Source organism: Salvelinus fontinalis, chromosome 35, assembly GCF_029448725.1.
Source record: "Salvelinus fontinalis isolate EN_2023a chromosome 35, ASM2944872v1, whole genome shotgun sequence".
Lineage (NCBI taxonomy): Eukaryota > Metazoa > Chordata > Actinopteri > Salmoniformes > Salmonidae > Salvelinus > Salvelinus fontinalis.
The window spans coordinates 19,213,508-19,285,596 of NC_074699.1; the positions used below are offsets into that span (position 1 = coordinate 19,213,508).

General features: G+C 41.9%; 2 protein-coding genes across 4 annotated transcripts; one reads left to right on the forward strand and one right to left on the reverse strand.

The window, feature by feature from the left end:
• Positions 1 to 5,974: 5,974 nt before the first annotated feature.
• On the forward strand, positions 5,975 to 29,073 carry LOC129834464 (basic helix-loop-helix ARNT-like protein 1). Of its 2 annotated transcripts, XM_055899470.1 has the most exons (20): positions 5,975 to 6,080; positions 15,885 to 15,968; positions 16,274 to 17,360; positions 19,901 to 19,969; positions 20,159 to 20,303; positions 20,675 to 20,695; positions 21,636 to 21,698; positions 21,864 to 22,021; positions 22,172 to 22,251; positions 22,364 to 22,456; positions 22,863 to 22,980; positions 23,424 to 23,573; positions 23,757 to 24,003; positions 26,479 to 26,585; positions 26,866 to 27,016; positions 27,425 to 27,507; positions 27,676 to 27,784; positions 27,965 to 28,058; positions 28,263 to 28,356; positions 28,458 to 29,073. In XM_055899470.1, the coding sequence occupies exons 4-20, from the start codon at positions 19,957 to 19,959 to the stop codon at positions 28,613 to 28,615; spliced, it is 1,884 nt and encodes a 627-aa protein (XP_055755445.1). In that variant the 5' UTR covers positions 5,975 to 6,080; positions 15,885 to 15,968; positions 16,274 to 17,360; positions 19,901 to 19,956; the 3' UTR covers positions 28,616 to 29,073. The 2 variants fall into 2 exon arrangements, with proteins under 2 accessions (XP_055755445.1, XP_055755443.1); XM_055899468.1 differs by lacking the exon at positions 16,274 to 17,360.
• Positions 29,074 to 30,176: 1,103 nt separating this feature from the next.
• On the reverse strand, positions 30,177 to 42,505 carry LOC129834465 (BTB/POZ domain-containing protein 10-like). Of its 2 annotated transcripts, none has more exons than XM_055899471.1 (9): positions 42,334 to 42,505; positions 35,298 to 35,445; positions 33,540 to 33,736; positions 33,069 to 33,381; positions 32,770 to 32,872; positions 32,010 to 32,130; positions 31,675 to 31,872; positions 31,211 to 31,321; positions 30,177 to 31,102 (listed from the first exon to the last, which is right to left on the reverse strand). In XM_055899471.1, exons 3-9 carry the CDS (start codon positions 33,691 to 33,693, stop codon positions 30,768 to 30,770), a joined length of 1,335 nt encoding a protein of 444 aa, XP_055755446.1. In that variant the 5' UTR covers positions 33,694 to 33,736; positions 35,298 to 35,445; positions 42,334 to 42,505; the 3' UTR covers positions 30,177 to 30,767. The 2 variants fall into 2 exon arrangements, with proteins under 2 accessions (XP_055755446.1, XP_055755447.1); XM_055899472.1 differs by having other exon boundaries at positions 33,540 to 33,757.
• Positions 42,506 to 72,089: the final 29,584 nt, after the last annotated feature.

Consider the following 72,089-nt stretch of genomic DNA (forward strand, 5'->3'; position numbering starts at 1 on the left):
TAGACTTTGCAGAGAACTACCTGTATAAATACACCAGTGAAGATGGTAGATGTAATTCTCACAAGCAGATTCTCCACACCTGTGTTGGATACACCACAAATGATACAGTTTCACTTTGCACACTGAGCTCTTCTATGCGGCATGACCCCTCTGCTATCTGGGCCCATCTCTCAAAAACACTGACCTACTTCCTTGAGCTCTGCCCATCGGCTACTGCTGTACACTTTGTGAGTGATGGGCCTTCAACCCAGTATAGGTCTAAAAAAAATGTACTATCTCTCCACCCTTTTCCCTTTGAAATGGGCTTCTCAAGAGTAGGCCGCCATTGTAAATAAGAATTTGTTTTAAAATGACTTGCCTAGTTAAATAAAGGTTAAATGTTTAAAAAAAAGTTAGAGTCACATGGAATTTCCTAGAAGCCGGACATGGAAAAGGCCAAGCTGATGAGGTAGGAACAGCTGTGAAACGAAGAGCAAATGGAATTGTGGCACAAGGCAAGGACCTCCCAAATGGAAGAAGTGTATTTGAGGAACTGCCAAAAGATCAGTCAGCTATCAAGCAGTTATATATCTCAGAGGAGGAGATAGCGAGCATGGAGGCCCTCCTACCAGATCACCTGGAGAAAATGCATGGGACAATGAAGATATACCAGGTAATATTTGTGGGTTATTTTATATCAAATCTCACATTTGTAATACAAACATATTATCACTAGACTATGCAATCATTACATATTTCGAATGTGCATAACTTTTAGAATTTCCTGTGTTTCCAGATCGTCACCGACAGTCCAGGAGAGATAACTTGGAGGATACTTCTGTTCCTTTCCACATCACTGCAACTGTTTCAGTCCACAGACTGATTCTAGTTGAAAAAACAGAAGCAGACCAAGATGGAAAATCCAACACATCTCACAGCGCCGTCCAGCCCATTGAAGATCTAAGATCTAACTAGCCTACCTGGTTAAATAAAGGTGAAATACATTGTAAAATAAAATAAAAAGTGAAGCATTGATCGGAAAGTAGTGTGGTATGATCAGGACGTTTACCCTGGCATCGTGCAAGACGTTCACGCAGAGAGTGGTGCTCTTGTCGCTTTGGCCCCAACCGTTTTGTTTTGTTGGCAGATGAGAGACGACATCGTATGGTACAGACCACAGCATGCGCTTGGACTTGTCCCTGAGCCCCATCCAGTGACCAAAAGGCACATGGAGCTGGATGCATTTGTCTGGGAGCAACTTAGCTCTCTTTCTAGATACCCTTGGATACTCACTATACAGTACATACAAAGCAGGATATAAAATCATACATTAAATAAAACATGTGTAGCTCTCAATTAACTCTTCCTTCAATATGTGTGCTAGAATTTGTAGTTGCTGCATCTAAGTGTAGCCAAAACATTGTTCTCATGTTGAAAAGGTGCTAGTTCCAGTGTTTTGGAACCGGACTTTGTCTTATATTAATGAAATGTTTAACAATGGTTGTTGTTCAAAATGTTTGCAATCAAATAATGTTTTCATAAGTTTTTTTTTACATACATGTCATTTCCACCACACCTTGTCATTTCCACCACAACCCATATTTTTCAGGTAAATGAGTATATTATGTATAATTTATTTTGAATTATTTATTTTAGATAGGGAAATCATATGGTTGTTATCATGATCTCACAAAAAGTTTGGGTGGAAATATATTATTTTTCATGGTAAATACATTTTCAGCTGTCACCAGGTAAGTTTATACATTCAGGCGTCGTGTTGAATTATTCATATTAGGAAAACCTTAAAAATCACTTAAAAGAATATTCAATACAAGTTATGTACAAATGTATAAGAAATGTGTTATAAATAAATTGTATGATATTTTATTTTCAACTAAATTGGATGTTAAATGACATGATGGAAGTTACATGTGTCTACGGTTGTCTGGGAAAAATAACCAAACTGTATAAATTCCTGAATAGAACGATCGCAACCACTATCAGATATTGTTTCTAGACAAATCAAAGACAATTATAATAGTGGTAAAATGGTGTTTGAATAAGTTTTCATTTCTGAAAGCTATGCGGCTCGATCAAAATCCTCGCCAAAATGACCAACCAACGCTGCTCCACATACTGTACACGTCCGCTTTTCATTTGAATGTGTTCACAATGTGTTCATAATTGTTTGAGCCACGCTGAGAATTTGAGAAGTATAAAAGCCAACAGTCCAATATTATAGAACACTGCTGTGCATAAGCGTACATGTTTTGGACTCTGACAGGTGCTACTAGTAATAGTCCTACCTTGCTGCCTATTGTCATGCAGTACTATGAAATGTATATTCATTTATTAAAAGTGTTCCCACTTTGAGTTTACTCCTAGAATGTTACAAGTTTTCTATTTAAATGTGGATACATTGAAGATACCTGTTGCATAATGTAATTAATGTTTTTGGTTAAGAGTATACATGGTTAATGGTATGGTCCATATGAGAGAGGCCATTTGTGAAAAGATACCTGTTTTCAGGTGTACTTCAGTTCTGTTTTAGCTCAGGTATGTGAGTTGTGGGGAAGCTGAGGGTCAATAGGCTGGTATACTCCAATCTGCTATAGTTGGCTTGGGGTAAGGCTGATTCATTCAGTGTTTTGACAGTATTTGAAATATGTTTATTTTGTAAATAGCTTTCTAGACCTATGTAAATATCCATTGGATTTCGTCTTTCAGCTGTACAACATTTTCACTGTGAATAAACTGGATACTATTTTGCACCTGATCCTGCTGCCTCCTGTTACTCACTGCACTTTTAATATGGTTGATCCAACATCTGGGCCCTACAACAGACTGGCCCATTTACTCCAAATTATTTTTTTTGTGTGAAATACAACCCAATCCTCCCTCACCCTACTGTTCTATGTGGAACAACAAGCACACAGTATATATTTGATTAAATTAGTGTTTCTCACATTACAGTCATAGTTCAGGAGTGTGAGTTCACTGGCACAGAAAGCAGCGCTCAATGTGAGCCGGTTTTCCAGCAGACCAGTCATGCATGATGAGCACAAATCACCTGTGCAAGCTGTGAAACCCGGACTTAATAACAAACAGTAAACACAATCTGCAATTTGAATGTTACGTTCATTATAACACCAACATTTAGTTAGTGGATGGATAACATGACAAGCTCCTAAGTCATAACATAAATCTTGTATAACAGAGAATGTCTAAGATTCCCAGGATTTGCTAAATACCCTCCCACACTCTTCCTTTATTGAGGTCTGGAGGAGAAATGCACAGGCATGCAACTGGAGAGGGAATTCACCTCACCAGACCCCTCCATCACAAGAAGGTGAAAGGTTTGATTGATAGAAAATAGAAACAGCCTATCAGAAGGTTGCGCTCACTGGCACGTGACAGGTCTGGCAATGGAACCTTTTGTTTTGTCAAGCAGTTTCCTTTCATAATCACTTCCTACACAAGCTGCTTGGGAGAAAATAAAATAAAAAAGTGCAATCTAGGTGGCCGTTATTAGGGGCAGGTCTTTACAGTGCAGGTCATGACCTATGCCATACAACCCCACACAGCTTCACCATTCACATGGCCAGAGTGGTCATTGCAGTGGACCACTCATATCTAGCATTATGTTTTCATCTGGGTTTGTTCACATACAAAAAGCTTTGTGCGTGATACGATATTACTATGGGCTGTGTCTGTCAAGGAACAAAAACACACTGAGATGTGAGTCAAGTAAGGGGTGTAGAAATCTGACTACCTCCCCTAAACCTTCTCTGTCTGCATGACCTGGCTGGACGCAGCTGTCTCTCTATGCCCGTCCTGCCGCTCTGCTGCTTCACATCGCCAGGCTAAACTGTGTGACACACTACACATACAGTAGTTCACACTCCTCCACCTCCCTTCCAGCTACCCTGAGCAGAGAGGGGAAGGGAGATGGGAAAGAGCACCGAAAAGCTGGTTTAAACACAGGATGCATTATGATACCACCACAGCGCTTAATTCTTGAAAAGGTACATTAGTTCATCCACTGCAGTCTGCCTAAGCCTCTTGGGACGAAGAGCGTCTGGACTCATTCTGCAGAGACATGAGAGACATATGCTGAATCATCACGGATGGGACACAAATCCCCTGAGAGACTATCAGGCAGCACAAATGACAGGAACAGCAACTGAGGGATCAGCAAGTCCCCTTTACCGTATTGCGGGCAGTGCAGGGAAACAGGGGCTTTTCATGCCCTCATTGCAATGGCAGCCTGAGTAAACCTCTCCACAATCTCTTCTTTTTGCCCATGTTGTGCTGAATATGTGGCTGGGTGGCAGCTGCAGGTTGGGCGATAACAGCAAGGCTCTGTTGCGAAGAGCTTTTGTAGCTGCTCTGCTTATGGGCAGGAGATGACAAGATGCCTGCCCCCTTTGTGTGGCAGGGAGAGAGCTGAGGGGTATGCAGGGACAGGGTTCACATGGGGCGAATGAAAATAAATGCTTCAGTGATGCAGGAGGCGTCAAGTCAAGCTGGGACACAAGCACCTTTTCCAAACAGCTGATACACTTTGAACTGATCTCCAGGTGCAGCTTAATATGTCATCATATTCCACAGTGCAGAGATCAAAAGGAGAATCTGTGGATGTCAGTGGATATGCCAAACCAAATCTGTTATTTATTAACAATTTCACAAGTACCACTGACCTGCCCATCTCCAATAGTCAGGCTAATTCTGGCCCAGTCCGTCTGAAATTGAGACATATTTGGGGATTACCATACAAGAAGTCTACTGTACTACCTGAGATCTGCCTAACACAATCTCCTATTATGTAAATTAAAATAGAGTATGTAAGCTTTTCTTTAACAGAAATCTCAGCAAGCCTCAGAAATAATCATATTGCAATGCATCTGAAACCATCCTAAGGGAACATGAAACATCTCTATTGCATTTGAATAGCCTATATCTGCAAATAGCGTAGTTGTTTAAGGAGACATACTGTAGCCAGCCATATATGTGTGTAAATGTGAAATGACAACTGGCCACACACTTCACATCTATACGTTATACTCTGCTGCCCATCTGTGGTGGAAACATGAAATAGCCCTAAAGTTAAGAATCCCCACTCATCAACATGTTATAAAACCATGCCAGATCTTTGAAAATGCAATGTTTCTCTGTTTTTGGTAACATTTTCATCTGATAGATATTTGACTTGTATGTCCTTGTCTTAGAATGTGATGTGGTAAGAATGTACTGTTTGTGGCTCATATTTCAATTAGGCTGTTGGTATGACAACAGATTTGATTTAGACACAGGCAGTGATGGTTCTTTATTAGATTAGATAGTTCGTTATTTTCTGTTGATATTTGCTTTGTAACTACATATTTTTGTAACTATACATTGTAACTATATTGAACAACAATGCTTTGGTGCATTGTAATTCTGTTTTCCAAGAATATACAATATAATTGCATATTCACCAAATTGTTACAGAGTAGCATATCGTTATTCCTAAATAAATAGAACAGTAATTATTAGGTAATTACTGTAACTAACTATTTCTAATAAGATCGGCCTATAAAGTCATTAACAGACAGACTTCTTTGTGTTGATTGTTTGCTATCTGGTTAACCTGGCATACCACGTTGGATGTTTTATCTTCCTGAGATAAATAGGCTACACTTCTATGCATTGCAACACACATTCTTGACTTGGTCCATTAGAAGAGTTCCACAGACAAGTCCAGCAAAAATATTGGAGTTTACTGCACACGTGTGTTGTGATACAATATATATTCCTGCTGACTGTATTCTATTTTGCCATTGGCTGAATCGTTGCGTTATTCTGTAGCTTCCTTTGACGCTTCTTGTCATTTCATTGGAGATAGCCCATATTGTCTTCCCTATGTTCATTGGTCCATAAATGGCAACGAGTTATTCTATTTGCTAGAAGCTCAAAACCTTGATCTCGAAAGCACCCAATTGGTTCATAAACTGGGTTAGTGGTGCAACGATCATCACAGGAGGAGGAAAGTAGGTCAGTGTATTCCTACTGCCTACCACTGTTCGTATCCGCATCAGTACACATGTGCTGCCTTTCCACACGTAAGTCACATACTTTGTTATATCTTAGTGTAAAAGGCCTATAACATGTTTCATTTATTCAACATTTGGTATACTGTGTGCATTTCTTTACTCGTATTATGGTTTCAATTGGCTATCTAATGCCATTCCCGAGGATGTGCAGTCATCGGTTTACAGTGTAACTTTTAAAGGCACACAGTGTAATTTAATGTCGTGAAAAAAACGCGATTTGTAGGCGTCTAACCTAATTTAAAGATCTGGAATGTCCGTATGTAATTTTATTTGATTGGGAAGCTATTTTCTTCTATTTGTACATTGCGTGATTTGTCTGAACTTCCCTACCACGGGTCAGATTAAACGAGGTCATAGCTATGTTGCATAAATCAACTAGTGACGGGTAGTTGATTACCTGTTACAATCATTTGCCTTTTATAGTCCTATATAGTCATCCTTTAATTAACAGCAACAATGTTTCTCCTCTATATGAGCAATGCAAGGCAGGTGTTGGGCTGATATTGATACAATGTAATGAAAACATACTGCACTGGATTCTGTTCTGTTTCAGATTATAACAAATCAATGTGACAGTCACTAACAGATTTCTTTCCATTTGTAAACGATTTGCAGTCCATTAGGACTGTATGTTTCATTATTTAATGACCGTTGTCATTAGGCCTATATGCTCCACACATCCTAGTGCAGAATAGTCTAATAATAACCATGTATTTCTACCAAGCATAACAAATACAATTGTGTTAAATTTGAGCAAATCCTTCTGCTCATAAAAGTACACCATCAATTGCAAAATGTTGTACAAAATAAAATAAAATAGGTAAACAATCTATATATGTGAAAGTTATATGTTGGACAAGCTATTTATAAAAATAGTCTCAACATGCTGTCTATTCCTGACTAACAAATGGCTACAGTACACCATGCCCAGGGAATGCACAATGCAATGCTCACTTTTAAAAGGACATTACTCTGCTATTCTTAAAATCTGAAACAGCTATTCCTGAAAAAGTCAACAAGTGCATCAGTAATGTGAAGGTAATAACATAGATGATGCTACATGGCTTTAATTTGACATAATATGCCATGAAGGTAAATAGAGGTCAGTGGGGTCAGAGGAAATTCAATTGTGATTGCGTTGTCTTTACTAACTCATTGATGGACAATAGTAGGTCTTGTTTTTGTTTTATGAAATATTTACCTATCCGTACTGCACATTAACACGGGAAAGTGGATTTTATTGGCAACTTCATAAAATTTTGGTAATCATTCTTTACTTTAGCGAGTTGCATCATGTCACATTACAGTATGTGTGGTGCTCGGTTGCTTCCACTGGAGCTGTGCAACTCGCAGTAGCTTTTATGTTGGGTACCCAAAATTACACACTTCTTGATTTTTCACTTCTATTCGGAGGTCTCTCAGTCTTTCTTCATGTTGCCCTCATCCCAATAGCCAATTTTAGGTTTCAGCGAAGGGATTCAACAGCAAGCAAGGCATCGAATTTGAACACACTCCTACAGTGTATATGACCATAACCTGACCATATTCACCTGCCCTGCCAGTACGATGCTCCTCTCAGTGTTTTCACTGAGCTTTCGATAAGCCTACAGTAGCTCTCAAAGAACACACAAAGAAATTCAAGCTGCTTTTTGCAATTCAGGAATATTGTAAAACATGCTTGAAGCCAACAGCAAATTTGCAGAAAGAGCAGGATATGCAGAGGGAGAAATCTGACCTTGAAATTCTGTACATGTACAGTTGAAGTCGGAAGTTTACATACACCTTAGCCAAATACATTTAAACTCAGTTTTTCACAATTCCTGACATTTAATCCTAGTAAAAATTCCCTGTTTTAGGTCAGTTAGGATCACCACTTTATTTTTAGAATGTGAAATGTCAGAATAATAGTAGAGAGAATTATTTATTTCAGCTTTTATTTCTTTCATCACATTCCCAGTGGGTCAGAAGTTTACATACACTCAATTAGTATTTGGTAGCATTGCCTTTAAATTGTTTAACTTGGGTCAAACGTTTCGGGTAGCCTTCCACAAGCTTCCCACAATAGGTTGGGTGAATTTTGGCCCATTCCTCCTGACAGAGCTGGTGTAACTGAGTCAGGTTTGTAGGCCTCCTTGCTTGCGCTCACTTTTTCAGTTCTGCCCACAAATTTTCTATAGGAGTTGGTGTTCTTCAGCTTGCAAGCGTTCCCCTTTTTCCTCCAAACATAACGATGGTCATTAAAGCCAAACAGTTCTATTTTTGTTTCATCAGACCAGAGGACATTTCTCCAAAAACTACAATCTTTGTCGCCATGTGCAGTTGCAAACCGTAGTCTGGCTTTTTTGTGGCGGTTTTGGAGCAGTGGCTTCTTCCTTGCTGAGCGGCCTTTCAGGTTATGTCGATATAGGACTTACTTCTACACTTGCGTACTATTGTTTGTACAGATGAACGTGGTACCTTCAGGTGTTTGGAAATTGCTTCCAAGGATGAACCAGACTTGTGGAGGTTTGCAATATTTTTCTGAGGTCTTGGCTGATTTCTTTTGGTTTTCCCATGATGTCAAGCAAAGAGGCACTGAGTTTGAATGTAGGTCTTGAAATACATCCACAGGTACACCTCCAATTGACTCAAATGATGTCAATTAGCCCATCAGAATCTTCTAAAGCCATGAAATAATTTTCTGGAATTTTCCAAGCTGTTTAAAGGCACAGTCAACTTAGTGTTTCTAAACTTCTGACCCACTGGAATTGCAATACAGTGAATTGTAAGTGAAATAATCTGTCTGTAAACAATTGTTGGTAAAAGTACTTGTGTCATGCTCAAAGTAGATGTGTCATGCTCAAAGTAGATGCACTGAGTTTGAATGTAGGCCTTGAAATACATCCACAGGTACACCTCCAATTGACTCAAATGATGTCAATTAGCCTATCAGAAGCTTCTAAAGCCATGAAATAATTTTCTGGAATTTTCCAAGCTGTTTAAAGGCACAGTCAACTTAGTGTTTGTAAACTTCTGACCCACTGGAATTGCAATACAGTGAATTGTAAGTGAAATAATCTGTCTGTAAACAATTGTTGGTAAAAGTACTTGTGTCATGCTCAAAGTAGATGTCCTAACAGACTTGCCAAAACTATAGTTTGTGAACAAACTATAGGATCTGAAGGATCTGTTTGGGCGGTATGCAAATTGGAGTGGGTCTAGGGTTTTTGGGATAATGGTGTTGATGTGAGCCATTACCAGCCTTTCAAAGCACTTGCTGGCTACGGACGTGAGTGCTACGGGTCTGTAGTAATTTAGGCAGGTTGCCTTCGTGTTCTTAGGCACAGGGACTATGGTGGTCTGCTTGAAACATGTTGGTATTACAGACTCAATCAGGGACATGTTGAAAATGTCAGTGAAGACACCTGCCAGTTGGTCAGCACATGCCCGGAGCACACGTTCTGGTAATCCATCTGGCCCCGCAGTCTTGTGAATGTTGACTTGTTTAAAGGTCTTACTCACGTCGGCTACGGAGAGCGTGATCACACGGTCGTCCGGAACAGCTGATGCTCTCATGCATGCCTCAGGGTTGCTTGCCTCGTAGCGAGCATATAAATGATTTAGCTCATCTGGTAGGCTCGTGTCACTGGGCAGCTCGCCGCTGTGCTTCCCTTTGTAGTCTGTAATAGTTTGAAAGCCCTGCTACATAAGACGAGCGTCAGAGCCGGTGTAGTACGATTCAATCTTAGCCCTGTATTGACGCTTTGCTTGTTTGATGGTTCGTTGGAGGCTAGAGCAGGATTTCTTATAAGCTTCCGGGTTAGAGTCCTGCACCTTGAAAGCGGCAGCTCTACCCTTTAGCTCAAGCAAATATTGCCTGTAATCCATGGCTTCTGGTTGGGGTATGTACGTACAGTCACTGTGGGTACAACGTCCTCGATGCACTTATTGATGAAGCCAGTGACTGATGTGGTGTACTCCTCAATGCCATCCCGGAACATGTTCCAGTCTGCTTTTCCAGATCCCTGCTTTAGGTGTTAGACGAAGGTTCATGTCACTTAACCCACCTAAGCCAATCATTTGAAGCAATAGGTTTTCTCAATCAATAGTAGAGTAATAATATAGTAATAATAATTGACAAAGTCAAAGGATGACAAGCGCAGTAGGCTAGGTAGAGCTGTAGCTGCCACCTAAACCTAGAGCTGACCCGTCAGAAATGTAGTGTTTTGTTACAGTATTGTGAATGGTTGTCCAGCTGTCTGCTTTGCCCTTTCCCTGAGGCACACACAATGCTCGTTAATCTCTTTTGCTGATTTTTTAGACCCAAAATGTTCTCATTCCCTTTGAGTTGTGCACGTGTTTTGTCCATTCTGCTGACATGCTTGATATTTCCCTCTGGAGGTGTTTATGAGAGTAGCTGAGTGCAGCTATAGGTGTAAACATTTCAAATTAAAAGAAAGCATTGCTGTTATCCATATACTCCAATGATGATATGAGCAGGAAGGTTAAAAGTCGAAACAGAAAGTTGTTGTGTTTATGGTGCGGATACGTGTGCATGTGTGTCACTGACCTATATATTATTATTACATTATTCTTCCAAGACGGCGTAGCAGTGTAGACGTCTTTGTACTGTCGTGTCCCGTGTCCCTTGTATATATCTTTTTACATCTTTTTCTTCACATATCTTTTAAAAATACTTTCTTAAACCTCAACTTCTAAATACTCTCCTGCAACCCGCCTCACCCAATGTGGCGTGGATCTGCTTTTTTCTAAAGTATTTCTATTTACTTCTGATCTGGAATCCATCTACTGAAGATAGCCAGCTAACTGCCTACCAGCTATCAGTTAGCAAACCATTGCTAGCGGTCATCAGCTAACCTTTAGCTCGGAAAGCTCTCGCTAGTTCGAACAACGTGACTAAAACCAGAGCATAACGGACCTATTTCTCTCCATATCCCCGGATTCCTACCGCAAACTCTGAACATTTTCATCTGGATCTTCGCAACTAGCTAACCACAATCCCGGGTGACCACTCCTGGCTAGCGTTTCCATCCCGGAGCAGGCACCGGAGCAGGCACCAATTAGCCTGAAGCTAATTGGCTAGGGCTCCTGTGCTACCACTGAAGCCCACTCCTGGGCTACAAGACCCGGACCCATTTACTGCCGGTACGGAGCACGGAACCCCGCCTATCCTCTACGACTGGAATACCGACATAATCTGCCCGGGGACTCCAACAGGCCCCTCAGGCGTGACGCCCGCTGAAGGCCCATTCTGCTAACCTACTAGGCCTGTTAGCTACCTAGAGCTACCTGGAACCCTACTAATTCCACGACTGGTCTATCGACGTCACCGCACGAAGAGGCAAAAACAGACTTCCCCCCCATCGCGACGTCCCCCAAAGGCTAACTTGCCTGCCCCGGTCTGCTAACTGCTAGCTTATCTTGCAGCTAGCGCAGCCAGGAAGCTAGCACCAGTTAGCAAACACAATTCTACAATTCACAACCTCTCTTTCGCCATCGCTATCCGGCTTGGATTCTCTGTCGACACGACCACGTCTGGTTTGCAGACGTGCCCTCAACCGGTGCCCTCAACCGGCCTCCGTCTGAGCAGACCCCCTCCGTCTGAGCAGACCACCCCCCCGGGCTACTAACTTTAAACGCGTGCTAGCTTAGTGGAGGCCTCACTACTCCATCTACGGCTGCCCCCTGGACACTATGATCACTTGGCTACATAGCTGATGCCTGCTTGACTGTCCATTAATTCACGGTACTCCATTCTGTTTATTTGTGTTTTATCTGTCGGCTCTGTGCCTTAATTCAGGATCTGTGTGTAGTTAATCCGACCCTCTCTGCCCAGTCGTCGCCATTTTTACCTTCTGTTGCTGTGTTAGCTGACTAGCTGCTGTTATCTCACCTGCTGTTTTAGCTAGCTCTCCCAATCATGACCTGCAATCACTTTATGCCTTATTGTATGTCTCTCTCAAATATCAATATGCCTTGCATACTGTTGTTCAGGCTAGTTATCATTGTTTTGGTTTGCAATGGACCACGTAGTTCCACTCTCCGTACCTCTGATACCTCCTTTGTCCCACCCCCCACACATGCGGTGACCTCACCCATTGAGACCAGCATGTCCAGAGATACAACCTCTCTTATCATCACCCAGTGCCTGGGCTTGCCTCCGCTGTACCCGTGCCCCACCATACCCTGGTCTGCACATTATACCCAGAATCTATTCTACCACGCCCATAAATCTGCTCCTTTTATTCCTTGTCCCCAACGCTCTAGGCGACCAGTTTTGATAGCCTTTAGCCGCACCCTCATCCTACTACTACTCTGTTCCTCGGGTGATGTGGAGGTAAACCCAGGCCCTGCATGTCCCCAGTCACCCTCATTTGTTGACTTCTGTGATCGAAAAAGCCTTGGCCTCATGCATGTCAACATCAGAAGCCTCCTCCCTAAGTTTGCCTTACTCACCGCTTTAGCACACTCTGCCAACCCTGATGTCCTTGCCGTGTCTGAATCCTGGCTTAGGAAGGCCACCAAAAACTCTGAGATTTCCATACCCAACTATAACACTTTCCGTCAAGATAGAACTGCCAAAGGGGGAGGAGTTGCAATATACTGCAGAGATAGCCTGCAAAGTTCTGTCATACTTTCCAAGTCTATGCCCAAACAGTTCGAACTTCTAATTTTAAAAATTAATCTCTCCAGAAATAAGTCTCTCACTGTTGCCGCCTGCTACCGACCCCCCTCAGCTCCCAGCTGTGCCCTGGACACCATCTGTGAATTGATCGCTCCCCATCTAGCTTCAGAGTTTGTTCTGTTAGGTGACCTAAACTGGGATATGCTTAACACCCCGGCAGTCCTACAATCTAAGCTTGATGCCCTCAATCTCACACAAATCATCAAGGAACCCACCAGGTACAACCCTAAATCCGTAAACATGGGCACCCTAATAGACATTATCCTGACCAACTTGCCCTCCAAATACACCTCTGCTGTCTTCAATCAAGATCTCAGCGATCACTGCCTCATTGCCTGTATCCGCCACGGGTCCACGGTCAAACGACCACCCCTCATCACTGTCAAACGCTCCCTGAAACACTTCTGCGAGCAGGCCTTTCTAATCGACCTGGCCCGGGTACCCTGGAAGGATATTGACCTCATCCCGTCAGTTGAGGATGCCTGGTCATTCTTTAAAAGTTACTTCCTCACCATATTAGACAAGCATGCTCCGTTCAAAAAATGCAGAACCAAGAACAGATATAGCCCTTGGTTCACTCCAGACCTGACTGCCCTCGACCAGCACAAAAACATCCTGTGGCGAACTGCAATAGCATCGAAGAGCCCCCGTGATATGCAACTGTTCAGGGAAGTCAGGAACCAATACACGCAGTCAGTCAGGAAAGCAAAGGCCAGCTTTTTCAAGCAGAAATTTGCATCCTGTAGCTCTAACTCCAAAAAGTTCTGGGATACTGTAAAGTCCATGGAAAACAAGAGCACCTCCTCCCAGCTGCCCACTGCACTGAGGCTAGATAACACGGTCACCACTGATAAGTCCGTGATAATCGAAAACTTCAACAAACATTTCTCAATGGCTGGCCATGCCTTCCACCTGGCGACTCCAACCTTGGCCAACAGCCCCGCCCCCCCCGCTGCTACTCGCCCAAGCCTCCCCAGCTTCTCCTTTACCCATATCCAGATAGCAGATGTTCTGAAAGAGCTGGAAAACCTGGACCCATACAAATCAGCTGGGCTTGACAATCTGGACCCCCTATTTCTGAAACTGTCCGCCGCCATTGTCGCACCCCCTATTACCAGCCTGTTCAACCTCTCCTTCGTATCATCTGAGATCCCCAAGGATTGGAAAGCTGCCGCTGTCATCCCCCTCTTCAAAGGGGGAGACACCCTGGACCCAAACTGTTACAGACCTATATCCATCCTGCCCTGCCTAGCTAAGGTCTTCGGAAGCCAAGTCAACAAACAGATCACTGTCCATCTCGAATCCCACCGTACCTTCTCCGCTGTGCAATCCGGTTTCCGAGCCGGTCACGGGTGCACCTCAGCCACGCTCAAGGTACTAAACGATATCATAACCGCCATCGATAAAAGACATTACTGTGCAGCCGTCTTCATCGACCTGGCCAAGGCTTTCGACTCTGTCAATCACCATATTCTTATCGGCAGACTCAATAGCCTCGGTTTTTCTAAGGACTGCCTTGCCTGGTTCACCAACTACTTTGCAGACAGAGTTCAGTGTGTCAAATCGGAGGGCATGTTGTCCGGTCCTCTGGCAGTCTCTATGGGGGTACCACAGGGTTCAATTCTCGGGCCGACTCTTTTCTCTGTATACATCAATGATGTTGCTCTTGCTGCGGGCGATTCCCTGATCCACCTCTACGCAGACGACACCATTCTGTATACTTCCGGCCCTTCCCTGGACACTGTGCTATCTAACCTCCAAACGAGCTTCAATGCCATACAACACTCCTTCCGTGGCCTCCAACTGCTCTTAAACGCTAGTAAAACCAAATGCATGCTTTTCAACCGCTCGCTGCCTGCACCCGCACGCCCGACTAGCATCACCACCCTGGACGGTTCCGACCTAGAATATGTGGACATCTATAAGTACCTAGGTGTGTGGCTAGACTGCAAACTCTCCTTCCAGACTCATATCAAACATCTCCAATCCAAAATCAAATCTAGAGTCGGCTTTCTATTCCGGAACAAAGCCTCCTTCACTCACGCCGCCAAACTTACCCTAGTAAAACTGACTATCCTACCGATCCTCGACTTTGGCGATGTCATCTACAAAATAGCTTCCAATACTCTACTCAGCAAACTGGATGCAGTTTATCACAGTGCCATCCGTTTTGTTACTAAAGCACCTTATATGACCCACCACTGCGACCTGTATGCCCTAGTCGGCTGGCCCTCGCTACATGTTCGTCGTCAGACCCACTGGCTCCAGGTCATCTACAAGGCTATGCTAGGTAAAGTGCCGCCTTATCTCAGTTCACTGGTCACGATGGCTACACCCACCCGTAGCACGCGCTCCAGCAGGTGTATCTCACTGATCATCCCTAAAGCCAAAACCTAATTTGGACGCCTTTCCTTCCAGTTCTCTGCTGCCTGCGACTGGAACGAATTGCAAAAATCTCTGAAGTTGGAGACTTTTATCTCCCTCAACAACTTTAAAAATCTGCTATCCGAGCAGCTAACCGATCGCTGCAAATGAGAACTTGTTCTCAACTAGCCTACCTGGTTAAATAAAGGTGAAATAAAAAAATAAAAAAAATAAAAATATATATAAGGGGTGTGTGTGGGGGGCCATTAGAGCACATGGTAAAAGGAAGGAGAAGTGGTCTCTTTTGTACACGTCTCCCCATGGAGCCGTGATGGTCTGGGAAACATAAACATAAATAGGCCTAGCTGTTCTGTTCCTAATTACAGGAATCACATCAGGGACTGGGCTGTCTGTTGTCCATAGTATACTGTGTGGCATTCAAAATGTTGTCCTTTGTGCAGAACTGCTGCAGTGTGATTAGTCTTTAAGGCATGAGATTTAGCATGGCAGTGGTGATCCCATTGCTAATACACCCTGTTGGGGCTTGGCATAGAGGAGAATCTGTGGCCATCTCCTCTACTCACACTATCTCCAGATCACCTCCCATCTGTCGCCCATCTGAGCTTTCTAAACAAGCCACTTAATCAGAGTACCACTCGCTCTTACATCATAGGCCTAGTTGAGTCGCCACTCCCAGCTGGCCAGTTTGTTTTACACTGTGACCTGACCTCTTGTCCTAGCTGATCCCTCTCTTTCCTCTCCAGGTACTGTGCCTGTCGATGGATCTGTGAGAAAAAGCCCAGCTCTGACATAAGGAGGCCAGTCCACTTCCTGCACCACTCATTCAGGTATTTGGACGCACATGGTTCTGTGTGATTTCATAAGAATTGACAGCTGCTCTGAAATGAGTTCACGACCTTCGTTTGAAGTGAATCACCAATGACATTTGTGATGCATGGCTTCATGCTGTTTCACTTCAAAATGGCCACATGAGCAGTTGGCGGGAAGAACAGTTAGGGGTGGAGTAAGTTATGATCACAGTCAGTCAGTGATACATAAGCACAGTCATGCGGGAGGGTGGCTTTTTTTTAACATGTCTTCTAACCATCTATTCCACCAAAGCTTTAACATCTCCTTCTGTCTATCTTTCTAGCCTGGTTCTTAGAATGCTCTGTTCTGAGTAAAGGAGCCTACTGAGAAACGGACAGCTTGACTTACATAGCACACATAGGCCATGTCATTACAGGAGCCAAGCCTGAGCTTTCCAGGACGGCACACAACAGAAGGGAATTACAGACAGCCTTACAGCGCTATGATGATGCTGCTGAGTGCACAGGACACTCTGTTTCATCTGAACGTGACAGAACGATGAGATCACGCCAGGGGAGTGGCGTAAATAGGAACCCAACAGTGACATAGCATTAAGAACCTTATGAAAGGGAGAAGTTCTTGCAGGGCAGACAGTATCATAGTGCTGTGTAAGCTAACCATGCGTATCCAGCTGAGCTGACACATTGTAGATTCACCCTGACCCTGTTACACGTAGTTCTGCTTCTTCCCTACTTCTCCTCATCGGATCAAGGTTTTTGTTTCCGCACAGCTTAAATATAAACATTTTTGTCACTTAGATACCATAGAGGTCATGTGCATTAAAACATTAGAAATGATCAGAATCCAGCTTAGTGATCTTCTAGTGTTGTAACATGGATGGTGTTGAGTGTTACTGAATATGTGAATGCCATGGAGATGTTAAAATGATACTAAAGTATTTTCATTAGACTGATGAGCAGTGGAGTGGTGGTGTGAGGAGAGTTGTGACCTGCATGCTATCAGTGGGTTATGTGTAGCAGAAAAGGTTCCCTAATTGGCAAGCATTCAAGAAGTTCCTGCACCACTGTATCCGGGCAACCAGAGATTTGTCACAACTAGCTAAGCTGACCTTAAAATAGGTTTTCCTTTTTCTCCTTTTTTTGTCATTACGAGTGAGAGCTTTTGTGTTTGAGTATACACTGAGCATACCAAACACTATGAACACCTTCCTAATATTGAGTTGCACCCCCTCCCCTTGCCCCCAGAACAGCCTCAGTTTGGACTCTACAAGGTTTCGAAAGCGTTCCACCGGGATGCTGGCCTGTGTTGACTCCAATGCTTTCCACAGTTGGTGGTGGATCATTCTTGATACCCACAGGAAACTATTGAACATGAAAACCCAGCAGTGTTGCAGTTCTTGGCACAAACCGGTACGCCTGGCACCTACTACCATACCCCGTTCAAAGGCACTTACATTTTTTGTCTTGACCATTCACCCTGTGAATGGCACACATACACAATCCATGTCTCAATTGTCTCAAAGCTTAAAAATCCTTATTTAACCTGTCAACTCCCCATCTACACTGATTTAAAGTGGAATTAACAAGTGACAATCAATCACAGCTTTCACCTGGATTCACCTGGTAAGTTAATGTCATGGAAAGAGCAGGTGTTTTTAATGTTTTGTAGGTGTAGGTGTAGTGTAGGTGTTTTAGCCTTCCTTTGGCTTATGTGACAAAATGAACGTTTACAAAAAGGCTTATTCTCAGGAGTACTGTTTTATGCAGCTTACAAAAAAACATGTAAAAAAACATAGATGATGAAAGGTAAAGCAAGTTCTCTTTGCCCCGTGGATTACATGGTCAGCTCGGATGTCTGTTATATGTCTGTGACATATACTGTACCAGAGTGAAGGGTCAGGTTGTAGTGTAGTTGTCTATGGTGACGGTGACAATAACAAAGTTCCTGGCTGCAGGCAAGAAATTATGGGGTGTAATTATGGTTTGGTTCGATGTAATCACACTCTGAAACTGTCACATCATACGGATAGGGAAAAAGAGCTGGGGAAAAATAGGTCAGTGGAGAATCTAATTACAATGAAAAGACTTTAAGGCACAGTGGAGCAGAGCATTAGTTTTGGTCTGATTACAGGAGCAGGACAAGCCACTGTGACCTGAGGTCTTTTTAAGGTATTTTTGTGCAACCTGGTCTCAGAGCATTTCGTATTATTCTGTATGTAAATCCGAGACACTCCATTTAGTATGAAATGTTAAGTTTCGTATGGTATGTATTAATTTGTGGATGTCCATCACCCATTCGTAGGATATGTTACAAATTACAATTTGTATTATATGTTACAAATTTGTGAAACGTGCAATATGTTACGAATTTTCAAAACGAACAATATGTTAACGAAATTGCAAAACGCATGATATGTTACAAATTCTAGCAAGGTGGCTAACTTTAGCTAGGCTAGGGGTTAGGGTTAAGGTTAGGAGTTAGGTTAGGGTTAGGGGCAGGGTTAGCTAACATACTGTAACGACCCTGGGTTTATAAGCGCGGAAATCGACTCTGCCGCTTGAACATGCTTTTGCGGCACAGTCGATAGCGCGCCGGACCTCGGGCTAGAAGGTCGAGGGTTCGAGACCTGCTCCCTGCTGTTTCATTACAATACTAGTTGCAAAGTAGCTAAAAAGTAGTAAGTAGTTGAAAATTAGCTAATTAGCTAAAATGTTAAAGTTGTTAGATGTGGGTTGCTAGATGTTCACGTTATATTTTAGTTTTTGCATTAAGTAACCTTACCATACCAAACGTAACATATCATACTAATTTGAGTGTACCAGATTTACATTTACTATAAATCTGAAAGTGCTAGCAGCATTAGGTTATTTATAAAGTCTAGGAAACATGCAATTTGTGAGGGTAAGGCTTGGTAATGTGACCAAAATATCATATCACAGTATTTTCCCATTTTTTTACGGTATGGCAGTATTTGATAGTATTTTATTTTTCTCAATAATAAAGGTTGAAATAGGTTTTATAAGTAGTGGATGACCCTAGGATGGCAAAAAAGTAATTTTAAGTGGTTTAAATGGTATTTTTCTCTCCTGACTGTTTTATACTCAAACAAACTAGGACAAAACTGACAGTGTAGTTTATTTAGCACTGTATCCAAATGTAAAAATCCATATCGGTATACCTTAAAATATGATATATCGCCCAGCCCTATGTGAGGTTAAGATCATCTATCGAGGCAAATTGACCAGGATTACAATGTTACAAGGACGTTGTGCAGGAAACTACAAGGAGCACCAAGTGATGGGTTAGCAGAGGAGACTCATTTAATCTATCTAAGTGAGGTTAGGAAAAGGCCATATTACTGATTGGATTATATAAACAGTGATCAATGTAGATATGGGTTTCTTCATGAAATGTGACTCCTCTTCCTCTGTAACATTGGCATTGTTTTATCTGAATTAGCCTTTAGATTAAGGACTAATCTCACTAAAATATGTCTCTGACTGACACCTAGGTTTATGTAGCATATGCTGCATTATGTTATGGACACTATTCCCAAGCATCCGTTTTTAATAATCCAATGTTTTCATTGACGACAAAATCAATTCTACGCACATCATTCTTCTGGTTCATTGTTGCTGGAGGTAAAGTGAATGATGCCTCTCAAAGATACTCTTGATAGTTGCCTTAGGGAGAGAGAGAGACTTGAGCCTCTGCTATAGCTTTCACCTTATGTAAGACCTTATCATTTCTATCTCAAACCATAGAGATATGAATCGGTCCTCTTACATCACCTTTACTGAACGGGCCATCTACGGTATACGTCAGCACAAAGTCCAGGTTATACGGCAGCTGCTCAGGTTCAGAGGGCTTTGTTATATGATGCTGCTGTGGTTTCCTCATGCCTTGTATATAAAGAGGACGTCTGACTCTTCACTGACTTGCCTTTCAGATCTGGGTCACTGCTGGAAAGAAACTGAGTGAGATGTTTTGAGGATAACCGGCCTAATGAATATTTGTGGTGAGTGTCACACCCTCTTTAAAACAACCACCATTTATTTCACTTTTTGATCAATTGTCTTTATCTAGGAATTTAGATTTTTATATCTATAGTGTTCTTTGATAGAAGTCGCTTTCACATCAACCAACCTTTTTGTTGTGTGTTATGGAGCACAATAAGTGCTGAAATCAGTGTGTTTTCTCTCTAAAGGTGATCTAATGGCAGACCAAAGAATGGACATTTCCTCCACGATGAACGAGTTCTTGTCTCCCGGCTCCACTGATCTAATCAGCTCGATCAGCACACCCGGCATGGACTTCACACGCAAGAGAAAAAGCAGCACCACAGACTACCAGTAAGCCTGACTTCAAAACTGCTTATAGACTTTGTCCTACTTGCCACCTGAAGATAGTACATGTGCCAATCATCTTTATTATATTAATGTCATGTTAGGTCTGGTTTAGTGAGATCACATTTTTCTGTTTGTAATTTATGCCATTTTCTGACAGATGTGTATGTTTGCATGGCAGCTTTTTGATGAACTATATGGGAATATTTTCTTACTGTGTGTCAAAGGTTTGCACTTAAAGTTGACAAGATAACTACCTACCTAGAAATGAACAACCAATTAGGAACAAATGGTAGCATAACCTTGATTTAGATTAGATCAGAATAATCAGCATACTTAATTTGAATTGTAATATACAAACTTCCTTGCTTTCACAGAATTGATGACTTTTCTTTTGAGTAAGTATCAAATCAAATTATGCATGTTAAAGTACATTTGTAGTAAATGAGCCAATCCCGTGTCAGATTAGTTGGCCCCCTGTGATCCTTGTTTGGTCGGGATTGGCCTCTTCTTATACAAACTGTTCTAGAATTAGGATAAGCATCAAAGCACGAAGGGGTGCTGCAGTAACAATCTTGAAGCACCAAGAAAGTATTACAGTTGTGTTAAAAAATGTATTTGATGGTATTTAGTTTGATCAGGCCTTCGTTTAATAGAGAGCACCCTGATTTGATGTATGATGTATGATGTATAATGGATGATGGATGATACATTATATTGTTGTCTGTAGCTCATTTACTAAAGGCACAGATTTGTTTTTACCTCACTTAGTGAGACTTAAGACAACAACTCTGTGTGAATACCTTTGGGCCAATTTTGTAGAGCCAGTCATATTTGAAATAATCTTAATTTGAGGCTGTTGAATGCTATTATAGTATGGGGTCGGCGAGTCTTGAAGTGGCACAGGATATGTAATGGGTCATGGCTTAATTTCTCTTTTGTGGTTTGTGAAAGGACAGTAAGGCTGAGTGGGATGACAGAGTAGGAGTTCAGCTGTGAACAATATCAGAGGCACAAGGTCTTTCGCCAGAATCCACACTAAGAAAGGTCTCAAAGTACCAGGTTCCTAATTCTGTAGGGACATTTCTAATAACTATTCATATAGCTTCTACCAAAGATGGTATTTCTGAGTGGCTTGCATTAGTAATGTTGATGTTTCATGTGAATCAAAGGCTCTCCATGTTTTTTTTATTATAAACATTTCAAACGACTTCTCACTTTAGTGGTTTGCTTTATTCATACTTACATTGCATACTGTAACATCATTATTTAATATTTGTTGTAAATTAATAGTTTTACTATATTTCTTTGTACTAATGTTATTGCTTCTCGTCAAAGGGATAGCATGGACACAGACAATGATAGACTTGGTGATCATCAAGGCCGGATAAAAAATGCCAGGTAACCAAATGTTTCTATCTTGCGTAGGATGACATAAAAATCTATGGAATAAAAATCTTTGTATTTATATTAGAGATTAGTCATGTTTCTGTAAATATTGACAGACTATGGATGTGTTGATTCGTTTGTCTGCATTAAATGCTCTTTGTATTGTTTGGATGGCAGGGAGGCCCACAGTCAGATTGAGAAGAGACGCAGGGACAAGATGAACAGCTTCATAGACGAGCTGGCCGCACTAGTGCCTACATGCAACGCTATGTCCCGGAAACTGGACAAACTAACAGTCCTGCGCATGGCTGTCCAGCACATGAAGACCTTAAGAGGTGAGACGAGAAGGATTTTAATAGGACTGCTGCCAGAACAGTACAGTGATGACAACCACCACCATGCAGCTGATCAATAAAGTACATCAGAGAAATACAAATTACATATTGATTCAGTTGTGTTACATATGAGTTTTTTCTGAATCACAGGTGCTGCTAACCCCTACACTGAAGCTATCTACAAACCAGCCTTCCTGTCAGACGACGAACTGAAGCACTTAATACTGAGGGTGAGTGTCCTTACCTCCATAGACTGTATGGTGTCATCAGAGTGTGTTTCATGATGAGTATGCATGTGACTCAGTATTTCTCTTTCATCTCCCCTCTTCCTCTCCTCCACAGGCATCTGATGGCTTTCTGTTTGTTGTTGGCTGCGATCGAGGGAAGATACTGTTTGTTTCGGAGACAGTCTACAAAATTCTAAACTTCAGCCAAGTACGTCCTCTCCAATATGTTGCTGTTTTTTCAATAAATGGTGGTACTGTAGTCATTTTTACCCTCATGAGCTATCCTGATGACATGAATATAACATGTATTTATTATTATTAACCTGGTATTACTTTACAGACATTTACATTTGAGTTGTTTAGCAGACACTCTAATCCAGAGTGATTTACAGTTAGTGCATTCATCTTAAGATAAGTAGCTAAGACAACAACATCTCAGTCAGTACATTTTTCCACAATAAAGTAGCTATCAGGAAAGTCGGTGCTAGTTGGAAAAAGTCAAGTACAAGTGTTAGTTCATGAAAGGCAAGTGTGTTAGTTATTTTCAATTTTTTTATGGGCCTCATTTATGTAACGTGGTCTTATCTTACGGAACTCGCTCCCTCTCTGTGCAGAATGACCTGATTGGCCAGAGCCTATTTGATTACCTGCATCCTAAAGACATTGCCAAAGTCAAGGAGCAGCTGTCCTCATCGGACACGGCGCCGCGGGAGCGCCTCATCGATTCCAAAAGTAATGCATCCTGGCCTCTAGTTACCAGTCTTTCTTATAGTGCCCGGGGGGTGGAGCACAAGGAAAGCAGGGACACAGTGTATCTGATAGAGTAGAAGAGCAGACTGTAATCAGTGTCATCAGCCTGCTGTCCCCTACACAGCTAGCACAGTGACACACCCCTCAATGTATCCCCCTGTACTGTGTGTTCCTCATTATTTAAATGTCAGAAGCTAAATGTAGGGTAGTGCTATTTTTACATTAAGCCATGCTGGGTTTAGGGTAAAAATAAACAGTCAAACAATTTCTGTAAATTCAGCGAAAAAATTGTAATAGCAAATTATGTATTGTAGCTTTATTTGCCGGAGTATGACTTGATACAGTATATATTTATAAAGGATCATGGTGATACTGTTCCTGTTGTTGCAGCATAAATGAAATGCTATGTTGTGTCTGGTCCTCAGCTGGCCTTCCAGTAAAGACAGATATCACCCCCGGCCCATCCAGACTTTGCTCTGGAGCCAGGCGATCCTTCTTCTGCAGGATGAAGTGCAATCGGCCCCTCATCAAAATGGAGGACAAGGACTTTCCTTCCACCTGCTCCAAGAAGAAAGGTACTTTAGCCCCCTATCTTTTCCTTACGTAACTTGCTTAAGGGTGTTTTTTTCATCTCCTGTGATTAATTTTAGTTAACAGTTCATTTGGTTTCGTACCAATAGACTACTTACTCATTGATGTTAGTGATAGCTCCAGAGTAGAACTAGATGATGATGATGATACATTCCCTATATCCACAGCTGACCGTAAGAGCTTCTGCACAATACACAGTACTGGCTATCTGAAGAGCTGGCCGCCCACCAAGATGGGGCTGGATGACGACAATGAACCGGACAATGAGGGCTGTAACCTCAGTTGTCTGGTGGCCATTGGAAGGCTGCATCCCCACATTGTCCCTCAGCCAATGAACAATGAGATCCGTGTCAAGCCCACTGAGTATGTCTCGCGCCATGCCATCGACGGGAAGTTTGTCTTTGTTGATCAGAGGTGAGAGATGTTTTATGGCATGCAGGCAGACATACAAACATGTAGCAAAAGACATGCCAGTTGGCCCCTACACAGTGATGTCCTGACACCTGGCTGGACCTTGTGGGTAGTACAGAGCTGGATTTACTGTGGAGTGACAGCTTATGGGTGAGTGAGGTTTTTGTCAATGTCCAAATATAGCATCAGCAAAATGTTCCAGATGGAGGTGTAATGGAGGCCTAGAGGGCAGACAGGATTCAGTGTAGATATGTTGACAACAAATACTCCACTGCCCCCTGACAAAACAATCCCATAACCTCGCCGCGTCACTAATACTGTTGGGTACACTGGGAATTTCTAGATAATGTCACTGGGTGCTATGTGATTGTCATAGGGCTGGGCGATATGGACAAAATATCAAAATATTTCCACACTCAGCATGATATTGGCAAAAAATATATTCTAGCTAGCCAACATATTCTTTACCATCCCACTGCTACTGTTCTAGATGACTGTTGTGAATTTACTAGTAGACAAGGCAGTGGTTTTGGTTGGACAGTTGGAAAGATTGTTGATGAGAGTGGTTGGAGGGAGTTCGAGGTTGGCCCTCCTGTGGTGATAGGGGATGGTCCTCTATGGTTGCTCCCAGATCCTGTTGTCGATCTAACCTTGGTAGAAAAAAGGAATGATTGGTCAAAAGTCAGTGATATAGGGAAACTGGTTCACAATTACATTGGTAGAAGTTGTTATGCATTTTTACCACTTTTCACAGGTGGATCCAAGGACCCAGATAGTGGGCGCACAGGAGCAGGCATTTACGTTCCTGAATTTGATGTGCAGATTTGTAGAAGACTAAACTGTCAGCATACTCAGTTGAACTGTTGGAAATAGTAGTTGCCCTCTAGTGGGTGGAGTCTTTACAACCTGTCAGAATGATAGTATGCTCAGATTCCCTGTTTGTATTGAATAGTTTATTGTCAGGCAAATATAATAGAAGTGACCTACTATTGGAGGTATTATTGCTATTATGGAGAATTGAGAGACTGGTTGTAGTAGTTAGATTCTGCTGGGACCCAGCCCATTCGGGTGTGGAAGGGAATTAAATTGTAGACCAGTTGGCCAAAAGAGCTTCAAAACTAGATATAATTGATATTAATGTTCCACTGGGTAGAGGTGAGGCCAAATGTAAGATCAGAGTCATTTTGATAGATGTGTGGCAGAAGAGATGGGACTCTGAGCCCAAGGGCCGGCATTTATATGCCCTCCAAAGAAGGTCGGTGGACCAAGATTCAAAGGTCAGATTAGGAAGGGGTGGTGTTTGCTCGATTGTGCCTAGGACAATGTACATTGAACTCGTCATTACATCTGGTTGGCAAGTATGTGAATGGTTTGTGTCTGAAGTGTATGGTCGATGAAATGATGGCGTATGTGTTCTTATATTGTTGTAAGGATGTTGAAGACAGGGAAAAATTGAAGTGTAAGTTTATTGAGGTTGGAAGGGATTTGGGGGAGGGTCTTTTAGAAGTTAGTAGGGCTTTTTTATTTTCTCAGAAGTACTGAGTTAGGTAGGAGGATTTAGAAATGTGGCGCTAATGTTGTAAACCGTGATTGACCAAACACTCCAGCATAGTAGGTGGCGGCATGCACCTTTAACGTTTGTTTGCGGACCCGCCATTATATCATGGAAGAAGCCAACATATTCATACTTTGCCTATTCCTCTCTGATAAGATACCATTGCACAACATGCTTATCTTGGCTTACACCGGCATTGGCACCAGGCAGTGTTAGCTAACTAGATACGTTTGCTCTGACTCTTAGTACATTTAGCTAGCTAGCCACTAGCCAGCAAACTAGCGATAAGCATTAACGGCTAACATAAATTATTTTAGCAACACCTTGCTAAGAAAAGACCAACTAGCAAACAGTCGTTTGCAGACAGTAAGATACACAAACGAATAGAGTAATAATAGGACGCTTGTGGAAAGTAGCATGTCACCAACATTGTTGCATCCATCTGACCATGCGGAGTGAACGGCAAGAAAGTGCTTGTGACTCTATGGTCGAGCAACTGCTCTCTTCTTGAGTGACAGGGCAGGGCAGGGCTTGGTGTGGTTAGCGCCATGCAGCAGCAGGAGAGGGAGAGATGACTCAAGAAAAAAACGGAGTAAACCATAAAAACAGACATTACACACGTCAGAGTTGCGTATTACATTTAACAAACCAAACATTTAAATACCGTTATAGAAGTTAAAGTAAAAACTGAAACCGGTCCGTGCATCAATACCTGTATATAGTCAAATACGGTATACTGCCCAGCCCTAGATTGTCATGGCATTGATTATGATCAAGCAAGTAAAGCAGGGGGGAGAATATTATTTTATTTGCATACAATAAAAAAAGATGTGGGCTAGACTTATCTTAAAAATTTCTTAAATAAGACTGGCCTGCTTTGAATGCCAGGACTTGTGTTTAATTAATACTGTTCTCTTTTGTAGGGCCACTGCCATTTTGGCTTATCTACCTCAAGAGTTGCTTGGTACATCGTTTTATGAATACTTTCATCAAGATGACATAGGGCACCTTGCGGAATGTCATAGACAAGGTATGTATCAGATTGAACAAGGACACCAATATAAGACCAAAGATCAATGTTTTAGACTCTAATACATCCCTGAATCTCAGGCCATACATGAGTAATATTGTAATGTCTGGTAATTTTGTCATAAAAAGTGTATTGTGCTAATAAGCCTGTCACATAGCGAGTAGACTGATATGAATTAATCTAGAACGTGGCAGGCTACCATTTGGCATGTCACAGAGGCCAAGTGTGCAGATATCATACCTTATTGAGCTCACCCCCTGGCTGCCGCCTCTGTTCTCAGTGCTCCAGATGAGGGAGAAGATCAATACAAACTGCTACAAGTTCAAAATAAAAGACGGCTCCTTTATCACGCTGAGGAGTTGCTGGTTCAGTTTTATGAACCCTTGGACCAAAGAGGTGGAGTACATTGTCTCCACCAACACTGTCGTCTGGTAAGTAGCTACACATCTGTTTCTGCTAGGACTTTCTTACATAGCCCCCATTTAACTAGTCAATGCATAATATTACACTGTATTCATTGTATTAGGGTCATATCCTAATAAAGTCAGATAATAAATGTAAGATTTCAAACAGTTGATTACAATGCCTACTGTGTCAAAGTTGTTTTATCACCACCACTATTGTTTCAACATGAAATCAATGTCCAACTCATGTAGCTAACTGGCTTGCCTCAGAAAACAAAGCATGTATTATTGGAACTCTTGCATATTTATTACTGTGTAAAGCTGTTGGGCTATCTATGCAATGGATGTTAATAAGCCGCCCAATGAGGTGTGAAGTGATGAGCATGCTCAGTGATGATGCTCACTCTCTCTTCTCTCTCCCTTTCTGTCTCACAGCGGCAGCGTGCCTGAAGGATCTGATGGCATCTATCCTCAGCTCGCCGCCTCCCCCCAGAGCATGGATAGTGTACTCACAGACGGTAAGCCTGCCCTCCTGCTGTGCTCTTAAACAGCAGTTCACCCGCTTGGATGAAGTGTGACTGTACTTTGATGAGTTGACATACATTTGTTTGTGCCTGGCATGACTGACTAAGTAATTGTTTTGTTTTCCCGAAATGTGACTGAGCTTTTGCGTTTGTTGGTTGTAGGAACCGGGAAGCGGGCCCTTCAGACTGTGCCTGGCATCCCCGGTGGCACAAGGGCAGGGGCGGGAAAGATCGGCCGGATAATCGCAGAGGAGGTGATGGAGATCCAGAGGTGAGAGGAACCATGTGGATTGTGTTACGATTGTCTTGTCAGACAGAAATTGACATGTCTGTATTGTCATAACTATACCATGGTCATTGACCCCCAGTGCATAATGGAAATGTCTGTGTGTGACGGAGACTGTATGAGGCTGTCTCCTGCTGTTTTTACCCTGGGTTTTTACTCTTCCAGGATAAGAGGCTCCTCGCCCTCCAGCTGTGGCTCCAGTCCTCACAACTTCACCAGCACTCCACCCCCAGACATATCATTCCCAGGCGGAAAGAAGGTAAGAGCTCCCACCTGTCCTTCCCATTCTCCTCCACTTCAACCCCTCCCATCTTGGAGGAAATCTGCTATTCACTCCACTGCTCATCCATGTGAAGTCAGTAATTAGCACATCTGGTGGATATTTTTAGTGTCTGTTGGTTGCTCATACTTGAGAATGCAATGGTGATTCCTGAATGTCAATTCTGTCTTGATTCTCTCACAGATACAGAACAGTGGAACCCCAGAACATCCCTCAGCAGGGCTGATACCGGGACCAGACTCCATAGGCTATCCATACTCCAACAACTCCAATCTAAGTATGTATTTTTCCCCGCTCTGAAATCTAATCTCGATTACAGTTAATGAAACTATCCACATAAAATGTTAAATATTTAACCCTTGTCCTGACCCTATTTAGGTGATAACTCTCACATTGGCATTGACATCATGGATGAGCCAGGCTCCAGTAGCCCGAGTAATGACGAGGCAGCCATGGCTGTGATCATGAGCCTTCTGGAGGCAGATGCAGGGCTGGGAGGCCCAGTGGACTTCAGTGACCTGCCCTGGCCACTGTGAGGACTGTCAGGCTTAGGCAAGGCCTCCTAAATGAGCTGAACATGGTGGAGAAGGGGCTGGGTGTTACAGTATTCACATTATGTCAGTTTGTGAACGGTACCAGAGAGCCATATCAACAGGGCTAATGTGACTGTAGCCTCACAGTAAGGCTGAATGCAGGTGGGCCCTGAAAAGGAAGGAATACTAGGTCTGGGGTCGGTCATGGTGTACAGTCCGCCTCAGTGCGGTTTGGGAAAAGTGAAACTGCCTCATTACCCCTGTAGTATTATTGTACCAGTTATCCGGGTTTTTCTATGTCCATTCATCCTCACAGGCATTGAACCCAGCTCTTTTATAATGGCATACGTTTGTTTTTTTGTTTTTACACTACAAAAAACATGTTAATATTTCTAAAGAAAATTGTATCATACATGTTTATTCAAATTTTCTCTAAATATATATATATATATGTAAAAGTGTATTGTGTCAGCAGTGCATTCTTTTTAAAACAAAACTTACACTCTATTGCTTATTTACATTTTCTAAAATACGAAACAGGGCGGTCTGTATTAAGTTACCATCCAGTGGCATAACACTGATAAATCAACTGTAGGGATTTTACATTGTTGCTACAATGTGGAAATCCAAGGTACTTTGCTACAATATGTTGAATGTGGAAATACAGTGAGTAATGTTTGCTTGCCAACAATAGATGAAATGACAAAATCACAGACAAGTTCCTGTGCCAGAGTTGCTAGGAGACTGGTTGGTATTGTCCACACTACTTGTGATGTTTGCATATTGTGGGGGCACACCATTTCTCATCACTTACTCACCTTCCTGGACCACCTCACTGCCAGCGGCGTCCACCCACACACAGGATGTGCTTTACTACTGACCCCCGGGAAATATTGTTGTTCCCTAGCAACAGGCAGACTATCCAAATGACCCATAAAAGGAAAACGCTGAAGCGTTACAGATTGCGCAATAGAAATGTAAAGGAGCTTTCTAATTGATGCAGCGTTTACCATGAATAGTCTCTACTAATGCAGCAACATTGCCTTTAAATTTCAATCATGCTGTAAAGCTGAACTTTTACAATACAGATTGAATAGAGCCCTAGGTTAGGAAGTCAAGTCACAGAAATGATTAACAAATGGTTTAAAAATATCCTATTACACACACTATGTCAGGGATCATCAACTAGACTCAGCCTCGGGCAGATGTTTTTGTGAGTGGATGGTCGGGGGGCCAGAACATAATTACAAATCATTTGTAGACTGCAATTTGACCACAAGAATCCCAAACAGATATATTTGACAAGAACATGATCATTTCAAACCTTGCCTAAATTTGTATACGATCACGTGTCTCTCATGTGTGGGAATACTTGGGAACAGATTTCCAAAATTAAAATAACTGGTGTTTTCTGCCAAATGATTTTTGCTCAGAAAATGTGGGGGGCCAAATAAAACCATCGCGGGCTCTACATAGAGGGATAAGGTGAAAGTAACCACTTTCAACTCAAGTGCTATTAATGGATAATAAGCATAATGATAAGAATAAAAACAATACAATGTAGTGATTTGAATGTCTTTATGTCATGCTGAATATTTAGGGAGCACAGAGCACAGCATCACATTACCAATTCTATGATGTCAACCAACCCAACCATTACATGATTCAAAGTATATCTGAGGGGAATTCAACAGTAATTTCCACTGAATGGTGATGAAATCAGAGGCTTTTCTCCATGGCCAGGCATCACGCTCTGCATCTGTTCCCCAAACAGTTACAGTATTCACTAGTCTTGCCATCCAGGAAGTATGCCCAGAACTGCACGTGAAATAAAACTCAGGGGGAGAACACAGTAACACCAGCCCGATAACCATTGTAAATAATATATTAATAATAACTACAAAATAATTGGGTTTGCTAAATTTATTTCAAACAATTAACAGAAAAATAAATTCCTTTGGTCAAGTATTTTTTTTAAAGAAATAAGAGAAATATGCCCCTTTGCCAGTCTAGTCCCTTATAGGGTTTTTACAGTCGACCAGATCCTTGAGGCTCTAAGGCTGCGGAGGAGGTGCCAAGGCAATATGGTTATGATGCCCCTCTAGCTCCATGCTGCGGTACGCTGGGGAGGGAGGTGTCAGGGAGGGGGCAGTCCTCAGACTGCAGGCGAGGGGGCGTCTGGGTCACCGGGGTCGTTGTTGTAGTTGTTGCTGTACTGGGGTCCGCTGGGGGGCTGGTTGGGGAGGTTGTCCAGCTCGTCCACCTGAGGGCCAGGGTGCATGTTGACCAGCTGGTCCTGGGGGATATCTGCAGCAGCTGCAGCCAGGTTAGTGATGGACTTGCTTTTGACACACTGGAAGTCAACATGGCGGCTCTTTCCCTCCTCCTTCTCCCAGGACATGCGGATGAAGGGCCTCTGGACGTAGTTGTAGATGACCTCAGGACGGCCACCAGGACGCTTCTTCACCTTCTCTTTATACGTGGGGTAACCTACCAATACATGGCGCAGACAACAGCCAGTGAGTTCACAATGCTGAATCGAAATCTTAAATTTTTGCTCTGAACCCCAGCAAATACATGATAAAATCAGCATCTTACCTTCAATGCCTAATCTTATTTTCTTCAGTCCTCTCTCCTTTAAAACTGATTTGGCAACATCTCGATTTTCTATATACTTGAAGAACCGGTATAGTTTTGTACTGTATATTACTGCAGAGAGAAAATAAACATTTTAAGCAGTGTCAATTAAATTAGTCCCTTTAGGTAAGTGAACAACAGTTTAATCCACGGCAGGGATTACTAATTAGGAAGAACATATTTTTGGTATTAAGTATCTTATTAGGATCCCTATTAGCTGTTGCAAAAGCCGAAACTACTCTACATGGGGTCCACACAGAACATGAAACATGACATAATACAGAACATAAATAGACCAGAACAGCTCAAGGACAGAACTACTTACATTTAAAAACGACACACAGTCTACATATCAATATGTAACACAAAATATCTAGGTCAAATAGGGGTGGGTGGAGCGTGTGTGTGTGTGTGTATTGACTCACTCTGTGAGTACTCTTCTCCCATCTGTGGTGGGTACTCTTCGTCCCAGTCCACTACGTCGTCATCAGTGAGCACCACGATGTGGCATTCTCTCTCTCCGCTCTGGGCGCTCGCCACCATCAGAGGCACAACCATTTCCTCCAGATAGAACTCAAACTGACGCCGGGCACCGTCGTTAGACAGCTCATGCATGAGGGCACCTAGGGACAGTGGGACATGGTCAGTCAGGAGACAGCAGTTCAGAGACGCAAACCAACACACTAACTTTCCATGAACATTTTCATCAGTTTAATGGAAACCTACCAGGTCAAGAAGGGTAAAAAGGGGGTGTACTCACTGAGGTCTCTGCACTTGATGGTGCTGTAGTCAAAGGTGATGCACAGATAGTCACATGCCTCCCTCAGCTCAGGGATGGAGATTCCATCGGGGCAACGGATTATCCCAGATTTGTAGTAATCCTGACAGTTAGAGAGTGAACAGAGAAAACACAAAAGGCAGCCATTACAGAGAATGCCCACTATCAGCTCCCCCTTCCTAAAATGGTCAAAATGACCAATGCTGTCCCCCCTACGTACGGATATTAGTTTACTGCCAGTTAAGCTGGGCATGGATATAGATTTGCAAATGCAAAAATAAAATGGTGCATCTTTCAAAACAAGTGCTGTGCCTCTGAGGCCAGAGTGATCCATGTTTGTCAACAACAGCCCACATGTATCAATCCCATCCTCCATTTTCACATCAGAAGCCTACAGCCAGTGGTATTGATTATTGTACTTGTTCTCAGGACATTCATAGCCTCAGTGGACAACTCATGGCATCTACTCTATAATAACAGTCTGAGGTTGACTCTATAGCCTGAAGTAAATGTTTCTGTTGTCTATATAATTAAGCTACAAAGTTTCAGACAATCAACAAATAAGTTAATCAATTCAGGATTACTATGCGTAGCAGGCTGCCCCTCCCCTTGTGGCTCAGAAGAGCAAAGGTTAGCAACGGCTACGCTAGATCAAGGATTTAAAAAAAGTAAAAACAGTCAATAATTGACCAAGCTAGTAAAAGGGAGTGTTGTACTTGGTAATACAGTGCTATTGACTGACCAGGATGGCTCGGAACACCGTAGAGCTGATGCCCTCGGCAACTTCATACTCTCCTTTTTCATTGGGCCGTGTGATATTGTGTTCCCTTCCAGATCCAAACATTCTGCAAGAAACCACAAAACAGGTCACATTTCACAGGGGTCACACTTCAGTGTTGTTCAGCGTTCATACAATAAAAAAGCTAAAGGAAAAAACCCATGTAGGTGACTTCCTCCTCATATAACCATACTGGTAAAACAAAACTTGATACGGATTGATGATTTTACTATAACAAAGTACAACAATGAGGTCAACCCTACCTGCCCAGCATGGTGTTGGGCTGTGCTGTGAAGATTGAAGGGTCCACCACAAACCGTGTGTTATCCACAATAAGAGTGACCCTCTCGGAGCCTGAGGTCCGGATGCTGCGGGTACCCAGGCCCGTGCCCAGTCCCTCCTTGCTATTCTCATAGACAAACACCATCTCTCCCACTCCCAGGCTCTTAAAGCAGCCTTCAGTGCTGGACAGGCTGCTGTTACGGCTGCTGACCACCCCGCTGCTACTGGAGCTGCTGGGGGAAATCCTCTGAGGACGGGGGCTGCTGGGCCTGGAGCCACCGTCCCTCTCACGGTCTGGAGGTGGAGGGAGAGAGGCACTAACTCACTGGCATGACGACTGACCTTTCTCACAGACTACTCCTATTACATGCCAACATTAGAATCCAACATGTTCTCTTAGAAATATTATTTTAGGAGACTGTGTGAAAGTGTTCGCAGTACGTTCTACTCACCGCTGTTGTGCTGGCGGGTGGGCGAGGTGACATTTCTGATGCAAGGGGTGAGCTGGCCCTCTCCCCTCTCGTGCGACGAGTCCCGGGAGCGGTCGCTGGAGCGGCGGCGGTCGCGTGAGCGGTCACTGCCCCCACTAGCACCATGCAGGCTCATCTTCACCAGGTCTGCCTCTAGTCGAGATGCATGCGACTGAGCGCTGGCCAGAGCAGAAAGCACACTAAATACTAATTGCAGTTAAACTCTACACACACACACACACACACACACACACACACACACACACACACACACACACACACACACACACACACACACACACACACAGTTGTCTTTCTTCCCCTAATGTATTATTACAGATTGCAGGTCACAAATCTTGTGTTTGCTGTAACTGTAGAGACACTCAGGACCTCTGTCAGCAGTGACAGTATGGTCCAGGGCTTTACTAGAACCAGTATTTACCTCTAGAGGTAATTATAACAACACCGCACTGGACCATACTGTCACAGTCACGTTTTTGTCTACGTGCCCTTGAGCAGGGCGTTGACCCTGGTTGCTTCTGTATGTCGCTCTGGATGGGAGTCTGTAAGAGGACTACTAATGTGATGTAGTTGTTGAGCGGCTTCACTGCAAGTATATTGTATGTTTTAAATATTCAATAATAATAAAACAATTAAAAAATACAGACAGCATAGAAGCAGCCCATCTAACCCAAGAAGAATAACTGGACAGAATGGAAGGAGACGAATGTACACGCACAAAAGCAGAATCCCTTTTAGTGCAGGCGGACCACTTGTCTATTGGTACATCTTTTAAAGGGAAAAGACATTAAAAGCAGTATCAAAATGATTGCGTCCCTATATAGGCCTACAATCATGAGTAATTTAGTATTGAAATATTGAACATATTGTCCCAGAGATTGAGTAAAAGCAGAGTTGTATAGGATAACATCTGTTCCTTTAATATGAGGGCACATCACATCAGTGAGCCATGGAAGTATAAAAAGGCCAACGTTCCTGTTTGGAGAGAAGCCAAAAGACACACTTGCATGGTCATGTTCTGCATCAGTTCTTAGAAGTTAGGAAAAATAAGGACTGTTTTTTGAAAGAATTTGCTTTGGAAGTTAGGTAGCTAGTCTCTCTAGGGACTCTTAAATAACTGAACTACAATGACCCAAGAAATGCCAAAGACTTTCTTTCTGCCAAAACAACAGCCAGTAAAGGTCATAGACCATTAGCAAACACTTTAAACTTGTAGTTATAAAGTGTACTAGGCGCTGTCATGACAGTGAACTTTTAAAAGAATGACTACTGGGAGAGTTATGACAGCCCATCTGACTTTACAGTCATGATAAAAACAGTAGTCTTTTATGATGTTGGGCTCAAGATTAACCAGGCCTTCATTGTAAATCACAATGGTCAATGTCAACATTATGAAATCAAAATGTATTTGTTACATGTGCCGAATACAACAGGTGTAGACTTTACCAACAAGCCCTTAACCAACAACGCAGAGCTTTTTATATATTTTTTTAGAAGAAAATACTTGAAAAAAATATATATAGAAAAGTAAAGAAGTGCACAATGAGTGTGTGACTATGCTGAAAAACATCTGTCTAGCCTATAATAGGATGGACTATACCTATAGCACTATACACATGATCATGGATGTGAAATGCCTCCACAGAAATGACAACTATCTTGGTTAGTGTCAGTTCTTTCTGATCTTACACACTATCAAATACAAAGTAATTGCCTCACCTCGAGTGCTTGCAGAGTTAGCGAGGTCGGTTGGCTGTTTTTCGTTCCCAATTCTCAGTGTCACTTGAGTTGCTATCATATGACTGTGGACGTGCTGCCATCACCCGTGCACAGAGACATCCAGCCCGGATTACTCACCATTCATAATCTGACAAGACGAAGGGAGTCGAGTTATATATTAATTCACTGGGTTGATTCAGGAGAGCAAAACAAGCTGTAAATATTCACATAAATGCTAGTTATCCATTCAGTGAATACGAAACTAAAACGCAGTTCCCCTTCGCATTCTAACTCTTCACAGCTGCTCGCCAGCTAATGTCACGATGATCGCGAATAATACGAGCTAGCTAATTGTGGCTAACTAGCTAGCTAACAGTGATGACAGTAGCGCCTCAGCTAACTAATGTGATCACAACATAACCAGCACTAAGTTAGTTACCAGTCCCAGTTAGTAAATAGCAGATGATTTAGAATGCTTGTAAAATAAATAAATATATATTATATATATATATGTTTAGCTAGCCAGGCAGTGGCTACCTATGTGAAGCTGGCCACAATAAGGATTAGCCACAATAGTGGAATTTGCGGGTAGCCTTCAAAATAAAAGTCCCCCATTGAAAGCGATGCAAACGGATACAAATTGCGGACTCAGGCCATATTTGGACTAGATAATGTTAAACAAATTCTAAATGTTGTTATTTAATCTTAACAAAAGACAATAATTTGTTAATTTGACGAAATAAAGCAAAAATCTGTTGAAATCGTATTGTGGCCGTATTAGACTTCAGAATTGTAATTGGAGCATACTTATAAAGTCTACATCCCCCTTGGATTTCTTCACATTTTGTGTGACAAAGTGGGATTGAAATGGATTTGTCCTTTTTTGGTCAACGATCTACACAAAATACTCCAATGTCAAAGTGGAAGAAGAATCTTTAAAAAAAAAAGTGAATTTATGAAAATGTTAACACTAATATACCTTCATTAGATAGGTATTCACCCCTTTGAGTCAATAGGCATTAACTCCTTTGGCACAGATTACAACTATTAGTCTTCTTCGGTAAGTCTCATAAGAGCTTTGCACACCTGTATTGTGCAATATTTGCCCATTTTTTATTTTTTTTATTCTTCAAGCTCTGTCATCCGATCATGGCTAGACAGCAATTTTCAAGTCTTGCCATAGATTTTCAAGCAGATTTAGGTAAAAACTAACTTGACCACTCAGGAACATACAGTTCTTCTTGGTAAGCAACTCCAATGCAGATTTGTCTTTTTGTCCTGCTGAAAGGTGAATTCCCCTCCCAGTGTCTGGTGTAAAGCAAACAAACAGGTTTTCCTCTAGGATTTTGCCTGTGGTTACCTCAGTCCTGTTTCCTTTTCATCCTAAAAAACTCATACCCATACCATGCTGGAGCCAGCACCATGCTTGAAAATAAGGAGGCAGTTAACTCAGTGATGTATTCCTTTGCTGTGTTTTTTTGCAGTATTACTTTAGTGCCTTAATGCATATACATGTTTAGGAATATTTTTATTCTGTATATTTAAATTGTTATTTTCACTCTGTCATTTAAGTCATTATTGTAGAGTCACTACAATGTTGTTGATCCATCCTCAGATCACAGCCATTGAACTCCATAGCTGTTTTAAAATAATCCGTAGCTGTTTTAAAACCACATCCCTAAGCAGTTTCTTTCCTGTCATGCAGCTCAGTTCAGAATGACGACTTAGTCTGGTTTAATATATCATCCACAGCATAATTATTAACCATGCTTAAAGATATATTCAATGTCTGATCTGTTATTATTATTACCCATCTACCAATCACTGTCCTTCCTTATGAGGCTTTTAAAAAGCTCCCTGGTCTTTAAAGTTGAATCTGTGCTTGAAATGCAATATTTGACTGAGTGACCTTACAGATATACAGTACCAGTCAAAAGTTTGCCAAGAGCGTGCAAAGCTGTCATCAAGGCAAAGGGTGGCTATTTGAAGAATCTCAAATATAAAATATATTTTGATTCGTTAAACACTTTTTTGGTTAATACATGATTCCATATGTGTTATTTCATAGTTTGTGTCTTCACTATTATTCTACAATGTAGAAAATAGCACAAAAAAAGAAAACCCTGGAATGAGGCGTGTCCAAACTTTTGACTTGTACTGTATGTATGTGGGACAGAGTAAGGGGGTAGTCATAAAAAAATACAAAATAATAAATGTCAACCATTATTATATCACATATAAAACTTAGTGTGATTTGTTAAGCCACATTTGACTTCTGAACTCATTTAGGCTTTCCTAAACAAAGCGGGTGAATAATTATGCCATGATTTTTGTAGAATTCTCTTTTTAATTTGACAGAGTATTTTGTGTAGATCAATGACAAAAAAGTACAATTAAATATATTTCAATCCCACTTTGTATTACAACAAAATGTGAAAAAGTTCAAGGGGGTGTATGTAGACTTTCTAAAGGCATTGAGTGTACAAAACATTAGGAACATCTGCTCTTTCCATGACATTGACTGAACATGTAAATCCAGGTGAAAGCTATAATCCCTTATTGGATGTCACCTGTTAAAGCCACTTCAATCAGTGTAGATGGAGGAGACAGGTGCATACTGTTTCAAAATGATCATCCTTGAGATGTTTCTACAACTTCATTGGAGTCCACCTGTGGTAAATTCAATTGATTGGACATGATTTGGAAAGGCACACACCTGTCTAGATAAGGTCCCACAGTTGACAGTGCATGTCAGAGCATAAACCAAGCCATGAGGTCGAAGGAATTGTCCGTAGAGCTCTGAGACAGGAGTGTGTTAAGGCACAGATCTTGGGAAGGGTACCAAAAAATGTCTGCAGCATTGAAGGTCCCCAAGAACACAGTGGTCTCCATCATTCTTAAATGGAAGAGGTTTGGAACCACCAAGACTATTCCTAGAGCTGGCCACCTGACCAAACTGAGCAATCGGGGGAGAAGGGCCTTGGTCAGGGAGGTGACCAAGAACCTAATGGTCACTCTGACAGAGCTCCAGAGTTCCTCTGTGGAGATGGGAGAACCTTCCAGAAGGACAAACATCTCTGCAGCACTCCACCAATCAGGCCTTCATGGTAGAGCAGCCAAACGGAAGCCACTCCTCAGTAAAATTTGCCAAAAGGCCCCTTAATGACTCAGACCATGAGAAACAAGATTCACTGGTCTGATGAAACCAAGATTGAGTGCTTTGGCTTGATGGTGGCAGCATCATGCTGTTGGGATGGTTTTCAGCGGCAGGGACTGGGAGACTAGTTAGGATCGAGGGAAAGATGAACGGAGCAAAGCACAGAGAGATCCTTGATGAAAACCTGCTCCACAGTGCTCAGGACCTCAGAGAAGGTTCACCTCCAACAGGACAATGCACACAACCAAGACAACACAGGAGTGGCTTCGGGACACGTCTCTGAATGTCCTTGAGTGGCCCTGCCAGAGCCTGGACCTGAACCCGATCTAAAGTCTCGAGAGACCTGAAAATACACTTCTTGGGTGTAATCGCCACCAAAAGTTCTTCAACAAAGTACTGAGCAAAGGGTCTTAATACTTATGTAAATGTGAACGTTTTTTTTCTTTTCTAGAAATTTGCAGAAATTCCTAAATCTGTTTTTGATTTTTCATTATGGTGTGTTGTGTGTAGATTAATGAGATATATATTTGAATAAGGCTGTAATGTAACAAAATGTGGAAAAAGTCAAGGGACCTGAATACTTTTTGAATGCACTGTAGAGCCTTACCTATGAATCTTGGGTCATTGAAATGGGCTATCAACTGACTGACATCCACACATTACAATTCTGAAGAGTTCACACAAATATGAGCGTCATAGCTCTTACTGCGAGACTAAAAACTGTATAGTGAGGTGATTTCGGACAGTTGAAGATAAATATTAGCGTCATAGCGCATATTAGTTGTGTAAACACTTCAGAATTGTAATCTGTGGGTGTCAGAGTGGGCTGATACCTTTGGCTCTTGGGTCCATGAAATGGGATACGATATACATTGTAATATTATTGTTCAACACATAGGTTGTAGGGGTGTAACGGTACACGTATTCGTACTGAACTGTTCGGTACGGGGTCCTTGGTTTGGTCCACACTGTGAACCTGAATAAATACATACAAAATAAATCTTAAACTACTAAAGGCTATGTCTATGCTGCATTGCATGCCACTGCCTCGAGTAAAACTGATTTGAAAAAAACATTGTAGGCTATTCCATTAACTAGAGCATATGCGCAAATTGTAATCAAGATTAAAATCTTAACTGGCATATTTCAAACTATACTTTTGTGAGGTGCAGCCAGCAACTACTTCGGTACAATGGCGAGTGGTAGGGTCGATAAACCATCGTTGAAATCTCCAGTTTGGGGACATTTTGACTTCACAGTAGATTACAACGGCGATGGACAGAGTTGTGGATAAAATATTAATAGTATGTCACCAATACTCATCGAGAATAGCCTATGCAGAGTGGCATGTGTAGCTTGTTGTTTTTGGGCTATCACAAGTCATCAAAGCGGCCCTACATTCATAGAGCTTCCGTGAGTGGCAAAGCAAGTTAGGAGATATTTAATCAATGGAAGATGGAATTAAAAGTTAAATGAGAAGGATATGCTACAACGACCAAGAGACAACAGTTAGGCTGCTACTTAATAATCTGAATGGAGGTAATATTTGTAACTGTAGGACATGTAAAAAGTGCATGCATCCTCAATTAGCCTAGCTAGCTAACTAGTGTTTCTTGGTTTGATGCTGTCAGCACATGTAAAAAGTGCATACATCCTAAATTAGCTGCTAGTGTTTATCGGTTTGATGCAGTCAGGACAGGTACAACGTAATCATATTTGATAAATTAGCTATAACAAGCTAGAAGTTAGTCTACTACCGCGCTTCGGCTTGACACACACAAGACCCCTCCATCTGCTACAGCGGCACATCTTTCTCCCTCACGCTTTATCAACTCTGGTTAACAAAGTAGTTTACAAATGGACTTTTCTGCTGCTTTCCTCACTTGGATTGGGTTTAGATCCAACCAGGTCTATACGTAACTGGTCTAGTTGTCTTCGGGTTCGTTCAGTCTTTATATTGAAAATTGTATTTATGCATAGAGTGGGAAAGTCCCAGGTCCATTTTGGAACAGGTCCAACACTTTGGACCCCTGAAGACTACTTGAAAGGCCCAAAATAAATATCTGTCACAACAGACAATGCAGGAACATTGTGAATGCTGTCACAGAAGCTGGACTTTTGTTTGGAGTCTTTTGCCAAATAAACAAAAAATAACTACAGCAACTGTTGGCATTTCAATTTCCTGCTGTATCGTAAACAAACCAAACTGTGACCCCAAAACCTCAATAAGTACCGGACTTCCATAGGGGCGGCAGGTAGCCTAGTGGTTAGAGCGTTGGGCCAGTAAAGATTGCTAGATAGAATCCCCAAGCTGAGAAGGTACAAATCTGTCGTTCTGGCCCTCCTAGGCCGTCATTGTAAATAAGAATTTGCTCTTAACTGACTTGCCTAGTTAAATAAAGATGTAAAAAAAAAAAAAAAATGTGCAAAACCGGCATCCAAAATGATCGACTACTGACTGTTATGAAAACTTGAAATCGGCCCTAATTAATCGGCCATTCCGATTAATCAGTCGACCTCTAGTACGTACTACCCAGTACATCACTGGGGCCAAGCTCCCTGCCATCCAGGACCTCTATACCAGGTGGTGTCAGAGGAAGGCCCTAAAAAATAAAAACTGTCAACGACTCCTGCCACCCAAGTTAGACTGTTCTCTCTGTTACCACACGGCAAGCGGTATCGATGCATCAAGTCTGGAACCAACAGGACCCTGAACGGCTTCTACCCCCAAAGCCATAAGACTGCTAAATAGTTAACCACATAGCTACCCAGACTAGCTATCTGCATTGACCCTTTTATCCCTACCTATATGTACATATCTACTTCAATTACCTCGTACCCCTGAACAACGACTCTGTACTAGTACCCTGTGTATATAGCCAAGTTAATTACTCATTGTGTGTTTATTCCTCATGTTACTATGTTTCTATAATTGTTCTATGCCGTAAGTAAGCATTTCACTGTTAGTCTACACCTGTTTAAAAAGCATGTGACAAATAAAAATTAGAGTTGAGTAGGCTGATACCTATGGATCTTGGGTCCACGAAATCGGATAAGGCTGTACATTGCAATATGAATGTCAATAAGCACAATAGGCTAGTGAGGTGATTTCCTACAGTTGAAGTTCTCTAATATGGCCTACTACACTAATATTTGTATAAACTCTTCAGAATTGTAATCTGTGGGTGTCACAGAGTAGGCTGATACCTATGGATTTAGGGTATCAGCCTACTCAGTGACATCCACAGATTACCATTCTGAAGAGTTTATACATAAATGTGCAACGTAGCTCTTATTACAGGACTCTGAAACCACTGTAAAATGAGCCACATTAAGCTCACCAGTCAACCTACTATGTATTGAACATTCATATTACAATGTACATCCTTACCTATGGATCTTGGTTCCATGAAATGGGTTAAGGCTGTACCGTGCATGTTGGTATGCCCCCAATGCAATTCTGAACTTTAACACATCCACAGTGCGATTTCAACTTTTTGAATTTATTTTTGTCAAATTAACAAATAATTGTATTACCACTATTTGTTTCCGTTTGCATCCCTTTCAATGGAGGACTTTTATTTTGAAGGCATGCAGCAAATTCCACTATTGTGGCTGAACATCACATAGGTGCAGTGGCTAACCTGAGAAAACATGATGTGCAAACAGTTGGCTATTGACTCGTCGGCTAACTAACTGGACAAAACAAAACTTAGCTAGTTTCATGTCAAGTTAGCTAGCTAGCTGCATTAATTCGGGATTGACCAATAACCATTCAATAGTTACGTTAGCTACAACAAGCTATATATGCAGAGGAACTACCAGTAAACTAGCTAGCTCACACATGTGAACACTTACATTCACCAAAACAAGTCTTACCTTTTAAATGATAAATATTATCGCATTAACATCGTATACCCTGTACAAAACATATACATGGAATTCAAAGGATCAATCCAATCCGTTGGTAAAATAATTGATCTTGGTTTGGCATTTTCCCCTAAAAGGCAAAAGTAATGTTGTCCCTGCTGCTCAGACGCTCTCGCGAGATTTTGCTGTACAAATAATAATAATTACATAGCCCAGTTTCTTCTTCTTCTTCTTGGCAGTCCGCAAACAAATATCATAGGTGCATGCCGCCACCTACTGTATTGGCTGTGTATCAACCTACTATTCTGGAGTATGAATTCATTACACTTTGTGAGAAAACAAATTGCCCTTCCAACTAACCCTACACCCATTAAAACCTCACCACTATTCCACTACTTTGGCCCCATCTGATCCTACTCCAGGCCAGCAGTCTGGGAGGATGGGACACTATAATTCAAAAACATCTAACGCTTCGGCAGTAAAATCTCATACACCCAAGTACTTCTCTGCAGCTGCCACCTATCTATCCTCTATGATTTACGTTCCCTGTAGTACAATTGACAACCATGGCCTTGAACGCCAAAAAAAAACAACCTTACTGAAGCATGTTATTCCTATCACTCCATTGGCCTCGGCCTTCTCACAGGGATCCTCTTAGGATCCCTCACCCTGCACCCATCTTCCTCTCCTACTCTCTTCACAACCTTAGCATATGACACCTTCTGCACTACTCTGATCCTGGCAAGCTGAACCTGCCTTTCTCTCACAGGACACAGTTCTGATCTTCAGCACCATGGGTACCCCTACAGTTTACACACACACACATTTCCACGGATACTACACATTCCTTTGTCTCATGTCCTCCTGCACACTTCTCAAATCTAGGAATCTCCCTCCTACACACTGCGTATCTGAGGTTTGAGACAGACTACATCCTATAAAGTGTATTGCCGCCCCCTACTGTATGGGGCAGTGAACAATAGAATGAAAAAACATTGAATAATAAACCCTGGACATAATACAAAAAATAGACACATTAAAACCCCATCCCGCTCCTTCAGTCACAATCTAATTCAAGTCACATCCCTACAGGCTCGGGGGCTTGTGATGGTGGAACATTCTTCGACAGGATTCCCTGTAGGCCTCTGCTGTAAAATCACTGAGTCCCAAAAAGTGTTCAGCTGCACTCACAATGATGACAATTTTTTCAGATTCCTTCCATTTGTGGTGTGCAGTTTATGAACATTTCAATAAATGATACAAAGTCCACCTTTTTCATATTCAATTATGATCTCTCAGTTGCCGAGAAACATTGGCCGTGTTTGAGAGAAAGAAAACGGTAATGTGTCATGGTTAAATTGTGACCGACTGATCAACAAATAATAATGAGTAGTTATTTATGATCCAAGGTTGCACTGTCGGATGGAATGCCAAACAAACCCATTCACTGGTGCAGGCTCTACTAAAGCGTACCATGCGGTAGGATTTTAACAGTGAGTAGGTGCTGACTACTAAAACCTCCGTTAGCTACTTGGGATGTATCCTTGATGGAAGCTTGGGAGGTGTGAGCATGGCCAATAAGGTGCTAGGGAAGGTTAATGCCAGGATTACGTTTTTGTCTAGAAAGTCCAAGCTGCTTGATAAGGACTCCATGAAAGTGCTAGCTACTGCCCTCAGTCAATGCCATTTTGACTATGCTAGTACTTCCTGGTTTGGGGGCTTATCTAAACTTATGAAGGGGAAGCTCCAGATAGCCCAGAATAAGTTGATCAGGGTAGTTTTGAAGGTGAGTCCACATACTCACATAGGCAGGAGCTGCTTTCAGGAACTAAACTGGCTGCCTGTTGAGGCTAGGGTGTCCCAGATTAGACTAGGTTTGGTTTACAGGAGTATTTATGGTCCTGCGCCCAGATGATTACTTTCCTCATCTTAGGGATGCACACAATCACAGCACCAGATCAGGTGTTGCTGATGTGTGCTTATACAGGTTTAGGAGGAATGCTGGGAAAGGTACTTTCTTGTATACTGGAGCCTCAGAATGGAATGAGTTGCCTCTGCCTATAAAAACCACGTCCTCTCTGGACAGCTTTAAAAATAAAGTAAAAATATGTTTGATGTCCTCTGTGCCCATATGAATAACCCCTATGATGTAACTGGAATGATGAGATAGATGCTCTTCTTCTCTGTTTTTGTTTTATTATTTCACTGCCATACTGTGTTCGATCTTGTCTAGCCATCTTGTCTCAAGAGGACCGCAATGGAAATAAGTCCCAGACTTTATTGTGTGTTATCCTCGATTATTTTATTAATGTGCATGTATGGCTTTTAAGTTTTATATGTGCTTGTTTTTTTAAATGGTCGAATTAATAAACTAAACAGAAAAAGCACTAAACAGTTATAGGTTTACCACCTCCCTTGAAATGAAGGCTGTCAAAGCATTTAAACATTAAAACAGGGGGTTTACATAACCAAGCTGAATGTACAGGAACAGGAACCATAATAGGAGCTGGCTGGCATTTCAACTGACCAGTCCTGACATTGCATTGCAGTAGGCCTACACAGGTAAACATGAATGAGCAACATCACCTGAAACAATGAGAACATGCACTCTGTATGATTGTTCATCTTGAACACCAGCTTCACTTCCGGGTCTTCACTGACGTGCTTGGTTGTTGAGGGCATGTCCACTCTTCTTGGCACAGTCACCTTTTGTAGAGAAGGGGAGTCAGGGGAATCAGGAAAGCAATGTTCAGTTTTGACTGCCACTAACCCAGCAGAACCAAGGGCAGGGTCAGACCCCTCCCCAGCTTCCAGCTTCTAGGGTACAACCTAGTATTATCAGTCCCAGGAGATAGTGTGTGAGAGGCTCTTCACTCTTACCAGCAACCGGCAGAGACTTCGGCCCAACGCCATCCATCAGCACAACAGTATTGGCCATGGGCAGCTGGCTAGCCACCAGCTCATCAATAGCATCAGAAACCTGCAGCTCCACTGGAGTCTCGGGCACCCCAGCCTGCAGCTCGGACTAACCCCCAGCAGGAAGCAGAAGATCACGGACAGGTAGATCAGGGACCTCACCAGCAGACAGAGAAAGCTCATCCTCTCCTCCAGGAGCACACCACAGAACAGAGTGGACAGGTCCTCGTCGGTAACAGTGCTTGACTGTGGGGCCTCTACAACAGGTGGCAAATCAGCCGACGCCTCGGACCTCCATGGCTGGTGGAACACGCAGGTTTTCGGTATGTGCCCGTGCTTGTCGCAGTGATAACACCAGGCCTTGCCACCAAGGCAGACTTCCCAGTCATAGCCCCAGTCACATGCACAGCTTCTCTTAGGGGTGCAGGTATTGCAGTCGCACAGCTCCTTCTCCGGAGATAGGCCTCGCCCCATCACCTCCAGTAGAACCCGTTGCACCTTGAAGAGCTGTATTTATTCCTGGTGTTATTATCTTTCTATTATTTTTCTATTTTGATCTCTGCAATGTTGGGAAGGGCCCATAAGTTAGCATTTCACTGTCATTCTACACACATTTGATTGGATTTGAGCATATAACCTCAGCTGGCATACTATATTCTTCTCTTCGGCATACACTTGACACATGATCAAATCTTTTGCATTCATGACACTGAAGGGGTTTGTGCACATAAGCTCTTCTAGGGTATGTCACAAAGTCTAACTTTACATGAGAAGGGAGAGATTCTTCTTCTTCCTCCAGTGTCTCAACTCCTTGTCTTCCACCCAGAGTGCGAATTATACCTTATCATTCGGTCCTCCTTTGTGTACAGGCGCTTCATGTGCACGGGCTTAATAGTAAAGACATTCTTTTTTATAACATTTTAATTTGAAATGAACACATTCGGTGAATGCCATTGGGTCTACACTCTTGTAGCCGTAATTAATTGATGTGTCATTTTTTGTAGAAAGAAAAGTTGGGATACCTGAAAAGGGGCTGAGACACGGAACTGTCCCAGGATGACAAGTATATACATGGGAAAAAATTGTTTCAACCATGACACAGAGCTGGGGATGTACATTTAATTTGGAATAAGCTTTTATTTTAATAGCTATCACTATAGCAGTACAAATTGCATAAAAAACTAGTGAAATGCTTAAATTAGCATTATTTGGAGCCCCCCCAAAGTTGGACTTTGCTGCATTTAGGGGGACTCATGTCTCATTCAGGGAGTCACTGAGTCCCCCGTAACTCTGCTTCCACCCCACAAATGTAGACCTGCCATTTTTTTAGCAGATATTCAATTTATTAATGCATATAAAAATAATCTCACATGATATTCACATTGAAATCAATCTTTTTTTTACATTTTGTGCTTTTCATGAATTCGTATTTTGAAATTACAAAGCGTCTGTGAGAGCAGTAAACAGTGATGTCATTATGATTATAACGGTACAAACAGTAACCAAGTTGGTCCTCATTGTGAACATTATTTAAAGTAAACAGTGCTTTACACTGAAATAAAGCAATGTCAAGAGATGGACATATCAAAGACAATAACAAACCTTTTTTGATACTGCTAACGGTAATTTGACACATACAAATCAAATTAAATCAAACTTTATTTGTCACATGCGCCGAACACAACAAGTATAGACTTTACTGTGAAATGCTTACTTACAAGCCCTTAACCAACAGTGCAGTTCAAGAAGAGTGAAGAAAATATGTACCAAATAAACTAAAGTAAAAAATAATAAAAAGTAACACAATAACATAACAATAACGAGGCTATATACAGGGGGTACCGGTACCGAGTCAGTGTGCAGGGGTACAGGTTAGAGGTAATTTGTACATGTAAGTGGGGTTGAAGTGACTATCTATAGATAATAAACAGCGAGTAGCAGCAGTGTACAAAACAAATGGGGGGGGGGGTCAATGTAATAGTCCGATGGCCATTTTATTAGTTGTTCAGCAGTCTTATGGTTTGGGGGTAGAAGCTGTTAAGGAGCCTTTTAGTCCTAGAATTGGCGCTGCGATACCGCTTGCCGTGCGGTAGCAGAGAAAATAGTCTATGACTTGGGTGACTGGAGTCTTTGACAATTTCATGGGCTTTCCTCTAACACCACCTATTATATAGGTCCTGGGTGGCAGGAAGCTTGGCCCCAGTGATGCACTGGGCCGTACGCACTACACTCTATAGCGCCTTACAGTCTGATGCCGAGCAGTTGCCATACCAGGTGGTGATGCAACCAGTCAGGATACCCTCGATGGTGCAGCTGTAGAACTTTTTGAGGATCTGGGGACCAGTGCCAAATCTTTTCAGTCTCCTGAGGGGGAAAATATTTTCTTGTGCCCTCTTCACGACTGTCTTGTTGTGTTTGTGTGGTGATGTGGACACCAAGAAACTTGAAACTCTCAACCCGCTCCACTACAGCCCCGTTGATGTTAATGGGGGCCTGTTCGGCCCGCCTTTTCCTGTAGTCCACGATCAGCTCCTTTGTCTTACTCACATTAAGGAAGAGGTTGTTGTCCTGGCACCACACTGCCAGTTCTCTGAACTCCTCCCTATAGGCTGTTTCATCGTTGTCGGTGATCAGGCCTATCACTGTTGTGTCGTCAGCAAACTCAATGATGGCGTTGGAGTCGTGTTTGGCTACACAGTCGTGGGTGAACAGGGAGTACAGGAGGGGACTAAGTACACACCCCTGAGGGGCCCCAGTGTTGAGGATCAGCGTGGCAGACGTGTTGCTGCCTACCCTTACTACCTGGGGTGGCCCGTCAGGAAGTCCAGGATCCAGTTGCAGAGGGAGGTGTTTAGTCCCAGAATCCTTAGCTTAGTGATGAGCTTTGTGGGCACTATGGTGTTAAACGCTGAGCTGTAGTCAATGAACAGCATTATCGCATAAGTGTTCCTTTTGTCCAGGTGGGAAAGGGCAGTGTGGAGTGCGATTGAGATTGCGTCATCTGTGGATCTGTTGGGGTGGTATGCAAATTGGAGTGGGTCTAGGGTATCCGGGAGGATGCTGTTGATGTGAGTCATGACCAGCCTTTCAAAGTACTTCATGGCTACCCATGTGAGCGCTACGGGGCAGTAATCATTTAGGCTGGTTACCTTCGCTTTCTTGGGCTCAGGGACTATGGTGCTTTGCTTGAAACATGTAGGTATTACAGACTCAGTCAGGGAGAGGTTGAAAATGTCAGGGAAGACACTTGCCAGTTGGTCCGCGCATGCTTTGAGTTCATGTCCTGGTAATCCATCTGGCCCCGCGGCTTGTGAATGTTGACCTGTTTAAAAGTTGTGCTCACATCGGCTACCGAGAACGTTATCACACATTCATCCAGAACAGCTGGTGCTCTCGTGTGTGCTTCAGTGTTGCTTGCCTCGAAGCAAGCATAAAAGGCATTTAGCTCATCTGGTAGGCTTGCATCACTGGGCAGCTCGAGTCTTGGTTTCCCTTTGTAGACCGTAATAGTTTTCAATCCAACGAGTGTCAGAGCCGGTGTAGTAGGAGGTAAAGGTGGTAAAGTGGTGTAAAAAAATATATACTGTTCTGTGTGCTTTAGTCCAGGTAGTGGTCATAAACAAAATGTCTTGTTAATTCAAATGCAGAAAAAACAGGAAATAAATATAAAATATAAATAAATAAATAAATAGTAAATACATGAATAAAAACATAATTAGAATAATAATTTAGAAAATATCTAAAACTAAAATGAGTTTCACAAGTTTCATTGTGAAATTTCAACTGTTTTTTTTACGAGGTATTACTTGTGTAAGACTGAAGAGAAGACAAACCCTGAGTACTCAGGCTTAACTTGTATACAGGCTCAGTCCTGTGAGATCATCAGGAAGCAGACTACGGATCTTCCCTGATTGTCCATGTTGTTGGGCTTTGGCGTGTGAGGCTGCAATTATATCCTTTAACTTCAGCTGAAGCCAGTCTTGTCTCTCCCCAACCTGCTTGTGTACTCCCACGTTATGCATGAGCTGGACCTCACTGATGGACCTCTTTCTGTTGGTCAGAGAATAACCATTGCAACCCGTTTTGATTGATGTGACTTAGAATACAGGATACAACAAATAAATTAAATGCCACTGAGGAATAAACCATGGTATGAAATGCAACACACAAATTTGAATTTCGACAGTTAAGTTGGTCAACTTACCTCATTGGTCTCGCCTCTGTGTGTAAACTGCAGAGGACAATTATCAAAACAATTTTGTCCAAAGATCTGATGGAAAGCATATTGATTGCCTGAAAAATTAAGAACACCTCAGCAATCTTCTATGAACTTATTTAACTCATTATTACAAGTAATCTGTTTTCAATAAAGGTCAGTAACATGTCCATATCATTAACTCTGTGGTAAGACAATGCTTCACATTTAACATAGCGTTAAGACAGTTATAAAATGTATCTTAGATTATCAATATCAGATTACAACATTTATTGCAAACTTTTACTTACCAGTTTCTGCCTGAGTTAATTCCACAAAGTTTAGATATGTTTTTCTATAATGCTTTGGAGGGGCCAGTCTAGCTGGTTGATCAGTCTTTTATAAGTGCTTAGAGTATCTCTCCCTCCTTTTTATACAGTAGCCCTCCCCTGGTCATTGATGAGACACTTTCATTATTGATGTTGATGTCACCCGTTCAGTGCAGGCATCTGCATGACGACACCTCCACCAACACTCACCACTAATTCAGCTTTCAGCACCTCTGCCAAGGGCCCTACTGGTCACACTGCTTTTGAACCTATTCCATGGTTGTCCATGACATGACACTGAACAAGAGGGCCTACTTCAATTAAATCTCTATCTATTCATCTACCAAACTGCAGAAACTTGGGATGTGATGAAGGTTTTTGATATTGATGTCTTTATTTTTTTGCTGTACGTAACAGAGCTTTGCTATCCTCAAATTACCCAGAGTTACTGTCTCTGGCTGTCATCTAAATATAGAAACAAGGCTGTTTATTTATTGCAAGCATGTAAAGGGTATATGAGGCCTTGAAGTGAAAAAGTGCTGTTGGACCACCACAAAGCAAATGCTCATTGGAACCCATCCACAGACCGTTTATTGGTAACTTTGGCAAGGAGAACATTTCCTTGGAGACATTAGAAAGCTAAATGTGCTTAGAGAGATGTGACGTCTAAATTGCACTCTGACTTCAGACTTAGACTTTGGACCAATGAAGAGAGTTCTGTCACTCTCTACACACTGCCTGTAAAGGTAGCAATGTGAGGGTGAAGGAGCATAGCATCCACTTGCGTTTACTCTTGGTATTCACAGCATCAGGTGAATTTATCTTGCAGCAAGCTATTATACAGTGTGTTCAGAAAGTATTCACACACCTTGACTTTTTATGCATTTTGTTGTGTTACAGCATGTATTTAAAATATATACAATTTAGATTTGTTTTGTCACTGGCCTTCACACAATACCCCATAATGTCAAAGTGAAATTATGTTTAAAAATTTGAAAAACATCTGAAATCTGAAATGTCTTGACTCAATAAGTATTCAACCCCTTTGTTATGGCAAGCTTAAATATGTTCAGGAGTAAACATTTGCTTAACAAGTCACATAATAAGTTGCCTGGACTCACTCTGTGTGTAATAATATTGTTTAACATGATCTCTGTACCCCACACATACAATTATCTGCAAATGTCCTTCAGTCGAGTAGTGAATTTCAAACACAGATTCAACCCCAAATACCAGGGAGGTTTTCCAATGCCTCGCAAAGGGTACCTATTGGTAGAAGGGTATACATTTAAAAAAGCAGTCATTGAATATGCTTTTGAGTATGGTGAAGTTAAAAATTACACTTTGGATGATGTATCAATACACCCAGTCACTACAAAGATGCAGGTGTCCTTCCTAATTCAGTCGCCGGAGAGGGAGTTAACCGCTCAGGGATTTCATCATGAGGCCAATGGTGACCTTAAAACAGTTAATGACTGTGATAGGTGAAAACTGAGGATGGATCAGCAACTTTGTAGTTAGTCCACAATTTATTTGTATTATTATTATTATTTTTTAAATTTTTACCCCTTTTTCTCCCCAATTTCGTGGTATCCAATTGTTAGTAATTACTATCTTGTCTCATCGCTACAACTCCCATACGGGCTCGGGAGAGACGAAGGTCGAAAGCCATGCGTTCTCCGAAACACAACCCAACCAAGCCGCACTGCTTCTTAACACAGCGCGCCTCCAACCCGGAAGCCAGCTGCACCAATGTGTCGGAGGAAACACCGTGCACCTGGCTACCTTGGTTAGCGTGCACTGCACGAGGCCCGCCACAGGAGTTGCTGGTGCGCGATGTGACAAGGATATCCCTACCGGCCAAACCCTCCCTAACCCGGACGACGCTAGGCCAATTGTGCGTCTCCCCACGGACCTCCCGGTCGCGGCCGGCTGCGACAGAGCCTGAGCGCGAACCCAGAGTCTCTGGTGGCACAGCTAGTGCTGCGATGCAGTGCCCTAGACCACTGCACCACCCGGGAGGCAGTTAGTCCACAATTTGACTAATTGAAAAGAAGGAAGCCTGTACAGAATAAAAATATCCCAAAACATGCATCCTGTTCGCAATAAGGCACTAAAGTAATACTGCAAAAAATGCGGCAAAGCAATTCACTTTTTGTTCTGAATACAAAGTTTTATGTTTGGGGCAAATCCAATACAACACATTACTGAGTACCACTCTCCACATTCTCAACCATAGTGGTGGCTGCATCATGTTATGGGTATGCATGTAATTGTAAGGAATGGATAGTTTTTCAGGATAAAAAGAAGCGGAATGGAGCTAAGCACAGGCAAAATCCTAGAGGAAAACTTGTTTCAGTCTGCTTTCCACCAGAAGCTGCACACATTTTGAAAAACATGTTTTCACTTTGTCATTATGGGTTATCGTGTGCAGATGGGTGAGAACAAAAATCTCTTTAATCCATTTTGAATTCAGGCTGTAACACAACAAAATCTGTTAGAAATAATTTCTATATACATTTGAAATATATTATAAGCACAAGATATTTAGCTACATAGAACACCACTGTTCTTTAGTTGGGCCTACCTGTGCCTTACATGATCTATGGGTGGTGGATAACCTTGTCATGCTTTCACAGGACACATTAGGTAACCATGAGATAGGTTTTCTAAATGTGGAAGAGGAATGGCTATGCCATGACAGAAGGACCACAAGAAGTAGGTCCCACAAAAGGAACAATATCAAGCTGTCACAAGATGACCTCTTTACAGTAGCCTTGGGTGGATCTCTTACAATGTCTTGTTATGTATTCTCATAACATACTATGTTTAATAGGAATACTAATTTTAATAGGACACCTGCTCCACCCCTCATGAATCCAGTCACTGTTTGGTATTGTTGTACAGATAAAAGTTCAGGATCCTGCTCAAAGGTCAAAGGTTGATTTATGTGATGGCTGTCATTTAAGTGGGCGGTACCTTGCCGGCTTGGCCACCACTACGCATAAGCTACATAAGCGACCGCTTCGGGCCCCGCGGCCGCTAGGGGGACCCCGGCCCCCCCAAAATCAGTCACTGACAGTCACTCAATTAGCCCATGTCAGCTAACATTTTTAGATTGGTAATTTAGTCTAGCCAGCTATCTAAAGTTGGATGGGTACAACAAAACTTCACTTAGGGCCCCCAAAAGGCAAGGGCTATGGGTCAGTGTGGTGTGATGTGAGAGGTAGAGGAAGGGGAGGAGGAGAAGGAGAAGGAAGAAAAGGAGGAGGCGGGGAACAATGCTGTTAACTAAGGCTGAGTCGTTTGTCCATAAATTCTATGCATCTTGCACATAAACAGCTTAAAGTGCTCTCTACCTGTGTGCTCTGCTGGAAAGGATAGGCTTGGACACGTGTGCTATACCCGACCAACTTGCTCTCATTACCTCATGTAGGCACAATGTGAACCATCCTACTAATGGTATGCCCCTGCAGTGGTGTGCAGGGGGACTCGACAGGGATTAAGGTGAAGAATTGCTTACAAACCATTAACTTTGGTCACCCCATGTCACAATGACAGCAACACAAATCACGCAGGGTTCCTTTCTATATTTGTATCTTTTAACCAGATAAGTAGAACAAAAGGAATCTATATTTAAATGTTTGTGTACATTGTTTTCACTAAGGATGGATACATTATCATTCCTTAACATGGTATGAAAAAAAATGTGGAGGAAAAGTCTGTATAAGTCAAATGTACTATAATTTGGTACTTTTTAGCTTATGTCAATGTTCCTTTTCTCATATATTGTTTTGTATAATTGATGTGCTGTTCATATGTCCCCAGCAGGGGACTGAAACAGGTCTCTCACCTCTGCATTGTTTCTCCAAGGCTATGCGAAGCCATACCAGCTATCCTTGCTTTCCCTGAAATCTATAAATGGACCTCTATTTTTCAAGAAATGAGGTCACTAAACTTGTATTTATAATTTGACAAAATAGGATATATTTAGATGGTCTACATCATCTTTAATCATTATATGTGCTCCCAAGACAAACACATAGAAAACGTACAGAAACTGCAGTGTTAATTAAGATACAACGATTTAGTGGTAAAACGATGTATCACTTTTGAACATGTTAGAATGCTGTGATCAGCCACGAGCTATACATGTTTCAAAGGCGTGTATATCAAAGCTCTCTGGGGCCAGCCAACATCATGTCAAGCCTGCCCTCCTTCCTTCAGTGTGTAACTGTTTTGCTCACTGAATTGTCTGATACACAATGTAGATATGTTCCTACATATCCATCCATCACATAGTGTACATTTGCCATGTTCTGTCTGATTGCTTTGCACAGGTGTTAAGAGAGTCACATTGGGCTCTCTGGGTTATTGTTCACAGAGTGCATGGTAGCCTACATATACTCCAAGAACTAGCAAATTAACTTAAATGCCAAATAGAGAAATGTCTCAAAGTTTGCATTATGTCCTCCCCTGTCTATACAAACAGTTTCTCTAAACATCACCATTGCCTTTCAAAACATAAATATAACAGTGCACTATCACCGTAAATGTGAAAAATGGAGAAGCATTAAGAGAATGTTAATATTTGTGATTCATTATGCCTGTTGACATGATGATTTTCATGCAATTGCAATGAGAAAACAACATCTATTTTAGATTAGGAAAACACAATGAGAGGTGATATTACGGTGAGGGACAGTAAATATCCACCACCAAAATGACTCAGACCTTGAGTGACAAGGTCTGAGTCATGTGACCTTGCTTTTGAATTTATATTTTATCATCTGAAAGGAAATGGAGGCTGCTGTTGTGTGCTCATGATGGACTAAAGCACTTTTTTATAAGTGTGTGTGTGTAAACATCCCAAATGCCTCTGCAACATCTGAAAAAGGTTTAAATCTGTCCAGTATTCCACACAATAGCCACCAGTAGCCATGGACAGGATATCAAACAGATACCTGGGGCGATGTCTCTCTGCCATGCCATTCTGTCTGTCTGCTGTTTCTTAGGCACAAAACTTGCTTCCCTCCATTTCAACAGACACCGCAAGAAGAGTCTAGCATAATTCTCTGCTTTCTATTCTCAGCACATAGTTACTCCCTTCGTTGCTTCCTTGCATTTCAGAGACCATAATTAGATCATGTTAAATTCTGCTTCAGCGGCGAACATTTGAAGAGGCAACAACTAGCACAATGAAAAATAAAACACTCTAACATTCCAGCACTAATTTGAACGGAAGGGCTATGATCCCAGGGCAGCTTCTCAAAATGTAACACCTTCTGTGGACTTATACAGTTATACCAGCAGTACAGTGTGATACTACAGAGAATACTGTCAACTCTTGTAAGTGTATCCCGCTGTGAAGGAGAAGACAAGCTGTATTGCTAATTGCACTCTGATAACTTATGCCGTGTTAAGATTAGTCCAAATCTATCAAATTCTGCTCCATAAACACGTTCTGTAGAAACGGAAGGTGCCTGCCAGCTCTGAGGATGAGCTTTTACCTGGAACATGGAAAGTGAATACACGTTTTCAGCTTCCTTCAGTAGATTGTCCAAAAATTATGGAAACATATTTAAAAGAGGAATTACATTTACAAAAACATTGATAAAAGTAACTATTTTAATGTGCAGTCAATATGGATGTACATTTGCATGGACAAAGGGGAATTCCCAAAGATCTCTGTTTGAGATCAGAACACAGTCTCTATTATAGAACTACGCATTACTGAAAATAAAACATGAGAAGTAGTCATTGAGGCAGGGGAACGAAAAAGCATTACTCAAATGTTTTTGCACATTTTTTTTGATAAAAATTTAATTTGATGGAACAATTAAAAAAAACATGAACATTCGGATAACTAAAATAACTAATTAGTGGTGATAAAAAATTAAAGAGGCATGTCTGTGTAAATGTGAGAGAAAGTCAGAGAAATAGAGATTTTCCCTTGATCCTGACTAAGTAATGAATCCAAAGTTAAGACACACTCAATCTTTCATTCAAAATTAACTGCTCCAAAAGGAGTCAAAGCAGGAACAAAGAATCCCAGAGATAAAGGAATGTCCTCTGAGCTGTGAGGGGTTAGCAGAGAGACCGTGGATTAAAAGCTTGAACAAAATGCTAGAAGCTTGACATCACAAGTATTTTTCCTGCATGTGAATCACTACCCAGGACGTGTGGAAGAAAAGGAGGGCAGGGAAAGAGACAAGAGATTTTAATTGCTGCGCTGTTCTGGTGTTATATATTGCCTGCAACAAAATCAAATACGTAACTCCATTCTTTAGCCACAAGAGGTCAGTATGCTTCCACACAGTTTAGTAGAATCAAATTCACTGGCAAGTTCCATTATTTGACAACTAACAGTATGTGTTGTGTAAGCGACAAAGACTGACCAGGATGAAGAGTGGTGTGTGTGTGTGTGTGTGTGTGTGTGTGTGTGTGTGTGTGTGTATGTGTGTGTGTGTGTGTGTGTGTGTGCGTGTGTGTGTGTGTTTGTGTGTGTGTGTGTGTGTGTGTGTGTGTGTGTGTGTGTGTGTGTGTGTGTGTGTGTAACAAGCTTGGCTACATCTGTAGGCCATGTGGAACCCAGAAAACACACAAACACACTGACGGGAGAAAACAGGGGTGCAGTTCTCGTGTGTGTGTTGGAAGTCAAGCGTCTTCTCTGCACACTGTAAAAAAAGCTTCTCTAATATTGGACCTGTAACATTGCACAGATTTTTTTACATTTATTTTATTTCATCTTTACTTAACCAGTTAGGCCAGTTGAGAACAAGTTCTCATTTACAACTGCGACCTGGCCAAGTTAAAGCAAAGCAGTGCGACACAAACAACAACACAGAGTTACACATGGAATAAACAAAAGTACAGTCAATAACGCAATAGAAAAAAATCTATATACAGTGTGTGCAAATGAGGTAAGATTAGGGAGGTAAGGCAAGAAATAGGCCGTAGTAGCAAGGTAATTACAATTTAGCAATTAAACACTGGAGTGATAGATGTGCAGAAGATGAATGTGCAAGTAGAGATACTGGCATGCAAAGGAGCAAAAATTAAATAAAATACAAAAATAACAATATGAGGATGAGGTAGTTGGGTGGGTTATTTACAGATGGGCTATATACAGGTGCAATGATCTGTGAGCTGCTCTGACAGCTGATGCTTAAAGTTAGTGAGGGAGATATGAGTCTCCAGCTTCAGTGATTTTTGCAATTCGTTCCAGTCATTGGCAGCAGAGAGCTGGAAGGAAAGGCGGCCAAAGAGGAATAGGCTTTGGACCAGTGAAATATACCTGCTGGAGCGTGTGCTATGGGTGGGTGCTGCTATGGTGACCAGTGAGCTGAGATAAGGCGGGGCTTTACCTAGCAAAGACTTATAGATGACCTGGAGCCAGTGGGTTTGGCGACGAATATGAAGCGAGGGCCAGCCAACGAGAGCATACAGGTTGCAGTGGCGGGTAGTATATGGGGCTTTGGTGACAGAACGGATGGCACTGTGATAGACTGCATCCAATTTGCTGAGTAGAATGTTGGAAGCTATTTTGTAAATTACATCGTTGAAGTCAAGGATCGGGTAGGATAGTCAGTTTGACGAGGGTATGTTTGGCAGCATGAGTGACGGATGCTTTGTTGCGAAATAGGAAGCTGATTGTAGATTTAATTTTGGATTGGAGATGCTTAATGTGAGTCTGGAATCTCTGGGATTCTTTGTTTCTGCTTTTTTCTTTTGGAACAGTTCATTTTGAATGACGTTCCAGCTCTGGCACAGGGATCAGACAGCAAAGAGATATGCATGGCCTAGAGTTCACCTGTAAAAGAGACATGCATGGCCTAGAGTTCACCTGTAAAACACAGTTCTCTACCCTCATTCAAAAGCAGCAACGAGTTCCACCCTCTCCTCAGTACTGCCGCAGGATGCAATTGAGACCATGACAAGGGCAAGGCGAACGTTACTAGTCAGTTCAGTAACGGCTGAATCCTAACGTGCATGCAACTACATTTTCACTAAAGCCATTCATTGATGTCAATGAGAAACACCCACTCATCCAGACAATTCATACAAGGCCAATGTACTACATGATATTAAGGAATATTGTGCAAGAGTACTGTATACTATTTTATGCCTCTTTTCCGTACTTTGTCACAAGACTATCTCTAAACTGAGAGCCCCAAAAGGAGGGCAGGGAAAGAGACTATGCTGCCCTGTTCTGTTGTTTTATACTGCCCACAACACTTTACATAAAATACATAACTCCATTCTTTAGTGACAAGAGGTCAGTATGCTTTCACACAGTTTAGTGGAATCAAATTCTCTGGCAAGTTCCATTATTTGACATTGAAACATCTTATTTCAACAAGAATTTAAATCCTATCTTTCCTATATTGACAAAAAAGCAATGCCTTTTTGTCAATATCTAGAATCCTGTCTTAACCCCATCCCACATGCTTACAGCATAACTTTGGAGCCCTCTGTCAATGTAATGGGGAGGTGCTCGTGATCAATAGGTGTCCAGTAATTGGATTTCTGCAGGTGAGGAAAGTGGCCCCGGCTGGTTTCGATTAGGAGTTCAGGCATTATGTTGCTTCAAGAATTATGATCTTATCCCTCTCTAGAACTTTTCTCATCCCTCCAATGAATAAGCAGTCTTACTGTCTGGTCAGTAGCCAATGTACTGAAGTGGTCCTATAACTACTGAACTCTTTCAGCTATGTCACAGCCTATTGGTTTTCATTTGAATTTCTGAACGTTACTATTTTCCCTGTTCTACAATGTTGCAGAGCTGGTAAAGTGTAACAGATATAGGCAATGGACTGCAACGGGTACAACAAAGTGTGTGTACACTTCAAGTACACATTTGCGGCTGTGAGAAAGAAAGTTCTGTGGAGAAACTGGTTTATTTCAGCACCTCTGGGAGTCTGCTCTGCCCGGATGATTCCAGTGTGGTTCTTCCAGGATGAAGTGTTGCAGTGTGGTATGCCTGTGGAGGACTGAGGCACACTGGTTGATGATTGATAGGCAGGCTCTCTGACAAGCTGCACTCTGAGAGATGGAGGTCCAACCTCCACAGTAATGGCCTATCAACCACCTGACAGCATGACCCACCCTCTTAATATTGGGTCTCATTCTCCAAACCAAACCTAGTTATGGGGCAAGTAGAAGGACCCTGCCCACCCTCTTCCTAATCTGTATTGTATAGAATCTCCGTCACTTTCTCTCGCCTCATAAATTACCATGCAGACACTTGTACATGCACACACGCTCAGAGTGTTACAGTAAGCTCTAAATTACGGTTTAGGTGTATGGGTCAAGGAGTTCAGAAATCATCCATTAGCAAAGGAAGAGTGAAAAAAACCTCTTTAGAATGAACATTTAATTGACTGAACCCTCAGCATGAATGACATGAATTACATTCAGAACAAAGGCTAGCTGTGCTGAATTATTCATATGAACCGGCTTATTGAAGGCCCTTCAATTCTGGTCCTTAATAAATTAATTTCAGCTGTCTGAAGCAGCCAAACCTAGCCAATAGAACCATCCACACTGAGTGGTTCCTATAGGTGGTATCTCCAGGGAGTTTCCTATCAGCTCAGCCCAGCGCACAGCATGTCTCTCTGGTATTGTGAGAAAGAAAGTGAGACAGATGGTTATTTTCTGGCAAACCTTGCAGGGCATCTATTTGGCTCTCCTGCAATGAGCAGGGAATTCTCCAAGCATGTTCTGCTGTATGGAGCTGTGGGGGTCACGGGGTCAAAGCTGATGGACAGGGGGAGTTCTGACCCAGCCCCAACCGGTTAACATTCCACGCACATACACCTACTCGGATCTGCTGAGACACAGCAGTGGCGGATGTGAGATCTACAAATTGTGTGGGGGTTCAGGAACCGTCAGAGCCATGGTCCTGTGGCTGATTCCTTTGGCTGATTTCTGTGGTGAGCCCTGTGGTTGATTTCTGTGGTGAGCCCTGTGGTTGATTTCTGTGGTGAGCCCTGTGGCTGATTTCTGTGGTGAGCCCTGTGGCTGATTTCTGTGGTGAGCCCTGTGGTTGATTTCTGTGGTGAGCCCTGTGGCTGATTTCTGTGGTGAGCCCTGTGGCTGATTCCTGTGGTGAGCCCTGTGGTTGATTCCTGTGGTGAGCCCTGTGGTTAATTTCTGTGGTGAGCCCTGTGGCTGATTCCTACTCCGCTCACACATCCAGGGCTTCCCACCTGATGAGCCAGCCTGTCTGCAGGAGGAATTTGCTGGCCGCTGGCATATTTTGAGATTAGAGGCGAGGCGGAATCTCTTGCTCTGAGGGGTCTCCATGGACTGAGGTTAAAATGTTCTGTTTGAAGAGGGATGGAAAAAATGGAAAGGACAGAAAATATCTAGTATTTTTTTTAAGAGAGAACCCATATCAAATACTCTAGTTTAACCAACTGAGGCAGTGGGGATATTCTTGTAACAATAAGACACACTTTTACATTGGTATTATGCCATTAATACACACAAAACACATCACATCAGCATGAATACCAAATACATGGCTGGTATCAACCCTGATAGAGGTGTGCAGGGGCATCACGCACCCCAAAATCGGATGGGGAACAAAATACGTGAGGATGGCTTCCCCGTCCGGGTGTTTTTTTTCTTCCTGCAATCCAGAGCCATAATCATTCTGCTTAATTCCTTGTAAAAAATATGTTTATTTTTCTGCATATTTAAGCGTACCTCCGACTGGTGGTTCTTTTAGGTGGTTCCTTTTTAAAAGAAACTAAATATGCTCCCCTGCATCTCTGCTAAAATCTGGGTAAATTTTTTTTAAAGGAATGTGAGTCTTATTCAGTACATTTAGTAATTGCTTGCCAACAAAGATAGTTAGAAAAGCTTGCTACTCTAACTTGATTTCTAGCTTGAAATGTCTTCTTGGGTATCTAGTTATTAGATTGGGAACCTATCTGGGCTAGCTAAAACCAACTTCATAAAATTGCTAGGTGGCTAGTAGTATTACAGAGAAACAACAACAGCAAATTTAACCAAAAAGTGCTATATCTATTTTTAAAAGAGGACAAATCTGAGGGGGCACCTTCCCCTGTGCCCCTATGGGCATGATGCCTCTGGAGGTGTGGGTGTATTCCCACTTTCCCACAAGCATAATTACTCACTGATCCAGTCTATAGTGAAACACACAGTTCCCCCAGTCACCTCTCTACACAAACTCAGAACAGCAGAAGTTGTGTTCCATCATCCTTTGTGAGGGAAATCAGTCAATGAAATCATACTCTCTGCCTGCCTTGGGTGGTGAAGGCTTTACTGACACAAACACGCTGTAAGGACAAACAAGTTGTACTGTTCCATTACAAAATATCTCCTCTAGACTGCAGGGAAAGTAATGAAGTAATTTATCAAAAATCACCCAATAACAGCAGCAGTAAACTATAAGCTACATTAAGAACCTGCACAATAGCAAAAAATAAGGTGCATTATCACATGTTTAGGATTTATAGATTTAAAGGAAGACTACTGCCTATTTCCATGAAACGGTTGAATAGAGGTATGGCATTATTTGTGTAATAGTAGACCTGTGTTATATAGTCCAAGGTTTCACATTCTCTACTGTACTCTATGTGCACCACATACTCTGCAGTCTCTGTGTTCGTTTAATTCCCCAAGCATCTCAATCTGTGAGGAGGCTGGAGAGAGAAAGATTTGCCCTGTGTTACAGCCACAGCCCATGACATTTAGCACATCCTTGAGCACTTTATGTATCAGGCCTTAAACGACTCCGTCTCCTCAGTATTTCATCCTCTCCACAGGTGTAAGGTGTAATGGGATTTAGCTCTGACAGCCTGATCATGTTATTGACCTCTATGAAGTGAGTCATCACTACCAGAGTCAAGATTTTCAACAATGCAGTTCAGTGCAGTGCACATACAGTACCAGTCAAAAGTTTGGACACATGTACTCATTCAAGGGTTTTTCTTCATTTTTAACATTTTCTACATATGGAATCATGTAGTAACCAAAAAAGTGTTAAACAAATCAAAATATATTTTATATTTGAGATTCTTCAAAGTAGCCTTGATGACAGCTTTGCACACTCTTGGCATTCTTTCAACCAGTTTCATGATGTAGTCACCTGGAATGTATTTCAATTAACAGGTGTGCCTTGTTAAAAGTTAATTTGTGGAATTTCTTTCCTTCTTAATGAATTTGAGACAATCAGTTGTGTTGTGACAAGGTAAGGGTGGTATACAGAAGATAGCCCTATTTGGTAAAAGACCAAGTCCATATATTTTTTTTAACCTTTATTTAACTATGCAAGTCAGTAAAGAACACATTTTTATTTTCAATGACAGCCTAGGAACAGTGGGTTAACTACCTTGTTCAGGGGCAAAATGACAGATGTTTACCTTGTCAGCTCGGAATTCGAGCTGACAAGAGCAGGCAGAGGTCGGTAAACCAGAGTGGTGGGGCAAAGGTACAGGACGGCAGGCAGGGTCAGGGCAGGCAGAAAGGGAAAAAAATTGAAAATACACAGGGGATAATGGGGAAGATGGGCGACACCTGGAGGAGGGTGGAAACAATAACAAAAACAGGTGAAACAGATCAGAGTGTGACAATTTCACTTTATATACATCACAGAAGACTAAAATATAACGAAATCGTTTGACATAGAAACACCAGATTGTTGGCAGAAAAAAATTATAAATGTTTATTCATTATAAAATTATGAAAAATATGAATAACATTCCACCCATGAGGCCACTAGGTCATTTGACTGCAGGAAAGGGAATACTATGATCATTCTCACATGGACAAGTGTGCCAAGCCAACCCGCTACATAAATGCACTCTCATTCTCTTGATTACAGACACTGTAATCTCCCAGCATGCTCCATAGCTTTAGTGATCGCCCTGTATGTTCTGAGATAGAGACAGAGATAGTGATGAAAAACACTCAACCTTCAGATGAGTATGAGGTGGGAGTTTAAGTCAAATTCTTACAATCATGTTTGGCTGGTAACTTATTCTTTATACGTTTGGGGCTGCTGGTGAACCATGATGTGAAGGCATAATCAAAGTTACACTTGAGTAGTACACTTGCCAGAGTCTTTAGGATGTCTATAGCCAGGTTTCCATCCAATTGGCAACAGATTTTCATGTGAATATTTTAAAATCTTCATAAAAACCAAATGCAATTTCAGAGTTTCCTTCAAGACAATTTGTTGCCGATCAACATGACAGGGCATATATAAATTTACCAGACATTTGAACATTTTTACGGACATCCATATGCATTCAGAGCCAACCTTGCGCAGCCAGCGCCGTCAATAAATGAGGGATATGTGCCAAATGAGCAACATTTACGTATCCTTAAAAATAGTCTTTAACAGATTACAAAATCACTATTCATTGTATTTTGATGTTTAGCACATGCAAGTCTTTATAGTCTATTTTTTTGAGGGGGGGGGGGGGGGTTAAGCTCCTTTCCTACTGTCCATCTCACGGTTCAGCTGTCAGAGATTTGAGTACAAAATGTATCAGGGCATTGCATGCAAAGGCTTAGGTGTCCACCGAATGCACTGTATATAAAGAAAAAGAAGCTTAGCCTAACCCCAGAGAGATATACCTGCACTTCTTTATGTCAGATAACTACTGCGTCTGCTATACAGATATAGACATACAGAAAGAGGGTAATTATTACATTTTCGATTTGAATATTTCATATAAAGGTAAGCATTGTATTGTTAGATTATAAGAGTCACTCTGGTAGGCCTGAAACAGTCTTCCTCACCACAAGGTCAACTGTCTGAGTCAACTGCACTGCCTTCATATCATAGGCCTGCAATAGCTAAAGCTTAATAATAGCCACACCACACCAAACCTTCAAAATTAAGTCAAGCCATTGTGTATAGGGAAAATATGAGTAGAAGAGCAAATGGAAGTCTCTAAGAGCTTTGCACACCTTGATTGCATAATATTTGCTCATTATTGTTTAAAGAATTCATCAATCTCAGTCACATTGGTTGTTGATCATTGCTAGACAGCCATTTTCAAGTCTTGCCATAGCTTTTCAAGATGATTTAAGTCAAAACTGTAACAGGCCCTTGCCCTGCTAAAAGGTGAATTTGTCTCCTAGTGTCTGTTGGAAAGCAGACTGAACCAGGTTTTCCTCTATGATTTTGCTTTATTCCGTTTCTTGTTATCCTAAAAGACTCCCTAGTTCTTGCCGATGACAAGCATATCCATAACATGATGCAGCCACCAACATGCTTGAAAATATGAAGAGTGGTACTCTGTGATGTGTTGTGTTGGATTTGCCCCAAACATAACATTTTGTATTCAGGACATAAAATACATTTCTTTGCCACATTTTTTGCAGTTTTACTTTAGTGCCTTATTGCAAACAGGATCCATGTTTTGGAATATTTGTTATTCTGTACAGGCTGTTTTCTTTTCACTCTGTCATTTAGGTTAGTATTGTGGAGTAACTACAATGTTTTTGATCCATCTTGAGTTTTCTCCTATCACAGCCATTAAACTATGTAACTGTTTTAAAGTCACCATTGGCCTCACGGTGAAATCCCTGAGCAGTTTCCTTCCTCTCTGGCAACTGAGTTAGAAAGGACACCTGTATCTTTGTAGTGACTGGGTGTATTGATATACCATCCAAAGTGTAATTAATAACTTCACCATGCTCAAAGGAATATTCAATGTCTGCTTTTTTCCCTCCCATCTACCGATAGGTGCCCTTCTTTGCATGGCATTAAAATGCCTCCCTGGTCTTTGTGGTTGAATCTTTGTTTGAAATTCTCTGCTCGACTGTATGTGTGGGGTGCAGAGATGAGGTCATCAAAAATCATGTTAAACACTTTTATTGCACACACAGAGTCCATGCAACTTGTCATGGGACTTATTAAGCACATTCTTACTCCTGAACGTATTTAGGCTTGTCATAACAAAGCGGTTAATACATATTGACTCAAGACATTTCAGATTTTCATTTTTAATTAATTTGAAAACATTTCTAAAAACATAAGTCCACTTTGACATTATGTGTAGGCCAGTGACACAAACTCTAAATGGAATACATTTTGAATTCAGGCTGTAACACAACAAAATGTGGAAAAAGTCAAGGTTCGTGAATACTTTCTGAAGGCACTCTATTTCACTAAGGGACTAAACCACTCAGGCTGAACTAATCTTGATGGGGGCATACATTTTCCAACAGTGATGAGATTTCAGGCCAAGAAAGGCTTTTGTTCATTGCTCTCATTCACTTTTCCTCGCTTTCTCTCTCTCACTTCTGAGTTGATGGTCTCATCCTCCATGGCCGCTTCTCCCAATTACAGAATATTAATCTTCCCCACTGTACATACAAGAATTCTCAATACTGCTGATTCCAGAATATACTCTGAATTGAAATAGCTTGCATTTCATTCTGAGTAATTTGATAAATCAGCATGTAACTATTCCCATACCATTACCCAAGACCACTTTCATAGGTTGGTTGCCCTGCCCAGTAATTGACTACTATCTAATACATCTCAAAAAGGGTACAATTAGATTGATTCCATAATCATTAAATCGTTTACTTTAAAAAATATATTTTCTTACACTGTGCCATTTGAATCCATGAAACTGCCATGTCTGTTTGGGATATTACAACAACGAAGAAATCACTGCAAACAACAAACACTGTTTTTTCCCTATGTACAGAATGTATTAAAACAGGCTGTTCATCAAGGTTATCTGAATGAGCTGAAGTTTATTCATCATAATTATCCAGAATCAGTACGCACGGCATAAATTCTCTTCTGCATAAATTCGCACCGCATCTCAAAGACCTGGCAAGCAGATCTGTCTGTCTGTCTCTCAAAACATAAACTTCATATAATAACGTTTTACATTTCCTAATTAGTCTATTCAAACATTTTGATCCCATTCTCGTCTCAAAGTTCAGTTTGAGTTAGTAGGCTAGAGTACCCTCTGACCTTGCTGTAAAGGCACCACCTCAGATAGCAATGCCTGCCAAATCCTCAGAGGAAAACTAAGCAGTTTAGCTTCATTCCTTATCTTCGTATCCTAAAAGGGCTTTATTGGCATGGGAAAAGCAAGTGAAATAGATAATAAACAACAGTGAAAATGTCTAGTTAAATAAAGGTCAAATAAAATAAACAATAAAACATTTACAGTAAACATTACACTTACTAAAGTTCCAAAGAATAAAGACATTCCAAATCTGTGCAGAAGTTCTAGGTGCTGCTGTAGGCCTTCCTTGGTTGGGGACAGAAGCACCAGATCATCAGCAAACAGGTGACGTTTCACTTCAGATTATAGTAGGCTGCATCCCTGTCTCCCCGCCCGACCCTGTGAAAAGAAATGTGTGTGTTTTTTCACAATTTGTTGTTTGCGTACATGGATTTTATAATGTCGTATATTTTTTCCAAAACACCACTTTCCATCAATTTGTATAGCATGCCCTCATGCCAAATTGAGTCAAAAGCTTGTTTGAAATCAACAAAGCATGAGAAGACTTTGCCTTTGTTTTGGTTTGTTTGTTTGTCAATTAGGGTGTGCAGGGTGAATACGTGGTCTGTCGTATGGTAATTTGTTAAAAAGCCAATTTGACATTTGCTCGGTACATTGTTTTCGCTGAGGAAATGTATGAGTCTGCTGTGAATGGTAATGCAGATGATTTCCCAAGGTTGCTGTTGATGCATATCCCACGGTAGTTATTGGGGTCAAATTTGTCTCCACTTTTGTGGATTGGGGTGATCAGTCCTTGGTTCCAAATATTGGAGAATATGCCAGAGCTGAGGATGATGTTAAAGAGTTTTAGTATAGCCAATTGGAATTTGTGGTCTGTATATTTTATCATTTCATTTAGGATACCATCAACCACACAGGCCTTTTTGGGTTGGAGGGTTTCTATTTTGTCCTGTAGTTCATTCAATGTAATTGGAGAATCCAGTGGGTTCTGGTTGTCTTTAATAGATGATTCTAAGATTTGTATTTTATCATGTACAGTGGGGCAAAAAAGTATTTAGTCAGCCACCAATTGTGCAAGTTCTCCCACTTAAAAAGATGAGAGAGGCCTGTAATTTTCATCATAAGTACACTTCAACTATGACAGACAAAATTAGAAGAAAAAAAATCCAGAAAATCACATTGTAGGATTTTTAATGAATTTATTTGCAAATTATGGTGGAAAAGTATTTGGTCACCTACAAACAAGCAAGATTTCTGGCTCTCACAGACCTGTAACTTCTTCTTTAAGAGGCTCCTCTGTCCTCCACTTGTTACCTGTATTAATGGCACCTGTTTGAACTTGTTATCAGTATAAAAGACACCTGTCCTCAACCTCAAACAGTCACACTCCAAACTCCACTATGGCCAAGACCAAAGAGCTGTCAAAGGACACCAGAAACAAAATTGTAGACCTGCACCAGGCTGGGAAGACTGAATCTGAAATAGGTAAGCAGCTTGGTTTGAAGAAATCAACTGTGGGAGCAATTATTAGGAAATGGAAGACATACAAGACCACTGATAATCTCCCTCGATCTGGGGCTCCACGCAAGATCTCACCCTGTGGGGTCAAAATTATCACAAGAACGGTGAGCAAAAATCCCAGAACCACACGGGGGGACCTAGTGAATGACCTGCAGAGCAGAGAGCTGGGATCAAAGTAACAAAGCCTACCATCAGTAACACACTACGCCGCCAGGGACTCAAATCCTGCAGTGCGAGACGTGTCCCCCTGCTTAACCCAGTACATGTCCAGGCCCGTCTGAAGTTTGCTAGAGAGCATTTGGATGATCCAGAAGAAGATTGGGAGAATGTCATATGGTCAGATGAAACCAAAATAGAACTTTTTGGTAAAAACTCAACTCGTCGTGTTTGGAGGACAAAGAATGCTGAGTTGCATCCAAAGAACACCATACCTACTGTGAAGCATGGGGGTGGAAACATCATGCTTTGGGGCTGTTTTTCTGCAAAGGGACCAGGACGACTGATCCGTGTAAAGGAAAGAATGAATGGGGCCATGTATCGTGAGATTTTGAGTGAAAACCTCCTTCCATCAGCAAGGGCATTGAAGATGAAACGTGGCTGGGTCTTTCAGCATGACAATGATCCCAAACACACCGCCCGGGCAACGAAGGAGTGGCTTCGTAAGAAGCATTTCAAGGTCCTGGAGTGGCCTAGCCAGTCTCCAGATCTCAACCCCATAGAAAATCTTTGGAGGGAGTTGAAAGTCCGTGTTGCCCAGCAACAGCCCCAAAACATCACTGCTCAAGAGGAGATCTGCATGGAGGAATGGGCCAAAATACCAGCAACAGTGTGTGAAAACCTTGTGAAGACTTACAGAAAACGTTTGACCTCTGTCATTGCCAACAAAGGGTATATAACAAAGTATTGAGATAAACTTTTGTTATTGACCAAATACTTATTTTCCACCATAATGTGCAAAAACATAAATTAAAAATCCTACAATGTGATTTTCTGGATTTTTCTTTTGTTATTTTGTCTGTCATAGTTGAAGTGTACCTATGATGAAAATTACAGGCCTCTCTCATCTTTTTAAATGGGAGAACTTGCACAATTGGTGGCTGACTAAATACTTTTTTGCCCCACTGTATATGTTTTTGCTGTTTGTTCTTTGTTATATAGCCAAAAAGTTTGGAGAAGTGGTTTATCCACACATCTCCGTTTTGTCCAGGAAATTGTCCAGGAAATTGTCTAGAAGGGATTGAATTTGTTGTTGCCTAATTGTTTTTTGGTAGATTTCCACACTACTTTCCTTCTATTTATAGCATTTATTAATATTATTCAGGTCCTTTGGCTTTGATGCCTCATGATTGAGCAAAGGTCTGTTCAAGTAGAGTGTGATTTTGCTGTGATCTGATAGGGGTGTCAGTGGACTGACTGTGAATGCTCTAAGAGACTCTGGGTTGAGGTCAGTGATAAAGTAGTCTACAGTACTACTGCCAAGAGATGAACTATAGGTGTACCTACCATAGGAGTCCCCTCAAAGCCTACCATTGACTATGTACATACCCAGCTTCGGACAGAGCTGCAGGAGTTGTGACCCATTTTTGTTGGTTATGTTGTCGTAGTTGTGTCTAGGGGGCATATAGGGGAGGGAATGCTGTCACCTCCAGGTAGGTGTTTGTCCCCCTGTGTGCTGAGGGTGTCAGGTTCTTGTCCAGTTCTGGCATTTAGGTCGTCACAGACTAGTACATGTCCCTGGGCCTGGAAATGGTTGATCTCCCCCTCTAGGATGGAGAATCTGTCATCGTTAAGGTATTGGGATTCTACTGGCGGGGATATAGGTAGCACACATGAGATAATTTCCTTATTAATTTCTAGCCAGATGTTCCTGTTTTGACTAATTTAATAGAGTGGGTTAGGTCTGCTCTATATGACATTAGCATACCCCTGAGTCTCTTCCCTGTTTCACACCTGGTAGTTTGGTGGATGGTACTACCAGCTCTCTGTAACCTAGAGGTCAACCAGTGGGTCCGTCTCCTTTATAACATGTTTCTTGTAGGATGACAATGTCTATATTTCCAATTTCTTTGATGAAGTCTGGGTTCCTGCTCTTTAGGCCAAAGGCAGATGACCTCAGACCTTGTATATTCCAGGATGAGAGTAAAAGCTTTGTGTTCCATACTGTCTAGTGTTGTTTTTGTGTGGTTTAGGCCCGGACAATCACAGTTGGTGTGAGCAGAGCACGTTGAGCATCTGATACATACAGTTGAAGTCGGAAGTTTACATACAGATTTATTCCTATACCTGTGCTGCTTCCAGAAAATGATGTCATGGCTTTAGAAGCTTCTAATAGGCTAATTGACATCATTTGAGTCAATTGGAGGTGTACCTGTGGATGTATTTCAAGGCCTACCTTCAAACTCAGTGCCTCTTTGCTTGACATCATGGGAAAATCAAAAGAAATCAGCCAAGACCTCAGAAAAACATTTGTAGACCTCCACAAGTCTGGTTCATCCTTGGGAGCAATTTCCAAACGCCTGAAGGTACCAAGCTCATCTGTACAACAACCTCAATCCTATAGAACATTTGTGAGCAGAACTGAAAAGCGTGTGCGAGCAAGGAGGCCTACAAACCTGACTCAGTTACATCAGCTCTGTCAGGAGGAATGGGCCAAAATTCAGCCAATTTATTGTGGGAAGCTTGTGGAAGGCTACCCAAAACGTTTGACCCAAGTTAAACAATTTAAATGCAATGCTACCAAATACTAATTGAGTGTATGTAAACGTCTGACCCACTGGGAATGTGATGAAAGAAATATAAGCTGAAATAAAGCAATCTCTCTACTATTATTCTGACATTTCACATTCTTAAAATAAAGTAGTGATCCTAACGGACCTAAGACAGGAATTTTTTTACTGGGATTAAATGTCAGGAATTGTGAAAACTGAGTTTAGATGTATTTGGCTAAGGTGTATGTAAACTTATGACTTCAACTGTACCTCTTAGGTCGTAGGACGAGCTTGGGCGGGTGTAATAATGGGGGTTGGGCCTGTTGCTCTGCTCATGGCCTGGACATATGTCCTGCTGTCATCTTGAGGTCCTTGCCACAGGGGAGGGGGGCATAGGGTGGGCAGAAGGGGCATAGGTCTGATGTGGGGGAGGAGGCTATATAGAGTTTGGCCAGGGTATGCTTGGGGTGGTCTTAGCTGGTTAGGGTGTGACTGGTGATGCTCTCTCTCGCTCTCATTGCTGTGTCCTGGCAGGCCTGTGTCTGGTTGAACTGCATTGACAAAGACATTGATAGCTTGCTCCCTCATGGCATGCAGCTAAGTTTTGTTCCAGGAGTTTGCTACACATGCTGACAGATGTCACACAGCATAGGCACAGAAAGGGATATATCCCCACAGCGGCTGGGTGAGGGATCAGCTGAGCGACTTGGGGACAGCTTCCAGTTGAGCTACAGTAATGTGACTGTGTTTCAGACCTTCTGCGCAGAACAAGGGATGTCAGACATCCAGTGGACGTGCCTGTGTGCCTGTGTGTTCAGCTCCCTCAGTTTGATGTTGCAGAGATTGTACACTGTGTAGCCCTGCCTGCTGTTGTAGACCGTCAGGAGAAATCAGACTCAAACGTGCCCTGAAACTCTGACACTCACTCACTAATTCAGCAAAGCGACTACATCCCTACAGGCAACCTGACCTGCCTCACATAAGAGTGAAGTCAAATTCACTTTTTCTACCCCACAATACCAAACAACGACTGCTTTAAGGGCTAAGAAGCGGAAAACTATAATGATTGTCACATGTGCTCACTCTCCGGCCTCTAGGTCACCAGGCTGCTCGTTATGGTGCACACCTGTCACCATCATTACACGCTCCTGCGCATCATCAGACTCACCTGGACTCCATCACCTCCCTGATTACCGTCCCTATATATTTCACTCCCTTTGGTTCCTTCCCCAGATGTTATTTTTTCTGTTCCAGTGTTAAGTCTGTGCGTTGTTTGTCTCTTGTTGTGTTATTTATAAAAACACTAATTCCCTGAACTTGCTTCCCGACTCTCAGCGCACATCGTTACAATGATGTACCCTGATGATTTAAGAAGTTACAAAAATAACAAATAAATCAAGGGAAAGTCTGGTAAGACTACTTTCAGTTTGACAGAATTAATCTCCGGTAGAGCTGTAATGACATATACATATCAGAAATGTTTACTCCCCATGGTATTCCTTTAAGGCTATGACAGCTCTGTGTCAAATGATTTCCTGTCATCATTAATTGGTTGAGTCATCAAGGCCAAACACAGCTTGAGTGGTGGATAATCAAAGAGATGGGGAGGCTCTGATAATCAAATCAAACCCACATCTTCAGATACTGAGACGGAGATTCCACTCCCTGCCTGCTGGAAAAGGCTCCTTTGATGTTCACTGTGGTTGGGCTGTGCCGATTCAATATCCGGGAATGAGAAGTAGAGGAGGCACTTGCTTAATTATTTCCTTTAGTACCATAACTCACTGTCGAGACAGGAGAGCTGAAGCTCCAGTCAAACATCGCCTGGTGAGAGAAACATATTAAATCACAGGTGGTGTTAACACAAAGTATGAGACTTGAGAGAGTATGAGAGAACACAAAGGCAATTGCTCTGCTGGATGTTCAGTGTCAACCTTTTCTAAACAGAGGAAGCAAAACAAGGTTTTGTCAAATCCCCCTCGCCCTGTGTGGGATTCCATTGTCTCTGTACTCTGAGACTGTGATTAGAGCTCCTGTCAGGCTGGGCCGGTGATATTCTTCAACTACAATGCCTATTTATCTCCTGCTTTTCAAAGTAATAAGGTAAAACAAGATAAAA

Coding starts and splice junctions, on each gene's coding strand:
- LOC129834464 (XM_055899470.1), top strand. Junction 20,304..20,674: donor AGCAGCACCACAGACTACCA/GTAAGCCTGACT, acceptor TTGCTTTCACAG/AATTGATGACTTTTCTTTTG. Junction 23,574..23,756: donor CACCTGCTCCAAGAAGAAAG/GTACTTTAGCCC, acceptor CTATATCCACAG/CTGACCGTAAGAGCTTCTGC.
- LOC129834465 (XM_055899471.1), bottom strand. CDS start 33,693: ATGAGCCTGCATGGTGCTAGTGGGGGCAGTGACCGCTCACGCGACCGC. Junction 31,322..31,674: donor GGGAGAAGAGTACTCACAGA/GTGAGTCAATAC, acceptor TTCTCTCTGCAG/TAATATACAGTACAAAACTA. Junction 31,103..31,210: donor AATAAGATTAGGCATTGAAG/GTAAGATGCTGA, acceptor ATGTATTGGTAG/GTTACCCCACGTATAAAGAG.